This window comes from Polypterus senegalus, chromosome 5 (assembly GCF_016835505.1).
Source record: "Polypterus senegalus isolate Bchr_013 chromosome 5, ASM1683550v1, whole genome shotgun sequence".
Classification (NCBI taxonomy): Eukaryota; Metazoa; Chordata; class Cladistia; order Polypteriformes; family Polypteridae; genus Polypterus; species Polypterus senegalus.
Window position 1 is genome coordinate 77,205,992 of NC_053158.1, and position 72,089 is coordinate 77,278,080.

A 72,089-nucleotide genomic window follows, 5' to 3' on the forward strand; every position below is an offset into this window, starting at 1 on the left:
TCATGCACATATTTATGGTAACAAGACCAACTAAAGGGTTTAGCGCTGTTGCACCAAAAGCTGTGGACTAGAAGCAGGTTTAACTTAGTACAGTGGGTAATGTCACAAAATGAATTCTGCACACATCAGATAGACTCTTACAGACCTGTAAAAGTAACAGTATGACATTAAAACATATGAAAACCAAATTTTATAATTATATTTGGACTGAAGTATAGTGTGATACTAAAGAGAAAAAGACAAATGATGCATGGAAATACTTACAGTTAGGTCCATAAATATTTGGACAGAGACAACTTTTTTTTAATTTTGGTTTTGTACATTGCCACAATGAATGCTAAATGAAACAACTCAGATGCAGTTGAAGTGCAGACTTTCAGCTTTAATTCAGTGGGTGTGAGGCAACTAAAGCATTTTTTAACACAATCCCTTCATTCCAGGGGCTCAAAAGTAATTGGACAAATTAAATAACTGGAAATAAAATGTTAATTTCTAATACTTGGTTGAAAACCCTTTGCTGGCAATGACAGCCTGAAGTCTTGAACATCACCAGATGCTGGGTTTCCTCCTTTTTAATGCACTGCCAGGCCTTAACTGCAGCGGCTTTCAGTTACCGTTTGTTTGTGGGCCTTTCTGTCCGAAGTTTAGTCTTCAACAAGTGAAATGCATGCTCAACTGGGTTAAGATCAGGTGCCTGACTTGGCCATACAAGAATTTTCCATTTCTTTGCTTTAATAAACTCCTGGGTTGCTTTGGCTGTATGTTTTGGGTCATTGTCCATCTGTATCATGAAATGCCACCCAATCAATTTGACTGCATTTAGCTGGATTTGAGCAGACAGTATGTCTCTGAACACCTCAGAATTCATTCGGCTGCTTCTGTCCTGTGTCACATCCTCAATAAACATTAGTGTCCCAGTGCCAATGGCTGCCATGCAAACCCAAGTCATCACACTGCCTCCACTGTGTTTTACAGATGATGTGGTATGCTTTGGATAATGAGCTGTTCTACGCCTTCTCCATACTTTTTTCTTGCCATCATTCTGGTAGAGGTTGATCTTGGTTTCATCTGTCCAAAGAATGTTTTTCCAGAACTGTGCTGGCTTTTTTAGATGTTCTTTAGCAAAGTCCAATCTAGCCTTTCTATTCTTGAGGCGTATGAGTGGCTTGCACCTTGCAGTGCACCCTCTGTATTTACTTTCATGCAGTCTTCTCTTTATGGTAGAATTGGATATCGATACGCCTACCCCCTGCAGAGTGTTGTTCACTTGGTTGGCTGTTGTGAAGGGGTTTATCTTCACCATGGAAATGATTCTGCGATCATCCACCACTGTTGTCTTCTGTGGGCGTCCAAGTCTTTTTGCGTTGCTGAGTTCACCAGTGCTTGCTTTCTTTCTCAGGATGTACCAAACTGTAGATTTTGCCACTTGTAATATTGTAGCAATTTCTTGGATGGGTTTTTTTCTGTTTTTGCAGCTTAAGGATGGCTTCTTTCACCTGCATGGAGAGCTCCTTTGACCGCATGTTGTCTGTTCACAGCAAAATCTTCCAGATGCAAGCACCACACCTCAAATCAACTCCAGGCCTTTTATCTGCTTAACTGATAATGACATAACGACGGACTTGCCACACCTGCCCATGAAATAGCCTTTGAGTCAATTGTCCAATTACTTTTGAGCCCCTGAAATGAAGGGATTGTGTTAAAAAAATACTTTACTTGCCTCATATTTTTATGCAATCGTTTTGTTCACCCCACTGAATTAAAGCTGAAAGTCTGCACTTCAACTGCATCTGAGTGGTTTCATTTAAAATTCATTGTGGTAATGTACAGAACCAAAATTAGAAAAAAGTTGTCTCTGTCCAAATATTTATGGACCTAACTGTATATTACATAATATAAGAAAACAAAAAATATGAATCAACACACATTTAACCATTGATCCTGAGTAAAAAGATGCACAGCCGCCAGTTTGAAAAAAGCGTGCATTGAAAGACGATGCCAGTTTCTTCCCTGCTGTTTCCCTGTGACATGGAGATATTTTTGAGGGTATCCTCCAGAACTGACTAGGTATTTTATACAGTTTGTTGACTTTTGAATTAATCTGGTTATTAGGAAAAGCTGAGCACATAATGAATGATATGTATTAACTCTTCTATACTATCTACGTAATTGCAAAATAAGTTACAGCAAGACCAGATCAAGACACCCACAGGCCTCAGGTAGTGACGCAAATATATCTGCACTCTATGAACATCAGATATAAAAATAAAACAAGTCAGGGGGTGGTTAACCTTGGAAATTTAAGTCAGTACATTAGATTGAGGGGTGGCGATTTAATCTACAAGTAACCACATACCTGTGATGCATGGAAGAGTGTGAAGTAATGCTGAAAGAGTTTTTTTTTGAAAAATACTGACATTTCTTTTTTCTCACATATGTCAAGGCTCCAGGGCAAAGCACCCAGGTCACCCTGATGGTGGCTCTGCCCAGAAGTTACAGAGAGACAATTATGCATCTGATATGATTCTACTAACGTTTACATTTTGTCATCATTATTTTCTGTGTGGGGACTGATTTTAGGGCCTCTTTATACACTTATGACAGTGACACTAATGTCAATCTAATGTAGCTTATTAAAAAAAACGTTTTTAAAAAAACGTACATGAGAATGACTTTGTACTGATCAAACTGAGAGGAATGTGTAGCTGCAAGTTAATTACAGGCACATCGCTCTTAACAGGCAAGCAGACGGACACCACAGCAAACTGAGGAGACACATAAGGCCAAAATAAGACCAGATGCAGAGTAGCTAAACCTGGGGATTATCTTGTGTCTCTGCTTCTCTTTCTTCTAAATTCTTTTCCTTGATTTTCTATCTCTTTTCTATTCATTCTGAATCCTTTCTCTTTTCCTTCTTATTCCTTGAGTATCCTGCTCAGACTTCTTATGTACCTTTGTGGGTGCAGATGCTTTAATTAATGACTCACTGAGCAGCAATGAGGAAACCAGCTGAGCTGACCATGTTTGCACGTGAATACGCAATTAGTCAATCTCCTCATCACTTACCCTACTGCCGCACAGCACAAAGCTGGAGTCACACTGTTAAAAATTTCCCACCGCTACAGACCTCTAATGCACTTCACTACACCCTTTTATTCTAAGCTATGAAAATTGCAATATGTACATAGCCACATCAACAACTGAAATGGAGAAAATAATAAAGCAGTATCCAAATGAACATCTGAAAAGGATGAGAAGACCAGTATGTGGCACACTGATTGTTATTAGTGTACAAGTTAATAGCATTATGAGAATTATCAGCAAACGGTAGAAGCAGCATGATGACATAGTGGCTAGCATGGCAGCTCAAAGAGTTTAATTCTTACCCGTGTTACTATCTAGAAAGGTTTTCCTTTTGGAACTCAAATTCTAAGAATATGGAGATGGGGTTGACTGCAAATTTAAATTTGGCACTGTGAGGGTAAGTGTGGAAATATGTGCTAATGTGCCTTTTATTGGACTGGCATCCCATTCTGGAATGATTGCTTCCGTTCATTTAATGGAGCAAATAGTGTCTTACACAACAAACTGGTGAGTAACATGTAACAGAATTTATGTAAAATATGGAATGTTGCAGTCAAAAATATAGAAACTCTACTAACCAAAGGACAATCAAATTCTACTGTGTTTCCCAGAAAATAGGACTGGGTCTTATATTAATTTTTGCTCCAAAAGATGCACTAGGGCCTATTTTCAGGGGATATCTTATATTTATTCATGTACAACAATATACATTTATCCAAATACAGTCATGTCATCTTCTTCTGAAATATCGTCATAACACTCTCGAACATTCAAACCCTGAATTCCAGACTGAATTTCTTGCTACTCCAGACACTTTTAGGGTCCTCCAGGATCGATGTGCATGCTTAGATGTTTGATGAATGGTTCAATGTGGTGAAGCAAAATGCCAAAATACAAATGTATTCATGTTGCTTTTATATTCAAGATTCGCATATTCCCCAAAGTATTGACACAAAATATTTTAAAAGTCCCACATACCATCTTCTGTGCCGTCTTTTTTTTGTTTGCACCTTCACAGTACCATCAAAATATACGGCAGTGTATTTGAGTCACAGAGAAAAATAAATAAGGATAAAATGAAAATGTCTATTTTGTGATTAAAGTGAAAATTTCGTCTTTAACCTCGAAATGCCCACTTTAACGTTATAGTTTATCATTAAAGCAGACTGTTGTAAACGTCATCTTAAAACCAAACCAGTTGTTAAATCGCTACGCACTTTTGGAGCTTCCTCCTGACCTGACAGCAGCGGCAGGCAGCAATAAATCGCCACACAGAACACATTAAATGTATGATATTCCAACTCTCTGCACATTTAGAATTCCTAGATTTATACTTTTATTATGAAATGCATTAAAATATATATGTTACATTTACAGATAAATCGTTAATTTTGTTTAAATAATGAGTACTGTTAATGCTTACACATATGGGGTGACATGGTGGCGGAGCAGTTGCGCTGCTGTCTCGCAGGGAGTCACGTCCCTTGTGATCCCTGCCTGGAATTTGCATGTTTTCCTGGTTGATTTTCACAGAGGGCTCAGTTTTCCATCCAAAGACACGAAGGTTTGGGGGTTTGGTGAAGCTACAATGGCGTTAGTGCATGTGTGTGCTTGTGTTCACCTTGTGATGAGCTGATTCCCCCGTCCAGGGATTTTGTTTCTGTCTTGCACAGATGCTGCAGGATTGGGCGCATCCCTAAATTGATGGATGTAATCATTAAACATCCTTTTCAGAGATATTGTGGCAAGGTGTCCTTGGAATTTAATGGATGTTTCGGGCACACGCAACGCATTGCATCGCGTGAAATATAAACCTGGCCTTTTCAGCTGACGATCTTGACTAGGGCTTATTTTTGGGCTAGGGCTTATTAGAACATCAGAACACTCTAGACGAGAACAGGCCATTCAGCCCATCACACCTCGCCAGTCCTATCCACTTGTTTCCTCCAAGAAAACATCAAGTCGAGTTTTGAAAGTCCTTAACGTCTTAATGTCTACCACACTACTTGGTAGCTTATTCCAAGTGTCTATCGTTCTTTGTGTAAAGAAAAACTTCCTAATGTTTGTGTGAAATTTACCCTTAACAAGTTTCCAACTGTGTCCCCGTGTTCTTGATGAACTCATTTTAAAATACAAGTCTCAATCCACTGTACTAATTCCCTTTATAATTTTAAACACTTCAATCATGTCACCTCTTAATCTTCTTTTGCTTAAACTGTAAAGGCTCAGCTCTTTAAATCTTTCCTCATAATTCAACCCCTGTAGCCCTGGAATCAGCCTAGTCACTCTTCTCTGGACCTTTTCTAGTGCTGCTATGTCCTTTTTGTAGCCTGGAGACCAAAACTGCACACAGTACTCAAGATGAGGCCTCACCAGTGCATTATAAAGGTTGAGCATAACCTCCTTGGACTTGTACTCCACACATCGCGCTATATATCCTAACATTCTGTTAGCCTTCTTAATGGCTTCTGAACACTGTTGGGAAGTTGATAGCTTAGAGTCCACTATGACTCCTAAATCCTTCTCATAAGGTGTACTCTCGATTTTCTGACTGGCCATTGTGTATTCAAACCTAACATTTTTACTTCCTATGTGTAATACTTTACATTTACTGACATTAAATTTCATCTGCTACAAATCTGCCCAGTTCTGTATGCTATCCAAGTCCTTCTGTAATGATATAACGGATTCCAAATTATCTGCTAATCCACCTATCTTGGTATCATCTGCAGACTTAACCAGCTTACTTATATTCCTATCTACTGTAAATCATTTATATATATTAAAAATAGCAGCAGACCTAGCACTGACCCCTGTGGAACACCACTCTTAACATCGGCCAGATGAGGTTCCTCGCACCATCACCCTCTGCTTCCTGTGTCTGTGCCAATTCTGCACCCATCTAAAAACATCACCCTGAACTCCCACTTCTTTTAGCTTGATGCCCGACCTCTCATGTGGCACCTTATCAAATGCTTTCTGAAAGTCCATTATATTACAGAGCAGCATGAAAATCATGCTAGGGCTTATTTTCAGAGTAGGTCTTATGTTCGGGCAACACGGTATATGTCATTTAGATGTAATTTAGTTACACACAAGTCGCGAAGCAGCATAACAGATAACAGTGCTTTGGGGTTCCTTAAATGTTATGTTCATATTTTGTACAAACTTTTTTAACAAACTATTTTTACTGAGTTGCTCATTCTCTACAAAACGTTTTTCTTTGGCTTTTAAGGTAAATGCTTGGAAAGCATGATGATTGTAAAATTGATCATAAAATACTCTGAGTGAGTGGTTGCTATTACCCAAAGTGAGATGCTAATCAAGTCCTTTGTTCTTTACTGAAAACGAAATATAAGAATCCTATTTCATAGTGCAATGACACTCTGATTTGTGCTTTTGCTTCATGACTTCAGGATATCGACCTGACTATTGGCCCAGTGTGGTATAAACACCTTTGGCCATTAGAATGATTGTAACAAGAACATGCCATTCAGCTCAACACACTCGTTTATACTATTCGCCTAGATTCTCCAAAATAACACCAAGTTGAGATATAAAGATCCCTAAAATGGTACTCTCTACACCCATTTGTGATTTTTCTGCTGTTTTTACAAATGTACACATTTTTTTCCCAGGAAATTGGCTGGCCCTTTCATCGAATGGAAAGCTGGGAAAGGGGGCTGCTAGAAAAAGTTCTTACAAGATGACCCCAGAAGTTCACTTTTCATTTTAAGAACCCGTGGATATTTTAGCTGGAGGGGTTTAAAAGGCCCTCCTCACCATGATGTTGGAAGGTCTAATAGTGGCAAGAGAACAAATAGCAGGAGGAAGAGAGGCCAGAATTCAATAAGAAATGTTGGAAGAAGTAAACAGAGGGAGGTATGGCTGTGTGAAAGGCGCCCACCTCATTGATGGGACTAAGTCTGCATATTATGCCTAGATTGGCTTTAGGATTGTATTTTTTGTAATTATATACATCCTAACTCTATAACCCTGCACTCTATATACAAAAACAAACTACAAAGGAGATCTTCTTACACTTGCTAGAATTACAGTACTCTGCTTAAAGGAAGCAAGAGAGAGTAGAATTTGCACCTGAGATAACTGTGTCAGCTATACCGTTTATTAAATTAATATATGAATAAAATGACAAAAAAGCTGACTATCATAAAGGTAAACAACTGAATGCTGTCCTTTTCATCTTTATCAAGCTATGCAGCCTTTTTCTGAACCAAACCACCTGAACAACGCCCAACATCTAAGCCCTTAGCCACAGACTAGATGCCAATGTTCTTTTTGACACCAAGACTTTTGTGTTGCCATCCTGTGCCTTAAAGGTTTTTGTTTCAAGAAATTCAACCAGCATGCAAAATTAAAACTGACTGCTATTTTCCCAAAATTTAAAACATTTTGATCTTTGTTATTTATAGGGAGATTGCTTTATTGGCTTATTAACGTTCTTTAATCAAACACAATACTCTTGCCAAATGCAATATTTTCTATACCAACATGTTCTGAATAATAAGTATCTCATTTTTTAGTCATTAGTTGCTTAGGACACAAAAAATTCGCTTTTGGGTAAACCACTTAAACTGAAAAAATGTATAAAAGATCAGGCAGAAACGTAAATAAGTTTGATTTGTTGGAAAGTACAAGCACAAAGGGACAGATGTTTAAATGTCTTGCTACTGACCACAGTAAGAAATGACAAAGACAAGGACGTGAACCTAATAAAAATGTGTAACCAAGTATTGCTTCATTCTGTGAGATCTTATTAGTTATGAGCTTCATTCTTCAGATAGGGAGACAGGGATCAGTACACAATGACTGTTATGTTGACAGGGCTTAGCTGCAATTCCCAAAGCCTTAATAAAAGAGAAGGAATGGGAAGCAATAAATAGATAAAAAGGGTGAAAAATCAAATTAATTTGACATGCAATATTGGCTGGACTTAGAATATAATATTCCTCCAATATAAATGACCTTTGGAGAAGCAACGACTATATTATTTAGTCAGTCTTGTAATTTAATCTGTCAGTTTTAAAGCTGAAGAACAGGCTTATAGTCACTTTCACTAAGATCTTGCTGTTTTTTTACATCTAAAATATGTAGTCAGCACCGAGCCCCACATCAGATGCACAATGTAACACAGTAAAGGCATTTTTTTTTGTTAAACCAATGATGTTAACAGCTGAATACATTAAGGACTTCTTTTCATTTGTATTTAAATTATGCACAAATATCTTATGTAGTGTTTAATGATAACATGCAGTGGCATTTTTTTTTCTTAATTAAGAATCTTCCATAACAATCTCAAACCTGTTTAATGCAATTTAGGATCACAGAAGGTTGGAACTAACCCTGTGTATGTTACCAGTCCATTACAGCACCCATATTTACACACACCCATACTTACACTCACCCTGGGCTAATGTGGAATCACTATTTAAACTGGTGTCCTTAGGAATACTGGAGGAAAACTAGAGTACACAGCAGAAAACCCATGCAGAGACAGAGAGAACAACAGCAGCCATGATTAATGGTCTAGGATGCTGGGCCAGTGAGGCAGCAGAGCTAACTACTGTAATACTTGTCACAGTACAGCCAAATGATTTATCTGTTTATTTAATGTTTTTGTTGTTTTTTAAGTATGATTTTTCATGTTATGTTATTAATTCTGTTTTTTTTCTTTGTGTTGTATTTATGTAATATTGTGTGTTCCATTAATATTGTGTTGCTTATTAATTATTTTGTTATTTTATGTTATTTTAGTATTGTCTGTATTAGTTTTCTTTGTTGTCTGCCTTGCGGTGCCTAAGGGGGTAGGGCCACCTTATATTGCTTCCGGGGAAATACCACCAGCGCTGCTTAAGGCATTACATCTGATACATGGCTGCCTTAAAATTCTGACTGTTCCTGTATGTCGGTTGCACATTTCAATGTTTGTAGATTTTCTGGTTTCGACCTCCTGCTAATGATTTAAGGCACTGTTTTTCTGGTCTTGTGATCTTTGGAACTGTTTACTTTTACATTCTGATTTTTATAAAAACTATCTTGATTTTTTTTTAATTCCTTTTGAAACTTCTTTAAGTTTTAAATATTAAATTTGAATATAAAGGAAACTTTGTTTTTTCTCTTGACCAGTGTTTTTCTCCTCACTTTTGTTTAACATTTTAAGAACCTCTCCCTCACACCAACCTTTTCAAGCTTTGGCCCGGCTTGTGTGTGTCCAATGCATTAGGTGGGTTGGCACCCTGCCCAGGATTGGTTCCTGCCTTGTGCCCTATGTTGGCTGGGATTGGCTCCAGCAGAGCCCCATGACCCTGTGTTTGAGATTCAGCAGGTTGGATAATGGATGGATGGATAGTTAAAGTCTCTGTTGGCTGTTTTGCACCATGATGGAGATTATTGTGTTGGAGAAAAATTGAATCATTATGTGTGGATAATTCAGCTGTGAGGTTGTTTCGTAAATAGATCATGTTAAATAAATAGAAATAAACAGAAATAAAGTACAATAAAATGAAATACAGCCAGCAGTGAGTTAGAGAAAAGAAAGAAGATGACTTTAAGCAGGGAAACCATCAGTATCTGTGAAGGTTACTGAAAGCTAGAGAAGAGAAATGAGTCTTCAGTCTAGCTTTAAACAGTTCAATTGAAGGTGACTCTTAAACGTAATGAGACAGAGAGTTCCATAGACGAGATGCAGAAGCTGCAAAAGCCCGGTCCCCCTTAGTTTTACACTGGAGACAACGGACGGTAGGCTCTCTGGATGACCATAGGGCAGGAGCAACGGACTAACAACAAAATTTTAAAGGAAACGGAGTTGCTTCATCGGTTTATCTGTTTCCTTCATTTAGTTACGCTAATTGATTGTGGGGCTGTGGGTGATATGGAAGAAATACCTCTTAAAGATTACTGTACCTAATAAATTAATTAGGCTGAAAATGTTACAAAATGTAATTTTTTAAAACTTGTGTAAATGTGTCAATTATCAACTTGAAATTTACTGAAAAGATGCACACACAAAACATTGGTCAATTATTAAATCCCTTCTTTACTCATCTCTGCATATAGTGTATCTCATGATTTTAGATTAATATTTCTTTGTTTTTCAAAATGTTTTATGACAAATCCGTGCTGAGGTATTTATGACTAATTTTGAGATTTCAATGAAGTTTAAGCAAAAATTATGGACTGATTTTACTCAACAACTTCTTGAACAAAATCTGAATTTATATAATTTCTGTGAACTGAGGATACAGAATGCGAGTGCAACAGTTTTACCAAAGCTATGAAGTCATGGGCCGAACTTGAATGTTTGCAGTGTGATGAAATGATGGGAAAAAATTAGAAATATCAAAAGGGGGAAATAAACTTAACACGGTATTTTGTACAAGTGGCAGGATGTTTATTGTATTGTCCTACTTTTTAAAAACCGAGACTCTAAGTACAGTATGTATATTGATGTGACACTATATATTCAATACACAAAGTATTGCAAAGTATTATAATTAAGGGACACTTCAAAAATAAACAGTATTGTGTCTATTTGACTTATGTATTGCTATTGTAAGAAACTCTTTTGTTAAAGTGTTTAAATATCAAAATCAGTGTTTTTTTTAAATTCTGATCAACAAAGTATAAAAATATATAACAATATACAGTGTACTGTGCATCAGCAAATACATTAACAGAAATTTAACAGAAATTGGGAATGAAAATGAAGACTTTATAAAAAATATACATTCAATAGCGTAATGACTTTAATAAAACAAAGATGAAGACAAGGCTATTGTCTTTTTAATCCAAATTCATTTACGGATGAATAACAGCTGGGCACTCATCAGTTATCCAAAAAAATGTTATTCTTAGTTGGCAAAAACATTTTTACCTAATTAACATGATAATAAAGATGAAGGCAAAAATCCAAAATCTGGTAGTATCTTCTGTGCCATCTAATAAAGTGAGCCACAGATGCATTGTCATTCTTAAATTACCGTAGTATAAATATGATATGAACAGAATTTCAATGACCAGGATTCCCCCAAGGCTTGGTTGGAATCAGTTTTTAAAATGTGCAGATTCCTAGAGTTTTCTTATATTAAAGACTATTGGCACTTAAATTAAAAAAAGGAAACTCCTTACTTAGTAGTAGCAGACTATAGGTAAATACATTTTTCTGATTCTTTTTACAGCTGCATTTGTTTTTAAGTAATATTATCTTTTTTGAAAAAATGTAATGGTTATGTAGACTTACTACATAATAAGCTAAAGAAAGAATATTGTTCCTCAGACATATAATAAAAGAAGTCAGCAAAATGGCATGCAATGACAGATTTGATCATGCAGAAGGACCCTACATTAGTGAAGTCACAGACCTATTATAAAGTTCATATATGGAGGTAGTGGTATTGCTTCCTGGCAGAAAGGATGCCCTAGGAAACACGTGGACTATTAGAAAAGCAGACTGTGACTCTTAGGGTCCCATATGGTGTCAAAACACACACAATACATACTGCTAAATACGTTATTGTGGTTTCTAGAAGTGGCACGTTTCTTCCCAAACAGTTTGAACAGTATGAGTTCAAACAGTTAATATGTTTTTGGTAAAAGTGTAAAACATTTTCTGAAATTTGGTTGTGGGATATGCCAGGTATATTTTATTTGGTTCAGACCTGTGGGATACCCCATGTATATTTCATTTGGTTCAGACCTCATAACTAAGAAGGCTATTTTTTTCCATTTGAGCTGAGTGGGTGAACTGTTGTCATCTCTAACCAATATGCATGAAACCCTGCAGCACAAAATGAAGATGAGCAATCAAAATCAGAAGGAAAAAACACTGATCCAAAAGAATAGGTCAAACCGAGTAACAAAACAACAAGCAGAAGAAAAAGGGCTAGGGTGCCAGGGCAATACTGAAAAATCATTCAAGAAAACAGAGAAGACAATAATGACATATAATGACCTTTCAGATCACTATCAGTTCTTATGCAAGCAGACACTGCCGGTGTGATGAGCTGCACATTCAGATGGAGGTTCTACAAATGAATGCTGACTTCTGGTGTTTGACTTCTTTACATTGATTCTGGGGTGGCAAGGATGGGACTTCCGGTTTAATGGTACAAGATTTGACAAAAGGCAAAAGATAAGAAGTTATTACCTACAGTGCCCTCTCACACTTGTTATCAGAGCATTATGGTTACTCCCTGTTTGCATGTCTATGGCACAAGCTATGCTTTGAAAATGATCCCAACAGAATTTTGGAGCCATCAGAACCTTTAACTGTGGAAAACAGTTTGAATTTTAAAGCTCATTATGTGCCCAATTGTTGTGAGATGAAGGCTGGGAATGTTTTAATTGAGTACTTTATTTAATGATTTTATTGCAACCTGTTTTTCGCTTGTGCCAGGGTACAGCGTATACATGAAAATAATTAAGCAGGCCTGATAAAATGACTGCCGCACAGCATGCTTATCAGAAGATCATGGCTGTAGGTTGGTATAAATAAAAACAAGTGGGCTGGTCTACAGAAGAGAGGAGGAAAAGTTTCTCTTTTAAAGTTTTTTGTTAGCAGGAGAATGGGTTTTGGAAGAAGCAATTGAATGATGAAGAAGTGTCAGTGAGTGAGAGGATGGCTAGGGCAGTATTGGCCATGCACTCTTGCTGTCCAGAGTGTGTGTTGCTCGAGTTGCATAAACAGTGGTCCTCATCGTGTAGTGGAGGGTGGGATTTCAGAGCGTGCGCCCGTTAAGTTTCATAAACACCACCCACTGGTGTCTGAATTTTCATTAATGGCACCCCTCTGGTCGCCTTTGTCACCTAATGGTTTTACCAGGTCTATCGACACAGGATGATGCCCTGGGAGCAACAGTTACTGGCAGACGTGGCAACTTGTTGAACTCTGGGTGGCAACAGAGGTGGCAATTCAGATCTGTGGTGACCGATCATTGGGGTGCAACATGCTATGTCAGGAAAGATTTTTAGTTTTCCATCTTTTGGGATTTGAATATATTTTTTTGGATTCTGTTTTAATCGAACACCCAAAGACATTGGTTAATTTTAAGGCATGATTTTAAGGGATTTATTTGAACTCCTTATTTATGGGCTCATTTAAGCATGTACTGTTTTGCTCTTCCAAGCCTTCCTTGTGTGCCTGGTCACTTGCCCTGGTCCGTCCTCGGTCATGACCATCAATGTCCTTATGTTGATGTTTGTGCCCATGACTGTGGGTCCAGGACATCACACTAATATACTGTGTGCTTACCTGCTTGTGAGATCCACAATAAAGAGTAATTAATTTGACCATATCACGCTTTTGTGTTTTACACTTCTAATTAATTTAGATCATTCTGAAGGGAGTTGTTTTCAGTTTAAGAGTCTTTCTCTGTTGATCAGTAACAAAAAGCCAAGTTAAATCCATTCTGGTAAATATTTAAAACCTACAAAGGTGTGAATACTTTTTATTAGCACTGTAAATTGGGGCTAATTATAAAGGATTGTCTGAGCAATATTGAATATAAAGTTATCCTGAGTTTAAAATATTATAAGTATTTATTTTAATTTCTGTGTACTTCCTGTCACCACAAAACCCTTATCCAGCTCCTTCAATGATTTTAGTCATTTTATGATTCTTGTGATTGTTGACCTTTCTTCATGTTTATGAATTCTGCATTTGTGTCAGGTGTTAGCTGACTTTGTTTAGGTAGAATATTTCGACATAAAAAAAAAATTTAAATAGAATAAAAAAAAAATTAAGAAATGAATAAATGTATAGTGAAGTGTGTCAATAGATACATAAAAAATTATATAGGAGAATTAATAATTAAATCAGTCATGAAACATGTTTTTGTTTCTTATTCATTTATGTGACACTGTACACAACATAGAAAACAGCTTTAAGTAGTTAAAATGTTGTTTTCATCTGTCAAAAGTGAGAGAGGTAAATAGCAAATAAAATAAATAATATAATTTTTGAAAACGTTATTCATTTAATAAATCAAAGTGACATCAACAGTCTTAATGTTTACACAGCAGAATCAATGTATTCTGTCCAATTAAGCGAAAAGAGAAGATAGATGGAAAGCTACCAGGAGCAGCAGATGAGGGCAAAACATAGTCAGAAACAAAACTAAAACGAGGCCTGAACCAGCAAAGTCCAAAATGGAAACCAAAAGTCAAGGTCAAAAATTGATTTTTAAAGACCTAAAACAGCACGGAATTCACACAGTATGCAGACATTCAGGCAAAAGGACTTGCATGCTGCCATCTTTTATAGATGATGTGGTAAAAATAAGGCAGCAGACAAGAAAAAGGTTTGGGGATGGCCACCCCGTGTACTGAAAAATCAGCCAAATAAAAGAAGCACGCCTTTACAGATCAGAGTTCACATCTGAACTGAACTAACAAGATGAGTCTCTTCTTTCAATATGGTGGACAGGAGGAAGAGGTGGAGTTAGGGCAGCTGGAGCAAGAACTGATGTGGCAGAAAGGTGAATTCTGGGTACTGGAAGTGATGTCATGAGGGTTTGCCTGAAGTGATGTTAGTGTGTGGTTCAGTGGTGACTGTGTGGTCACTGAGAGGCAGGGCCTTTGGCTGAACTGCAGGGAAACAAGAGGAGAGAGGATCACTTGAGAACGCCAACTCCTGATCTGGCTGATAAATAGCACTATTTGAGCCTGCAGACTGTCCTCCATGCGCACGTGTGTGACACTGGGGAATAACATCTCAACCTGTCACACGACCACCGTGTCATCTGACTGAAACTGGCAAAGCAATAGTGAACAATATGGCCATGACAATACAGACAGCCATAAAGAAATAGTACACAAAATGGAGTTCTATGAAACCATAACAACTTTAACACCATTATGTTCTATCATTTATGCTGACACATTGTCAGAGTTAGGTCTATCAAAACTTTGTTTCCAAACAGAACCCACCTGATTTTTTAAATCTTTATTTTATTGTTTAACACTGTTGAGTGGTCAGTTGTAACTTGTTTCAAGCACCATGTACCACTTTAGCTGTCAAAACAGAAATAAAAGTGCTGGGTACCACTAGATAGTAGGAGATCACTGGAGAATGTTGAAGAATAATTGTAGGGTAACATAGCGTATATCTTAAAGTAATAGCATAAAGGGTTAATAAATGTGGAAACCAAATAAAGGTCAAGTGAACAACAAAATGTACACTGAAATAGAAGATTTGGGTTTGGAAAAATACTGAGATGGTCAAGTAAATAAAAATGTACCAGAAGAAAGGTTGATGTGATATACAAAATGAACTGAAGGATGACTAAGAAATTAGCAGATAGATGTCCTATAAACGAGAATGGACGGTTGTTATATGCACAGAAATTTCAAGGGTGGTGTCTCGTCTCAAAAGGCATAAGAAGAATCAGAATATAATATAATAGACTTTTATTCTATATAAATATTTGGGTGTAAACCAACGAACCAACCAGAGTAAAATGTATGCATGTATTGACACTGTATGTAAATTCAACAGTTTCAAAATGAACCTCTATCCTTTGTTTCTCTGACCATTCTGATCATTCTGACCAGGCTGTAACGGACTGCGCCTCCAAGGCATTTTGCTGAGGAGTAATTAAAAGACCCAACGAACTGCTTTTCTCCTGCCTGATTACTGAATTGTCCTGTTAGAGGATGTTTCTTTCTTTAATAAGATGTTAAATTTCACCACAATAAGAAACACGCTAAAAGTCTGCAGTTAAAAGTAAAAGAAATAAATTGTGCTAACAGACATGAAATGACAAGAGGAGACATTGAAAATTATGTCAGTATTAAGTCAGTAATTTGAGAATCCATAAACAGGTTATGCATAGGAGCAATCTGCTTGAAATAAACAACTTTTCAAAACAGTAAAATACATTGGTGCTGTTACAAATGACAGAGAAGGAGTTTTTCAAAGAGTGAAAAATAAAATACATTCATATTTTTCTGATGAATTTAGTTTTAAATGTAATATTTTCATAGCATAACATTTTTTAATAACACATTAGCAATTATTATGAATTATAGTTAGGACATGGAAAAGATGGAGAAAGAGTTTGTAAATTCAACTGCATCCGGGAACCTGAGGTTTTTCTGACACCATTGCAATATTTCCTCATGAGCTCAAAGACACCTTTGCCATTTCAGTTTTAGGTTAGCTGCATGCCTGCTGTCATGGTCGTGTGTGTGTGCTTTGCCAGATGTTTTTGTTCAATCTTCATTTTCTTCAGCACCTCAATTGCCATTCAGTTTCTGACTTTCATACTTTCCTGGTGTGATCGCTTCTATCTTGACATTGACTTTTTTTTTTTTTTCATTTAACCTAATTTTCATTGCTTTGTCACCCTGAAACTTTAGCCCCATAGTTTTTACATGTTCTATTTTGGATTTTGTTATTTCTACAATGAGCACCCATGCATAATCAGTGTGAACATCTGTGCATCTGCTGTGGAAATGATGTCTCCTCCCTGTGCTCACGGCATGTCTCACGCTGCAGATATTTATGTTTGCTCTGTGCTCAGATGTATTTGTATAATTACACCAATTACAATAATTACAATGTGTTACAGATCTGTTTAATTAGTCGGGACATACACATGACTTGTCATGGATTGCATTTTAATTTCTCCACCTTCTTCATAGCTTGTGTTTGATTTTTGGTGGGCACTTTAATTGAGGAGGAATTGCTTTCAGATTCTTGGCTCCGCAAAATTAGATAACCACAAGGCAGAACACTGTTCACTTATATGTAGTGTTGTAAGGATGCAGGAAGTGTGGTTACCACAACAGATCATGCAGTACTCAGTACAGAACAACAATTCAACATAAACATTTTTGTTTTGCCCACTGAAGTCCTCCGATTCTGGCAGTCTTGATGTGCCCCACACCAACCTGCACTCTGTGGATGACAGAGCCCAAACCTTGGGATGACCTCCCGAAATTAATTCGATCAGCTGATTCCTTTCATTCTTTTAAATAAAAACTTAAAACTCATTTGTTCTGGAAGGCTTTTACCTGAACCTAACATTGTGCCCCTTTTTTCAGTTCACCTCTCTGTCCAGCTGCACAGGATAATTTGTGTGTGTTTTATATCATAACTTATGTGATTTGTTCAGGCTTTTCATTTAGTATTGCATTTAATATTGTACTGGTTTATTCTTTCTTGTATTCTATGTAATGCTTTTGTATATCCTGTGTTTATTTGTTTATTGTTCTATGCAGATATTATTTGTATCATTTTGTTTTAAGAACCTTGAGCATGGGAAAGGTGCTGTATAAATAAACTGTATTATTATTATTATTTTATCTACATACATAATGAGAGTACTGTATCCATTTTTTTAGCTTTCACTCTGGTCTTGAAGTGTTGTTCTCAGTTATGATATAGAATGAAATACAAACTTAAGTGTGACAGTTGTAAGCTCAGGTAGTCAGACATCTATAAACCAAGAAATCCAAAGAAATTAGCAATAATTGCACAATTCACAAAGATCCAGGAGAAGATAGTTCCAGTTTGAAAATGGCTGTCAAAGTGTCATGATGGACCATTACAGAGAAGGTCAAACTCACACTGCCACTTGAACGGTTCAGTGAAAAACCAATCCAGAGTTGTTGCAGTTTACTGAATTATACTCCTTCTTCAAGGAGGGGAGGCGATCACAATATGTCAGTCTGCAGCTTGTGTGCTATGATACTTTATTTTTGAGTGCCTTGCTTATTGTAATCAGATATTTCCCTCAGTGCTGGGGTGCAACTCTGAAGAATCCAGACAAGTCAGATGTCTTTATCAACTTGTATTTTGGTGTGTGTGTGTCTCTCTCTCTCTCCTGATGGCTAAAGTGAACCTTTTACTTGATCACATTCAGGACCAGACTGGGCAAGGTTGATCTGTCCAATGAAAGCACCTGAAAAAAAACACTTTTCTATGCTCATGTTGAGGGCTAGAATAACTAATACACCATTGCTTGTTGAGAAAAATATAAATGGCAGTTATTAAATGCTAGAAGTAAAATAAAAAACAATAAAACCATACAGCAGCCACAGTGTGTGAGATGGCCAATTTAGAGATGTCCATTATCATAATATGCACATTCTTTGGCTGGACAGAAAATCCACTTAAACACAGAGTGAAATTGCCAACTTTTTAAAGACAAAGGCTAGGTCGCGATTCTAAAGCAGGTGTCTGGAGCAGCAAAGTAGCACAGCTAACAGCAAACTACCAGGCCAGTCACAGGTCTAAAATGCTGGGTAACAGTGAAATGACAAATTAGTTCTAGTATACAGTATAATAATACAGTTGTGTACTGGAAAATCACATGAAACTTGATATTTTCTATAAAAATCTGTGGGTTTTTTTCTAATTAATATTTCCCTACATATACAGTAAATCTTACTAGATTATGCACCTTCCTTTCCAGGAGGACTGTCTATGCTGATCCCAATTCAGCTCTTGATATTCGGCTGAGAAAAGCTTTCTATTTAAAAGAGTATTGAAATTTAACAGTAATGCTTGTCATGACTTCACAGTGGGGATAAAGCCAAAGACACAAAATTATAAAATAGATACATTTTTCTATTTAAACACCAAATTAATCCGATGGAACAAGAAACTTGCCACCTTTGGTCTTTCTAAGCAGGATGGAAGCCATGTCTGTCTGGTGGGGTGACTCACTCACTTGCTCACCTCCAGCAAACTATGCCCAGACTCCAAACTACTGATTGGTTCTTTCTTTCTTTCTTTCTTTCTTTCTTTCTTTCTTTCTTTCTTTCTTTCTTTCTTTCTTTCGACCTCTACAGCATGTGCAAGCACTGATCTCTCTATCTTCTAGTAGAGAACCTTGGTGTCAGAACCATGTTAAGAATAGCTTGCCTTCTCTGTTTATAGACACACTAGGCTAGAACTTCTTAGTACCCCTTTAACCCCATGTCTTAAGTGCAATGTCCCCCAGCTAGCTTCCCCATGACCCAATATACTCTCACTCCTCCCAGTCAGAGGCTGCTTGCTGCATGGAAGCTCTGCACGCACTTCCAGTACACTTCCAAGTTCATGGCTAGTCAGGAAATCTTTTGCTCTTCTACTTTTCTTTCCAGTTCACACTTTGTTTTGGGGCAACCATGACACATGTAGGGTTTGCTGTTGTCCTGTGGCATAGCCAGCTTGTCTTCTTTCTCGCTGGCATAAGCCAAGTTCTTTGCTTGCTTTGTGATACCCAAATTTTATTTGTACCCCCTACAACCCCCTTCAGTACAGACAGAATTCAACTCCAGTATCATTTTTATTTTGAAATAAACTGGGAGACTAATGCCACTTAAATGCAGTTTATTAGATTTTCAAAATACAGCATATACAGCCAATATCTTCCCATCTTTCATTCATTAGACATTCACTAAGAACAGTTCCTTTATTCTTGTTATTTTTAACCTCAAGTAACAAATTTGCAAAGGTTGTTTGTATCTTTAACTCGGAAATAAATGCTATACCACAAAATCAGCCGTTTTCATTGACCTGAGCTCCTCCACACTTTTACCTTCTCTCTTTGTCATGAGACTTGGAGCTATTCTTGGCAATCCTCTGAGTTTTAAAAACATTTTTGCCTTCATCAGGACATCTTTTATCACTTACCTGCCAGAGTCAGATTCTTCCTCTCCTCATATGATGCAGAAATACTCTGTGATGCCTTCATTACATCTTGACTTGATTATTACAATTCTCTCTTTATTGCTACAAGAATATTGACACAAAGCCAAGTGCAATGAGCTCATGTCTGACCCAGCTATGCTGGTTACCTATTTTCAAAACATGGGTTTCTGAATTAAAAAGCTGTTATTTCAAGACGTCAGACTACCTGTCATCATTAATTGTGTTTTACCTAGCAGACAGACAACTAAGATCTACCGATGCTGGCTTTCTCACAATTCCAAAGGTCTATTAGACAATTTTTTTTTTACTAGTCACATTTTAAATTGAAGTATAGTAAGAAAAAAAAATGCAGCATATGGAGAAATTAATACATAATAATAAAGTCCAAACTGTCATAAGGGAAAAGTTAAAAACAAAAAATGAAAATAAAATGAGGGCCTCCCACCAGTATCAACTGAAACCAGACCATGTCACCCCACTGTTATGACAAGCATAAGCAGTTGGAATAAAAAATAAATAATAATAAATAAATAATAAATAAATAAATAAATATATATATATATATATATATATATATATATATATATATATATATATATATATATATATACATATACATATATATATACACATATATATACCACATATATATATATACACATATATATATACACATATATATATATATATACATATATATATATATACACAGACAAAGGTGAGCACTTGACCTCACACAGACAAATGAGTTTTTATTTTTCTTCACCTGTGGTAACACCTTCCCAGTTTCCCACAAGCACAACACAGTCCCAACAAGCACTAAGGACCCACAATACTTTTTCTTCTCTCTATCTCCTCCAAAGCAAGCTTTGTCTCCTTCATCTCGACTCTGGCTCTCGGAGTAGTGTCTGCTGGTCCCTTATATAGGTCACCTGGATGTGCGGCAGGTGCTCGTTGACCCACTTCTAGCTCAGGGACAGTTGCAGCACATCCTTCCCATGAACCCAGGAGTCAGAGGTACCCCAACAGGGCTGTAATGAACTCTGTCTACAATTGCCCCCGGTGAAGCCCTGCAGGCCACCCATGACACTATATATATATTTATATGTATATGCTAGATATGCCTGGACACACAACGAGACGAGGAGCATGATCCAAACCTTGAAGATTAGAAGATTAAGAAGTGATGACAAGGATAACAGGGCACTCGTTCTCAGAATACCTTCACCACAGACTGCCATTTAGCAATGTCAGGACCAGAAGACCCATTCATACTCATTGCTGACAGTTTCGCAAAATGTAAGATCATGCAGAGATGCTTTCTAGAAGAAAAAAGGTGGAGGATCAGCTGACTCCCCAAAAGATGGTAGAATTGACCTGGCAGTAATTGTACCCAGAGAGAATGACCCCTGCTAGGGTGTGGCGAGAGATAAGAAGGAAGTGCAATAGGAATTGGATCTGAGGATGAAAGGGAATAATGGTAGAACAGGAAGCCATGAGAAAATTACAAACAGAAAACTAAAATGTAGAAACCCATGAATTTTCCTAGAGATATGTAAAAATGTGCCAGGGACAATAGTCTGTCAGAAATGGAAGTTTGAAACCCAGGGCAAAACTTTTGCAGGCTGTGAGATAAAGGCGATGGATGCATTTAATGTTTTGAAGGTTGTGGTTTCTTGCAGAGGCACAAATGTTCTTGAAAATCCATCCTCGGGAAAGAGGAGTTAAGAGGAGATCATGATGCCAAATAGACTGAATAGGTAAGATTCTTTCTACAAAAGGGTATACATTGCTGCTACCAGCTTCGATGAGGGGGATAGTGAACTTGCAAAGTTATAGAGAGGTTGAAGAAACAATACAAACCTTATGAACAGATCTTAGCTGAAGATTGAAGAAAAAAGTGGAGGCAGGAATAGCAAATCCGAACCTTAGAAACTCTAATGTGTGCAGCCCCAAGTTGTCAAAAATGTTGCAGAAAACTGAGATGCCTCAGGATGACCAAGGAGAAATGAAAATGGGGTTGCCAGTGATGTGTAAGCAGAGTTGTATAAAAGTACTCCAAAAGAATTCTTGAGTAAAAGTAGAAGTACAGTACTTCGTCAGTTTTTTACTTTTGCTGAAGTAAAACGTTTTTCTGTTAAAAAGTATTTGAGTAAAAGTAAACAAGTATCTGCTTTCTGCTTAATTTTAATCATCATTATCATCATCATGTTTTTCATCAATATATAACTGCAGTCAGAGTAGATTCTACTTTTCTTCCAAAACATTTTATGCACGTCATAAACAGTAAAGCTTACTGTTTAGCTAAGTAGCAGTTGATTTTTAAAATTCCTGCTGTCTAGCCGAGCTCATCTCAGTCTAAATAAAATGCCTATAGTGTTGAGCCCTTCATTTTCAAACAATAGTAGCCACTGGATGAATATTATTAGAAATAAAAACATTAAAAAGTCACCACAAATTTCTTCCTTTCTGGATGTGAAAATGAAGAAAAATTTTAGACATTGGAGGATGAATTTCTACTGTGAGTTAAAAGTAGGATTAGGATTTCTAAACTGACAATGTCAGTTGGTACTAGACATGAAATTAATGAAATGTGCCCTATTCAGTGTTCAGTTTTAAGCTATTCACTGTTCTGAGGGGCTTATTGATTATGTGGCATGAGGCAGACAAAGATGCAACTTACTTTGCATTGCATTGCTATTGAATTTAAACACAATGCTGTCTTGTTTAAATGCAACAATTATTGTGTTACAGTTTTAATGCACTTTTATGTCATAAATGCTATATTATCTCATTTAAACACAACAATTTTGTTTTGTTTTGACTCCAGTCACACAAGGAGTTCCTCAGGCCTCTGTCCTCGGCCCTCTTCTCTTCTGTATTTATATTCTTCCCCTTGGCCATATCACTCGTAGCTATGGACTGGGCTACCATTTTTATGCAGATGATACTCAACTCTACTTCAATGTTAAAAGTGGAACTTCTTCAGAGCTTTCTCAGCTCACAACCTGCCTTAGTGAAATTTAAACCTGGATGGAGCAGAACTCTTTAAAATTATATTACAACAAAACGGAACTCCTGCAAACTGAGACTAAAATGCAACTTAATAAAATGAGCTCCTTCCCAGTCAGTCTTGGCGGTGATCTCATCAGACCTGCCTCTACTCCAACTAATCTTGGTGTCATTTTTGATTCCTTCCTCTCTTATTCTGCCCACATAAATCACATTAAGAAACATTCTTATTTTCACCTCCATAACATATCATGTATTTGCTCCTTCCTCTCCTTCTCTAATGCTGAGAAACTTGTCCATGCTTTCATCACATCCCGCATCGATTATTGTAATTCCCTACTGGCAGATGCCCCTTCTAATCTTATATCACAGCTCCAGCTTATTCAAAACTCGGCTGCAAGGGTCCTTACTCAAACCAGCAGCAGCGAGCACATCACACCCATCCTGCTGCGCCTTCACTGGCTCCCTGCGTCTTACAGAATTAAATATAAAATCCTACTAATAACCTACAAAGTCTTAAATAACCTTGCGCCAAACTACATCAGTGACCTCCTCCATCACTATGTGCCTGTCTGCCCAATAAGGTCCTCCGATTCTGGCAATTTTGTTGTGCCCCACACTAATCTACACTCCATGGGTGACAGGGCCTTCAGCTGTATAGCGCCCAGACTCTGGAATGACCTACCAAAATTAATCAAATCAGCTGACTCCATGAATTCTTTTAAAAAAACAACTCAAAACTCATCTGTTCAGGAAGGCTTTTAGCTCTACTTGACTTTATTACCCTTCTCTCAGTTTACCTCTCTGTCAAGATGCTCATGTAACCTGTGTGTGTGCTAGACCATCAATTATGTTGCCTGTTAGGCTTTCTCTGAATTTACTGTCTTAATCTTATTTATTTATTCATCTGGTTTGTACAATGCTATATACTGTATTCCCTGCTGTTTTTTTTTTTATATTCTGTAAGTGCCTTGAGCATGGGAAAGGTGCTATATAAATAAAATGTATTATTATTATTACTTTTTTCTAATTTATATTAATGACATTGATTCTGGTATAGATGGTAAATCTCTGAAATTCACAGATAACATAAAAATTGGTGTAATGGTAGACACTAAGGAGGCAGTAAAAAAATTTAACTAGACCAGGACTGGATAAACACTTAGAAAATGTTTTTAAACAAAAGGAATGTTAATTAGAAATGTAAGAATGGAGACACTGTCCTACAGGAAACAAACTCTGAAAAGGATTTAGGGGTTTATGTTGACACAACATTTTCATTGTCTAAGCAATATGCAGAAGCAACTGATATGTCAATAAAATGTTTGGTTATATCGTAAAAATTTTTGAATATAAATCGAGGGGTGTTATGCTTAAACTATATAATGCACTAGTGACAGTGCATATGGAATATTGTGTGCAGTTTCATTCACCGCGCTACAAAAAAGACATAGCAACACTCGAAGCTGTACAGAAGAGAGCAATCAGAAGCATCCCAGGACTTTAGGACATGTCCTACTCTGACAGACTCACAGAATTAAAGTTGTTTAGTCTCGAGCAGAGGAGACTCCGTGGGTACCAAATCCATGTCTTCCAAATTCTTAAAGACGTTGATAAAGCAGATCCAGCAGAATTCCTTCAAGTTAAGGGTGAAACATACAATATACTTAAAGACAACAGTAGAAATTAAGGGAGTTTCATTTAAGGGTAAAGCCAGGAAGCACTCCTTTGTGCAAACAGTTGTGAGAAGCTGTAAGAAACTACAGAGACATGTATTTGAAGCAGAAACTTTGGCAACCTTTAGTATCTAGATGAGATATTGGGGCAGCTTAGCTATTAGCTAATCAAATGAGTTTGATGGACTAAATAGTCTCCTCTTGTTTTTCAAATGTCTTATGTTATGTGTAACTCAGGCATCTTAATTAAACCCACTATAATAATAACAATAATAATAATAATAAATTTTATTTATACTGCACTTTAAATAAACAATCTCAAAGTGCTACAGAGTAAAATAAAGTAATAAAAAAAAAACCTAAAAAAAATACTTCAATAATAAAATATCTTTCTAAAAAGATAAGTTTTTAAATCTTGTTTAAAAACATCAATCGACTGTGGGGCTCTCAAGTAATCCAGAAGGGCGTTCCACAGTCTCGGCACCACAGAAGAAAAGGCCCTGTCACCCATGCTGCTGAGCTTAGTTCTGGGAACTTGAAGAGTGTTAATGTGTACAGAGCGGAGGGTACGTGAAGAAGTATACGTAAAGTAGCCTAGTTTAAGCACATAATTCAATGAAACAGATGTATAATGATAACCTTTAAACACCTATGATTCATGTTTACTGTGTCCTCAACAAGTGGATGCAAAACATTCCGCGTCACCCTCCAATCAATGCAGGACATCAGAGTTGTTCCAGCAGCAAAAGAACTATGCAGGACTCTTAGCATGCCAGGAGTAAAGGTGAAGAGAGTAATCGCTCAACTCATAGCTGGTGGTGAACAATGAAGACCAATATGTGGCGGATTTTAGTGGAAGTTTTAACGTAAGCACATTTGAGAGATGCTTATACTTGCATATAGTTGTAGTCCTATCAGTGTATTGATCAATTTTATTTAGCTTTATCAGTATCTCCTATGCTGCTTCATTTTGAGGATGGCTATTACTATTATTACTATTGTTTCTGTTGTTATTGTTGGCTCCGGTTTCCTCCCACAGTCCAAAGACATGCAGGTTAGGTGCATTGGCGATCCTAAATTGTCCCTAGTGTGTGCTTGGTGTGTGGTTGTACGTGTATGCCCTGCGGTTGGCTGGCGCCCTGCCTGGGATTTGTTCTTGCCTTGCACCCAGCAGACACCTGTGACCCTGTGTTAGGATATAGCGGGTTGGAAAATGACTGACTGACTGTTATTGTTGGGTTATAACCTATTGTGTAGCATATTATTCCTTCCAGTCCCAGTGTTTATGAAAGGTTGGTGCCCATGGTTCCTGCCTGATATTCAATGTTTGCAGGATAGGCTTTAGCGCCCATAACCATCTTTTGCAATAATGGGTGAATGTAATATTTGGACTTGGTGAGAATAATAGACATAACATGTTACTTAATTGCCATATTTCCTCACTGATTATCACCATTAGAGTTTAGTTTGTAATGCACATCTTTATAAATCCAAACTATAGCCATCATTTAGGTTTTAATTATATTTACCATACCACAAATTACCCAAATCAACCATTTTACTCAACAATTGCTACCATTGCATTTCTTTAGTAAGCCAACACTTACTTGTAACTTAAAATGCCTGCACAATCCTTGCTAAAACTTGCAATCCTTGCTAAAACTTGTTACAAAACTGGTAGTTTCAGTTAATCTTCAGCTGTTTAAATCTGGAAAATTCCTCTGTACATCTATTTGCACTTCCACCTGCCCCTTTCAGTGCTTCCGTGGCAGCAGCAGCCCCCTGTCTTAAGCTTCACTCCAACTATGCCCCTGGCCAAGCGACATTTTCAAGTTGTCTGAACTGTAGACATTAGTCAGAGATTAATTAAAGACAGTGTAGCATAATAGTATTGTCATTTTTCTACTGGGAAATTTATCGTTATAGTAAAATGTTGCTAGAGTGATCATTAATTGAGAAGAAAGGTGCTAAGGGAGCTGCTGGCGATTTGTCTTCAGCTGCATCCTCTCTGTGTTAAAAATAGTCTTCCCATTAATTTTCACCATTTTGTACTTGTCTCAATGCTGACTACTTTTTTCCATAAGGCAGAGAAATAATCACTTATTCATTCAGGTAATAGCAAATTAATCATTTTATAAATGAAGGCAGCAAACATATCGTCATAAATTAATAACAATTTTTCATAATAATATAAGTAATTGGAAATCATTTAAGAATTAGGGCTAGGTAGGACTTAGAAGAATGATCTTTTTCTGAAATAATCAAAAAGTGCAATAACACTGAAGAAGCCAAAACAAAGAGAAAGAGCTGGAGATGGCCCACCTCATCAAAAAGACAGAGAGTAAAAGGCCAGTCTATGTACCCTAACAATGATGGTGAGCATTGTATAAATCATGAAAATCCTTCATAGGTTAAGGTCTTAAGGACCATATGTTGACAGACCCAGGAGGTTAAAAAAGAAGCTTGTATGTGTGTGTTTTTGCTTTGCTGTTTGCAGGAAAAACAGGGTTCTGCGACTTCTGACTGGACCCTTTTATATCCTTACAAAATGTTCTTTCAGACTCAAGGAGAACAGGTCTACCTGGTCTACCAATGTCTCTATTTCCTCAGTTATCTAAGGAAAGCATGGATTTTTCCAGCTCTTCTCACTAACTTCTACAGGTGAATAACAGAGTCCACCGTCCCTGCACGCATATCATCCTGGCATGACAACTACTTGGCTCAGCATCAACAACCATTGCAGGGGGTGGTGAAGGTGGTGTACTGCCAGGTGTCGTCTATTCAGTATAACACATGCTGCTGTAGAAAGACAAACATTATTGTTAAAGACCTCAGCGTCCCACTTGCCTCGCTGCTCCCTTCTGACAAACAGTACAGGACCATTTACACTGACACCCACAGACTGAGGGATTGTTTCTATCCATAAGTCATTCAGGTAATTATACAGCCAATTATAATGACAAATATTGTATATGTTCTTATGTTCTGAATATATATACAGTGCCTTTTAACAGTATTCACCCCTTGGAAGTTTTCACATTTTGTTTTTATACAACATTGGATCACAGTAGATTTAACATTGCTAATTGACACGGATCAACAGAAAAAGATTCATTAATGTCATTATAGAGAACAGAACTCTGCAAAGTGTTTTAAATTACAAATATAAAAACAAAATAATTAATCAGATAAGTGTTCACCCACTTTCAAGTCCTTATTTAGTAAATATACACTTTGGAAGCTATGACATCCTTGAGTCTTGTGTGCACAGACCTTTATCAGCTTTTGCACATCGCAACACTTTCCCATGCTTCTTTCCAAAATGGCTCAAGATCTGTTAAGTTGCATGCTGATCCTGAGTGAACAGCCTTCTTCAAGTCCAGCCACAAATTCTCAACTGGATTGAGATCAGGACTCAGATTTGGCAATTCCAGAACATTAACATTGTTGTTTTAAGCCACTCCTGTGTTGCTTTATGCTTGGGGTCATTGTCTGTTGTTTTTCTTCTCCCAAAGCACAGGTTTCATACAGACCACATCAAGATTTCTCTGTATTCTGCTCCATTCCTTTTACCCATAGCCCTCACAAGCCTTCCAGGGCTTCATGGTGCAGATGGTGTGTTTTTATAAAGTACAGTGTTTAGTTTGATGACCACAAAGCTCAGGTTTGGCCTCATCAGACCATACAACCTTCTTCAGCTGACTCTGGCCGAGTCATATACATTTTACATTAATGGTGGCTTTCTCTTTGTCACTTTCCATAAAGATGTGACTGGTGAAGCATCCAAGCAACAGTTTTTATATGCACAGTCTCTCCTTCAAGGTTATAAGTAGCTTGGTGGCCTCCCTCAATTGTCCCTTTACTTTGTGCTGCAGGTTTGACAGGGTGAGTGGCAGTTAGAAAAGCCATTTCTTAAAGGACAAAATAGGGCCTTCAAAATGCCGGCTGTGGACTACTGCAGACTGAACTAAGTCTCCTCTTCATAGTAAAAGACGTTAAACTGTGCTTGAAGCTGTTGTGCTGTGAGGTGCCCATCATGGAAGATGGAGACCCTCAGAAACTTATCTTCTGATTGGGTTGTGACTTTGGACCTGCCAGGTCTCGTCCTATCAGAGCTTCTTTCAGTTTCCAATTGCCTTTGAATTGTGTAGGACACACTGACACTTTGTACTCACAATGCACTCATTGACACTTTGAATTTATTTTCAATTTCTGTAAATGGTAATAATGCTCTGTCTCATTTAATTTGTTAATTGCCACTTTTTGCCACTATCACTGGAATTTACAACTTTCTACAGTGTAATATTGTCAAAGTAGCGCTTCAGAGGGTGTTGTAACACAGTCTGTCCCAATTCTGCTATAAGACAGACAGAGAAGTTTTTTAAGTAATCAACAGAATTTGGGACACCTGTGCAAACTGTTTATTTCAACATGCAGGGCTTAATTTACTTTAATTGCTGCAGAACATCTGTAGGTTGTAACCTAGAAGTTGTTCCCTGATGAAGGCCGATTTTTTAACATTTTGATATTTCCTTTTTTAAGTTTTTGCTAACCTAAACTTTAAATTTAAACCACTTGTACATCTTCACTGTTTTAGGTCATTCATTGCAATTCAACTGATTAAATCTGAAGAAACACTGGAAACACGGACGTGTTCTAAAACTTTTGACCGGTAGTGTATAGTCACCCACATGTGCTTGGGAGACAGCCTAAGGACTCTGGTGATGGTAACTGAGTTGGCGTTGTTTGGTAATGCCTTCTCTTTTTCTCCCCCTGCAGAACAGAAGATTGACAACTGTTCTACCTCCAATGTCTACTTCTGTTGTCTACCCTCCTGGGCGGACCCCTTCGTGTCTGGAAGCCATATGACCAGAGGTTCGGCCATCTTGAGACAGTTTTATTAGGAACCCCGGTTGATTTGATTTGAACCTTTTTCTTTTTTTCTTTTTGTAAAACTCGAGTTATGTGTATGGAGTGTTATTTGATTTAAAAAAAAAATCAATAAAATTAAAATATAATAAGAAAGGAACCCTGGTCTTTCATTTGTTTTTTTTTTTTTTTGCCTCTAATTATACGGGGACACCTGGGTGGTGCCCCAACCTTCTCAAAAAATTCAATATTGTAAATTTCTGCTTCTCCACCTGCTGAATTATTTTTATGATTATTCATTTGGTTCTTCTAATAGTTGTTTGATTTTATCACTAACCCTCTAGCATTGTGGGGCTGCTTTTTCCGCATAAGCGTAAGCCACTTATTTATAGCAATGCTTTTCACATGTTGCTGTTAGCACCCCATGCATGCTGTAGAAGATGGCATGGCCGTTTTATTGTATTTAACATGTAGAATAAAAAAATCAAAGCAAATGTTTGCTGAGGTAGGTTTTTTGACAAGAAAAGGATGATAGACGGGCTTTGAATTTTCTTTTCTTTTCTCAGTTACATATTTTTCCAGTCTTTATGAACTTTCACATTTGTCAAAGACCAAGTTTCAACATCCCTGTTGTAAAAAACATTCAAAAATCTTCATTTCGATTGAGACTCAAGGATCATTACATTCTGGGTTCCAGCAGTGGATCCATGTACAAGGACCACTTTGACCTTCTTGAGGTTTTAGTCCCATGCAAAGGTGAGAGCTGTGGGGTGGTGGTAACGGACATTGCTGCTGTTTTTGCAAGGGCTGTTATCTCCAAATCCTTTGTCTGCCTGCTGAGTGGTGGCGTGTGGCATGTGCTGCAATGCTGCTCAGGCTGCCTTGATGAATCAAGCGCTTTTTTGTCACATTTTTGAGCAACCGGGGTACTGCAACGGGGGGCTAGTATGGGTAATTTTGCTTTGCAAATTATAACATGTGTATGTTAGCAGCCTTTTTAATATATGGTGGGGTGCACAATCTGTTTTAAAACAGGAACAATTTCATTTTTTGTTTCCCTGCCAGTAGACTAATAGTTCCTTCCCACAAACCTTTTGTATTAAAGCACATTGAAAAGTGATGTTACTTACCTTTCAGCAAGCAACAGCACATAGCAATTTTTTCAAAGTGTAAAAACACACACAAAAAAAAACCTTTCTATGGGAACAGTTCTAAACGTTTTAAGGGGGAACAATTTGTGTTCCTCCATCAACTTACCTTTTTTGGCTTTTTTAATAACATATTTGGTTTTGGCCTTGATCTATTAATGATTTTAAATTTGCTTGTCTTTTTGATTTAACATTTTGATTGTTTATCAATTCTTTAACTTAAGGGATACAAAAAAATCCTTTCCTTTAGAAAAATCACCACACAAACACGTGCAAAAAGGTTTACATTTGAGCAGACACATGACTAATACAGGGTGATTATTTCAGTCCATTTTTTTTATAATTATGACATCCTTTAAAAATAATTATACAGCAGGCCAGCTACTACACTATACAGTATGTTAGTCACTATGCTATAGAACACTTTTCTCAGTCTTCATTACTAGAAATCACTTTATACATATATTTAAAATAATACAGTACATTTATATAATAAATATTTATTCAAAATGGACAATACATCTGTAACCAAATAAGAAACTGAAAACTACTGTACATTTGCACCTTTTTAAAGTAATAATCTTTCTAAACCTTGTTAAGCAAACAACTTCCAGTCCTCTAAATAATACTTTTCTCATTGTAGTGATAACTTAAATTGAACTAAACTTGGTGTTTTGAGTATGATCTTTGTTTCTGGGTGTGCTAGGAATAACTTTAAAGGGACACGTGATGGTGGACAGTTATGACCAGATGTTTAATGTGCCTGTTCAATTCCTTCAGCAATGAAAGTGAGTGTTTCACCTTAAAGTGTAAAATCCCACCTGGCTCTAGCCAAAGGCTTAGAAGAGCCAAGGAAACCGATAACAAAGTAGACAAGACTCAATGGAGAAACAGAGAGATTGGAAGGAAACCATCTTAATGCTTTGTAAAATATCTCACCATGATTCACTATAAAAGAAATAAAGAGGCTCCTGTCCTGATCCATGGTGGTGTTTGTGATTTATTTTTTTATAAAAACTGCAGTTTACGCTTTGTGGATGTGGGTGTGCACTGGAGGAAAGTTTAATGACCCATGGGGTATCAGGAGGGGAAACCAGCCGATTGCTGCTTCACTTGCAAGCTCAATCAACCCAGCCATTCCTCATTAACATGTAAGGTCTGAGTGGGATAGACAGAGCGAGGAAAAAGAAAGAAAAACCAAGGAAGAAGGTTTGGAGAGAGCAAAGAGAAGAATTGGGAAATTGAGCTGGTGTGGTGGAAAGGAGGCAAGGTGGTTAGGTGGCCCCGCAGGAAGTAAGTGGAACGGTGCTCTGGAGTGGGTCAATCCTGCTGAGCACTGGAAGGAGTAGGTGCAGGCGAAGGTTTTAAGGGTCTTCTCATGGACGGGAGGGACAACAGAGCCAAGCTATGGTCATCCCAGTGGATTGATGGTTGAGGTGGCTGGGGCAAAAGCCTAAAGGCAGATAACTATGCTTGCTGGGGTCTTGGGTCTGAGTGTATAGACTCTGAAAGTGAGCAGAGGAGATGGGAGAAAGGGACGCCATTCGGTCCAGAGAGAGACAGAAAGACACACACAAGCCAATTTTAAGTCTGTATTTTTAACCTTGATTTTAACATTTTTTTGGATTTATTTAATTACTGATTTTATGTCCCACAAAGGCACTTGTTGTCATGAATTATTTATTTTTTCAACTGCACCATACTTTTCAACATGTTTGGATAGTTTTTAATCATTTGAAATAAACTGCACTTTGCACCAATCTTGTTGTCGATGTCATCATTGTCCTAGTCGATTGGAAATTGCCAGGTTGGCAGGGCCCCGAAATGAACTCTGTTATATAAGAATACGGTCATATCAAGATTCTGCTCTTATAAAGATTCAGAAGAACTGTTATCACAAATATTTATAACTGTGTTCTTTTAGGAAACAATATCAAGAGTATATATATTTATTACAAAATAAAACAAAATTCATTTTGATTTGTAAATAATGAATCAATCAATCAATCATTTGTCAATTCTTATACTTAAAACATGACAGGACATTCTCACAATAAATTTTAATAATGCAAAAAGCACAATAGAATTGCAGTTTAGAGTTTTCTTTATAGTACTGATGGGAATGTTTACGCTAGAACTTTCTTGGGATCTTATAGAATTGTTATATATTGCTTTACTTGACAGCATAAGTTAAAAAATGTCTTATAAACTATTTAACAGAAGCACAATAAATAAATAAACTGGTATAAAGTCATAAAGTGACCCCATTAGCATTTTTTGATAATTTGTTGGCTATAAGTAGTCAGTCGTAATGTGTCAGAGAGGGGGTGTGCAGCATTGTTCATAATGGCACTCAGTTTTGTTTTAAGTCTCGTCTTTGCCACTACCTCCGGGGGGCCCAGAGTGTGCCCTATAGCTGAAATTGCTCTTTTAATTAGCTTCTTCATTTGGTGGACCTCTCTTGAAGTGATGTTACCGGTCCAGCACACCACAGAGTGAAAAAATCGCACTGGCCATTACAGGGTAGCAGAGGATGTGAAGGATGTCACTTCCCACATTAAAGAAAATGAGTCTGCTCTGCTCTCTATAATATACTGTAGATCCTCTGTGTTTTCAGACCAGTTCCACCTGTCATTGATACGTCGCAGTGTTATAGCTGTGCACCACCACTTCTACATCCACTCCCTCAATAGTGACCAGGTGTAGAGGCTCATTGATGCTGCAAAAGTCAACAACCAGTTCCTTGGTTTTGCAGATGTTACATTGCAGACAGTACTTTCTGCACCAGGAAGCAACGTTTTCCGCCTGACTCCTGTACTCGGTCTTAGGTATTGAAGAGGAAGAATAGCCAATTATACAGCATGCTTGACCTGATGGCCCATATTTCCCCAGATAATTCTGTATATTTGTCCTAATTTTTGGTGCCCCAACATATTCTTCAAAAATCCTTATTGGTCCCATCTTTTAGGTGTGACTACCATTTTGATTGCAGCAGGTTATGAGGACATTGCAAAGCACACAATAGTTTTCTAGCTGTACATCATTACACTATATTTAGTAATTAACCATATTAGGTCTATTGAAAGCAAAAAAATCTGATCTAATTTTCTGTGATTGTGAATCTCACACCTATATCGGTGTGTCCACAGGAAAGCCTCCACCATGCAAAAAGTGACCTCAAAGGGAATAACTACCACACTCGGTCACAGAGCATGTATTACAGCAGCCAAGAAAATATATTTTCAAAGTCTGCTTCTGTAAAGCATATCATAGCCATTTTTAGTGACATTGCAAACTGGTTGTGACATAAAATGTTAGATTTTTTGGTTAGTAGTTTGCACTCTTTTCCTCGTTGTTTTTATCTCTAATGCTTGTCTACAGAACACTAATAATGATTTAAGTTTAAGTTTTTTCTACCTCAGTGGAGGTAATGCATATGTGAGCTGTCATGAATGTTATTCTGGTAATGTTTTTTTTAATATTCTTTTTGTTTTACTTGTTATTATTATCATTTAACACAATACCAATTTCTGAATTGTTTTAATGATCACTCACATTTTGTTTGCAGTATCACATGGCCACAGGCAATGTTGTTTGTCCGGCTAGTTGCCAATACATGCCCTGACACCATTGCAGAGAACTGTGACTATATAAGATGGTAGCATCCATGCTTCATTATTATAGCTTTGAATAGAAGAAATGGTCAAAATCAAAGAAAGTTCTTGTTAGAGAATTCCACTTTTTAGTTTAGTCTTGGTGGTAACAAACTCAGTTCTTGCTTTGGTGATTGAAATCGATTTTGGTTTTTGACCCTTGCACCTTCATTAAATCAATTTAACTCAAATTTCATTTCCTAGCCCATGAATTTCACAAGTCTTTGAAACTTTGCTCTGTCGATAGGTTTGATAATTTAGCTCACAGAAATAAGGATTTATTTGCAATTCTACATAAATAATTGAGATACTTGAACAGAACTAAAGGTATATCTAATGAGTCTAAATACCTGACATTATTAAGCATTATTAAGAATTATTCTTTTCAGGTGTTGAGCAGTTCCTTACCTGTTTTTGACTGTTGTCTGAAATGTCTAGGCCATTTGCCTGTTTAATCCAACAAGGATTCATTTTATTCAGAAATAATACAGAAATGTTTAACAATATTTAACAATTTTTAGATTATGCTTTTCAACACCTCCACTGTTCGCAGCGCAATCAGTGCTGACAGGATGATAGATATGGGTGTGCAGTCTAAAGCCTAAATGGCCTGTGATTCCTCCTAAAAGGTGGACAGAAATTTAACCATTGATTTGACAATCATTTCACTACCAACAAATAGTTTATCTCAAAAATATAACTCACAATTAATTATTATTACTCTACGTACAGTAAGTCCTGTATGGTTAAATCTGGCAAAAAAATGGTTTTGTCCCACCATTAGATTACCAATCCATTTTGTCTGTTTGCTTTCTCCAGTGACAAGCAACTGGACATTATGTATCAGTGATACCGGATAAATGTTGCATGTTCTTTATTTCAGTCTGAGCAAAGCTTATACTATTGGTATAAATATGAGTTAAAGGTTATATCTTAAAAGAACAGCTCCCACAGGTTTTATGGAGAAAAAAGCGGAGTTTTTTTTTTGTCTGTAAACCTAGGTCTAAATGTAGATCAGAATTAGAATCAGAATTCACCTTATCAGAGAAGTACACTAATGTGTACTAGGATTTTGAATTGCAAGAATTGGTACAACATACAAGAACACAATACAAAAGATAAATATAAGATAAAATTTAAAATTGTAAAATATGATGCAGCTTACAAAGGCAATACAAAAAAATAAAGAGATGGTAGGATTAAAATGTCCAGGCAGTCTAGTGTGCCGGTATACATAGATACTGAGTAGAAGCTCAGAGCTGATTAGTAAGAATAACAGCACATGGGAATAACTATTTAGATGACGTGTTGTTTTAGCTTCCAGTTCACAAAGATATTTGCTGGAGGAAAGTCTTGCAACAGGTGATGCCCTGGGTGAGTTCAGCACCCAGCAATGATCTTTGTGGCCCTGTTTTTTACCCTGGACTCATACAGGACTTGAATGTATGGTAAGCTACAGCTACAGCCTATGATTCTTTCACAGCATTACAAATTGGCCTTAGCCTGAACAGAGGCAGCACCCAACCAGACAGTTATAGATGAAGTCAGAATGGACTCAATGATGGCTGTTGAGAATTGGACCAATATTGCTTGAGGGAGATTGAATTTCCACAGCTGATGCAAAAAGAACATTCTCTGATGGGCTTTGTTAATAATGTATGTGATGTTATTGTCCCACGTAAGGTTTTGTGACACTACAGTGCTCAGAACCTTAAATGATTCTGTCATCCTGATGGCTGAGCCATTTCCTAAATCGATGATCATTTCCTGAACTTTTTGAATGTTAAGGTTCAAATTATTATGGCTGCACCATAATGTCAGATTTTCCAGTTCTTGTCTGTATAGGGACTCATCAGTGTTTGAAATTAAAACCTATTAATGTTATGACATCTGCAAATGTCAGAAGTTAGACAAACAAATAACCAGAGGTGCAGTCATTTCTATAAAGTGAGAAGAGTAGTGAGGAAAGGACACATCCCTGCATTGCACCAGTACTAAGAGTTAACGCACACAACTGTTTCCTATCTGTAAGAAAGTCTATGATCCAATGGCAGATTGAACTGCTGGTTGAACTGGGTGAATTTCTAATATAGGAGTTCTGAGATGACATGATTGAAAACAAAGCAAAAGTCCACACAAAACATCCTCACATATGCCTGGCTTATCAAGGTATTGGTAAATTCACTGTATCATCCACAGACTGGCTGGCTCTGTATGCAATCTGATATCGGCCTAGGAAGTCTGTTGTTGCATTGTTGAGGTAATTCAGAACAAGGCGTTCAAAGGTCTCCATTACCACAGAGGTTAAACAACCATCTTAAATGGTCAAAAAAAAAAATTCTATTTTGCGTTTTAAAATATTAACTTCAGTCTTCTATTTAACGGTGTGTATTCCCTTTTAAAATACTGCCAGTGTCAATGTTAAAATTTACAAAGACATTTTGTTAGAAAAACGAAAAAAATCCCGTAGACAAAGTTGCCTTCCAATTAATAAGGCCCTTCTCTTTCATAAAATCATTCCCAATGTTTCCACCTGCTTGATAAACTTTTAAAAAGAAGTGATTTGAAGATTGCAGTGGGTCATCTGTGAATTTATGAAGCACGAGTACAGATTAGGACCCAAGTGGCTACTCCTTACAAGTACTTGCATTTATTAAACATTTAAAGCTGGACCAGCTTTGTATAAAAACTTTTTTTACAAATGATCAATCAAGAGTCCTGTCCGTCTTTACTGGAATGTCGCCATCACTAGGCACTGAAGAATAATTAGTTTCACCTTTTATTGAGAGTGGTCACAATCGAACTAACCTATCTATAATGCATTTTTCCCTGAGACAGGCCCTCCTTTGTTTCTATTCTTGTCAGGCACTCAGGGGTGCTATTTCTTAGCATCTAGGAAATGCTAATTCATTACTTTGATTAAATTGCTTGTTTCAGGTCACGGTAAAGAGCAACCTCTTATATGCCAGGTTTTTTTTCTTCTTTTTTCCATTATACACAAGACTAAACTGCTTTTGCTAAATTTAATGTGAATGGTCAACTATAGCACAAAGTTAGAACATTTCAATCTGTGCGTTTTATTTATTATTATGAGAAGAGCATGTACTAGAAGAAAAACAACAATGAACTATAAATTTGCAAATTTTTTTAGAAAAAGTAAAAATATCACCTACAAATATATCTTTGGGTTATGTATGCAGTGAAAGACAGAAGTAACAGTTTATATATAACTTACTAACCTTTAAAAAAGTCCAAAAATATCTAGACTGTAGACGTCATTAACAAATCATTAACACGTAGCTGTAAATGCAAAGCTTTATACAGTATAAATAACCATGAGTGTAAAAAAAAAAAAAAAGGGCGTGAGTAAATATATATATAATCATGTTTACCAAAAACAGTGTTACTTGAATCACATTATTCACTTTTGTGCTAAAACACACAGCAAATTTGATTTAAATTTGATAATAGCCAAGAATAAAGATTTTAGCTAGTTGAATATATTTCATCATGCACAATGATTTTGTGATACCAGAGTATAGCTAAGAAAATGTTATATAATTGTCAAGGTATGTCTGGTCAGATCACAGAGACTACTACGGTTGTGATTTGAGCAGAACACAGTGCAAATAATGTGAGATGATGACTACAAAACTTATTTTATTATAAGAGGAGAGACAAGCCAATCTGAAACGTAGGTGGGTGTCACATACTGAAAAACTGTAATTGGGCAAAATAACAAAAGTAGAACTAGAAGAGGGAAAGCAAGGGTCCTAACACTACATTTTCTTGGAAGCTCCGTTCATCTTCCTGCAGTGCTGGGGAGAGTGACAGAAAGAGAAAAAGAAACGTTTGTTGTGGAGAGTACTTAGATCCACTATCATAAGTAGGAATATCATAATGTTACTTACATTGTGACAAACGACATGGGTGTGGCCAAACAAAAACATCACAAAGCAGTGGTGACCACCTTCCAAAAACCACTTAAAATGCAGTCACAGTAACCTTGCTTTTATAATGATAAAATTACTTAAAATGTTAGAGAAATACACTGTTATATATTTATATAAGAAGTTTGACAAACCAGAGGAGACCACTGAGTCCATCAAGCTTATTTGTTTTAGGTTATGTTGACCACGTAGTACTTTGTACTTTGTTCCTGTATGGTCATTTTTTGTAAGGTTGTACCAGCATGTGCACGCTGCCTATAATGTGGAGACTATGAGTTAGATGGTGGTATTGAAGTGCATGTTCTATGGATGTTTTCTTAATAGACTATTGTCATTTCCTCTGTATAAATTATTACACAGATATTATCAATTTACAGATAGTAGCTAAGTTGTCTTTATATCTCATTCAGATACTTTCTAAATGTTTTTAATATTTCCGCTTCAAGTATGGTAGTATGTGGAATATCTCAAATTTTAACATATAAAGCCTTAAATGGCCAAGGTCCAGCTTACTTGTCTGAACTTAAAATGACTTACAAACCAGAAGGTACATTAAGATCTCAAGATGCTGGTCCGCTTATGATTCCAAGGATTAATAAAATAGCAGTGGGAGGTTGAGCTTTTAGTTACAGGGCGCCTAAACTGTGCAATGGTCTGCCTGCTGCTATAAGAGATGCCCATTCAGTCTCAGCTTTCAAATCCTGGCTGAAGTTTACCATATCCTGACTAGAGCTGCTGATTAAATGTACAGACTGCATCTCTGCTGTTGATCATTAGCACTAACACATAAGTAATATGACAGTTATAATTTGTTACTAACCCCCACCTATTCTGTTCCTCTTGTTGGTACTGAAATGTGGCACTGGTGCCACTGCCCTACTGCCAAGTTGTTCTGCCTGCCTAAGGTAAAGTCATCTCTGATGGAGGATTGAAGGAATCATCAGGTAGAAGGGTCCTTTAATCAGATCGGCTTGCCCAGTGCTAACTCAGCTGTGGAATTGCCAATGGGGGATGCAGCTTGATGGCCGAGGTCTCCAGGACTCTGAACAAATCCAAATTGTATTATGTAATATTATGTACCGTTGAATTCTTCTCTATACTTGTAGTATTTCTATTGCATTTATATATTGTATCGTGAATGACTTGTGTTTTGTTCTGTGTATCGTAATGTATTTATTTCCTTTGTTGACACCCACTGCATGCGCAACCTACCTGGAAAGGGGTCTCTCTCTGAACTGCCTTTCCCACGGTTTCTTCCATTTTTTCCCTACAAATGTTTTTCTGGGAGTTTTTCCTTGTCTTCTTAGAGAGTCAAGGCTTGGTGGCTGTCAAAGGGCAGGGCCTGTTAAAGCCCATTGTGGCACTTTGTGTGCGATTTTGGGCTATGCAAAAATAAATTGTTTTGTATAGTAAATTGTATTGTATTTGTGAAGAAACACTTCTTGGCTTCAGTCATAAATACACTTAAATACTGTAGATGATTTATTATTTAATTGAAAACAACTCTGCTGGAAGACCTGGGGATCTGCACCAGAAAGAGACATTAGATAATCCTGCATCTTAGAATGAATTCTGGCTTGCTATAGTGAGATTTCACACAAGGGGATTTGCCTATTCCAGAACAGCAGCTTTCAGTCGGCTCACACAATCCCAGATTGATTGATCCAAATTAACCCATGTTCACTGCAAGTTTTACAAGCCCTTATGAGTTGAGCAATGAGCTGGTGATCAACAATGGACCACAAGCCTGAGAAACAGAGGAACAACTTTTATGTCAGCGCAGGAAGAAGTACTGGTGGCAGAGCATGAAGATTATTGGCTTATTCTACAAAATATAAGCAAAGCAGCAGAAGCTACCATGGAAAAGGAGATGATGTGGAGGAATACCACTAAAAAGGTGAATGCATAAAACAGCTAATTAGTGAAATCAATTTAAACTTTCTGTGGTAAAGTCTGGGATTGTGCAAAATGTACAAGTAACAATATTGCTCTACTTGAAATGTTATATGCTCTCAAGCAAGTACTGTTATTGCAATACCAACGAAAGCAAAAAAAGTCAAACAGCCATGACATTACATGTTCAGAATACAAAGCGTTGTTCTAAATCATGACAGTGAGAGATGTTGACTGCTTTGCTGCCTGCACTGAGCCCTGTTTTCTCCAGTAATTATATGTGAAAATAAAGCAAATGTTAATCATTTTCATGTACAAATCTGCAACAGTAGACTCACAGTGCCCACTCTTTGAATGGTAACGTACCCTGTTTAAATCCGAGATGCTGCATATTTGGCCTCAAAATTCAATATACAATACATACAGTACTTGCACTTCACTCATAAAAGCATTCAAATGAACTACAATATAATGCAAAATAATATTGTTGCCTTATTCCATTACAGAAACCCAAATTGAAACTACATTAATAAGCACATTATGTGAAAGGAGAGTCTTCAGAGGCTTTTCTTTAAAAAGTAAGGAACTCCACAGAAGGGCTGAAGATGAACAGCTTGTTCCAACCGCAAGTCTATTGTCTTATTTAAGTTATTACTTCTCAAAATTGTCGTTGCCCTACCTGTAGCTCTGTGGAATTCCTCTTTGATGGTGTTTTTTTCTTTTAATTTTGTCTCAGGGAGACAGTCTGTACGTGTGCATGTGTGAGTCTGAGTAGACACTGTTCAAAGTAAGGAGCACATTTGCAATTATTTTGCCATTTTGTGTGTCAGTTCCAAAGTTGTGAAGAAAACTGCCCTTAAGAAAAAAGACAGAATTCCCATGATTTGCATTGATGTCAGCAAAACGCCATGATGTGTGACACTGTACATATCATGCTTTAGATGGTTGCTTAGAATGCCAGAATATCTCATTGAGGTGAAATTACTTTTTTCTAGGCAGAATTTGGTGAAGGGTTTGTGCTCATTGTTTGTTCATGAACGTTCATGCCATTTTCAACATTTCTTCAGCTTTTTCTGCTTCTTAAATAATACAGATGATATTGGCATTTAAGATTTTTGAACATATAATTGGATGCTCTACTCCTTAAGTATTATGACCCTAAAGTGTTAATCCTTCAGGTTAACCCTGCTATTTGCAGGTTAGTTTCAGAGCATTGGTTGCTCCACTTAATGAGCTGCATTTCATCAAATCTTTCTTATGGAAACAGGCACATCCCGATCTTATTCCAAAAAGCAGGATTAGCAAATTGTTTGTATCTTTGGCCTCATGGATCATGTAATTCTGGCCTAATTATGTGTTCCAGAAAAGCAGGTTTGGCTTAATCCATGTTTTCTGGAAAGAAATTAGCCCAATTTCCTTGATTCTGGATTTACTTCAACCATAGGAAATGCCTATTACTAGTTGATTAGATAGATAGATAGATAGATAGGTAGATAGTGTGGTATTTGGCCGGCTTGTCATCCTGGCCAATACCCCTAATTGCCAGATGGAGCACTCCCTGCAGTATGGATGTGCCCCGAACACCAGCAGGGAGTCATGGACTTTGTAGTTTTTATCCTCAGCCCTGCTGGATACCACAGGGGCCGCAAGAGGGAGCTGCAGGGAGGACCGAAAATTCCTTTGTGCCCTATAACCCGGAAGTGTGTCAGAGGAAGAGCGACATGCTTCCGGGGTGAAGGAAAGGACTTTTTACCTGACCCGGAAGTGTTACAAGATCACATGGACTGGGGATTGGGAAGACTTCCGGGTCAGGGAATATAAAAGGACTATGGGAGCTTCCAGACGGTGAGCTGAGCTGGGTGGTAGGAGGGCAACGTGTCTGGGAGTGGAGGATTGGATTTTTGTGTATTATTTTTTTGGGTATTGTATCGTTTATGAGTATTGTGGAGGAGAGGGTGCTTTGTGCACAGTGGCGATTTAATAAAGTCAACCATTGGACTTTTACCTGGTGTCTGGAGTCGTGGACAGGGGTTCAAGCGAGCGATAGCGCCCCCTATCTGTCACAACAGATAGATACTTTATTAATCCCAAGGGAAAATTCACATACTCCAGCAGCAGCATACTGATAAAAAACTATATTAAATGAAAGAGTGATAAAAATGCAGGTAAAACAGGCAATAACTTTAATTGATGATTCACATATGACTGCAAAGCCCCGTTTTCAGTGACCTTTACTCCAATGGCACACTGGTAAACTCCCTTAGCTCATCTATAATTAGTTATGTTTAAATGGCAGTTGGTTATTGGAGAAACCTTTTCAATTGTGTTAAAATGTTCTAACACAATTAGTAAAGCGATTAAATTACCTTTCCTAAGGTCACAAGGTACTGCCATTCCTAATGTAAAATTTTCGGTTTAAAAATGTCAAAAACAAAACAGGCTTGACAAAAGATGCATCAGTGTATTATTGTTTTGTGAAAAAGGATATTTTATGTGATAGATCAAAAATAATAATAATAATACATTTTATTTCAAGGCGCCTTTCTAAACACCCACGTGTCTAACATACAGATAATAAAATCATAAAACCAACAAATACATGCATGTACACATACACATATGTATATCTATATCTATGGAATTATATGAATATGAATACAAAAAGAGTATCACAAACATGTACAGTTCTGAGTGATTCCAGATTTCTGAGAGCTAGCATAACATAACATTGTATTTGCATTATATATATATATATATATATATTTTTTGCACATTGAAGGTAGTGTTTCTCATCTTTTTATTTTTAATTAATGTAAAGTAATGGTCCAAGAACAGACCCCTAAGGCACTCCGCTGGTGATTTCACCCCATGCAGACCATTCACCTATTATCTCTATTCGTTCTCTTCTGCGGATTAACCAACTTGAAATCAAGTTTTGTAAGTTACCTTTGACATTAATTGCTTCTAATTCAAACTTAATCTTAGGCTTGGGATTGCATCAAAGGCTTAGTTAATTATGTCATATGCTTTTGTTTTGTTTGCTACTCCAGTAGTATGCTCAAAAAATATCCAAGAGATCTTCCTCTCATAAACTCTTTCTTTAGTATGCCGTGTTCATACAGGTCCACTTCTAAGTGTTTTCTTGTAATAGTTTCCTTAATTTTGCATTGTATACAAATACGTGTAATTGATCTGTAATTACTAAGAACCATTTTGGAGACTAGTGTCACATTTGCAGCTCTACAGTTTTCAAGTATTTCTTTCACCTGAAGTGAAAAAAATTAGTTGAATAATGCAGAAATCACACTATTTGACAGAAAAGATCTCAAATGTCAGCCAGTAGGTAGGGATAGAAACCTATGAGGTCCTGACAATAACAAAAAGTGGGCTATAGCAGAAGTGATGTGATGCCAAGACAGGATGAAATGCTACCAAGGGTGAAGAGTCCCTGCATAAGTAGGGCCATGGAGGCACATTTAAATATCCCCTTCTATGTGTGATGATGGACAGTTTTTAATGGGGCTACCTGGCTCTTTAACTATGAGACTGGGTTTAGGACTGCAGGGATACATGTGGCTAGTAAGGGAGGACAGTCCAAGGAATTCATGACCCAGGAAGTAATAAGGGGAAATGTGTAATGACTTTGGAGGAAAAAGATCTGTTGAAAAATTAAGAAAACGTTGTTTTACTCGGCAATGAAGACTCTAAAGTGCTAGGTAAAAGAGGATTTTAAAACAACCAAAGAGTCAAAGTCAAAATGTCAAGAATACTAACAGCCAATAAACAAAATGTTATGTAAAATTTGTAGGGTAAAAGGGGAGAGAAAAAAACAGGCCCTAACACTGGCCACATTTCCCTTATCCAGGTATAAATAATTGTGCTTTTTTTGTGTGGAGAGTTTTGTTAAATGTTATATACAGACGGTACGATGAGGTGACACTGTTTACCAGTCACGGGCCTAGCAAATGAGTTGCCATCATAAACAACATGGCTGGACTATGAGAAAAATGCATTGTCACAGATAACATTACACCTTACTCACTAAGCCAGAACAGTGCACATGCAAAAATACAGCAAGTACATATTAAGTCTTCCAGGTCTTAAATCTTCCTACCTAACACTGTATTTATTTGATAGCGAGAGGAATTTGCAATAAAGAAAGCCAACAGAAAATGGAAACTCCATGTCACAAACAAGGGGTAAGATGTCATGCATCATCGCACCTGTAAGAGCACTCATTATGCATTGTTATTAATGAATCGTTTTCAGAATGATCCCCGTTTTATATCAAATCAATTTGTAGTGTAAGGATATCTAAATAATATTTCAACAAATTGTCTTTGGGGAATATGGAAGTTGTCCGTCTCCACTGGGGTTCTTTCTCATGCATCCCAAGGATAGGTATGTTTGGCTTTTGGCGACTCTAAATTGGCCCGGCAGCAGTGTAGGTATGTTGGTGGCCCCTATTGAGGATCACCCACATACCTCAACCACTTCCAGGATTGCCTTCTGCTTTTCAGCCAGTAATACTAGGATAGCCTCTGGCCTCTCATGGCCCTCCATTGAAATCAGACAACTGAGAGCCCTGCTACTAACCCTTGCTTTTCCCTTTCCATGATAAGCTTTAAATCTCTGCCACTTTTCCCCAAAACATGATTGCCACTGCTAAGGTGGAGCTGTCTCTTTCAAAATTTGTCTGCTGCAACAAAGAAGCTGAACTACATTTTACATTGAAGACTGAAATAATACTTGCTACTTTTGGTGAAAGTAAGCTCAAAGATCACTGTGATGAAAATAGCTCAGAATTCTTTTTTTAGCAGCTGATATTTGCAAGCAGCTGCCTGAATTTAGACTGTGAATGACAGTTTTATTTATAAAACTTGTAAATCGCTGTACAGCAGCAGAAAAAATACCAGGTGACTCAAAAAACAAAACTATTCTGTTCACCCAATTGTAGGTTTGCCCCCTAGTTTACACATTACTTGTTAAATATATCACTTAAAATACAGAAGGCACTCAACACCTGAAGGGATGTCAAGATGTTATTTTAAATACATGAATTCTTGCCCTGCACATTAAGCACCAGACACAATTATGCAGAACTTAGAAAGGCCTAACTTTGCATAAATGTTAAATAATTGCCAAACAAGTGACAATGGCCATTCATTGTATGCCATCTTGTTATCTCTAACCTTTATTGCTTTCTGATCATATTCATTAAAAGCAGCAACGTGATGCTATGCCCTGTAGAAAAGCCGGGAAGAAAGAATTAATAATGCAGATTTTAGTTTATCCTCCTAACACATTCATGCATAAAACAACATTTAAATCTACACAAGATTATCCAGATTTAATTGTGTTCATATTTTAGAACCTGTTGACATTATTAACAAAGCCAAAGCAGAATCCTGCTGCTGCCCTCTCTTTATTATCATATCCATGTTATCCTGAGCAATGTCTGAGGCAACCTGGTTTAAGCTTTATAATAAAGATGTTATAATAAAATAATGACTTTGTGTATCTGCTTTTTTATTCCGTTCATATTTTTTGAGAAGTATCATGACTGACTTTAAGTCATTTTGGAATTTTCCAATTAAATGTATTGTACCTGACAACTTCAAAGTGACCACTTTAAAGTGCAAGCTGCATGAAATTAGCTATGTTAATTTCAAAGGATTTAGGCAGTCATTATTGAAAAGGTCAGGGAAAGCAGAACAGCAATGACAAGAGGCCTGGTCATTATTAGCTAAAAATGCATGGTACAGTTTTTGACAGACTACTGAGATCATCTCTGCATTAAAATGCATTTACATGAAACCTTTTAAATGAAGGGAAAATTTTATTTTGGAGATATACTAATATAAAGGAAAATAAGTAGATAAAATAGATGAGATGGAATTGTTTTGATTGCTCATACTTAAGATGTAAAGAAGTGTAGAAAATGTGTAGGGGGTGAGAAAAATTGATTAATTAATGTTAAGGAATTCATTAATTATCAGTCGCACCTTTGGAAATGCCCAAAATTAGCTTAAAAGAAAATTAGTAAAACACCTACCATGGGATGCCAAATTAATATCGTGAATTTAGGTTCTTAACTTCTGCCTAATCAGTCACAAAGCCATAAAGATAAAGAGATTTGTACAACTTAAGAATTAAGTTCATAAATCGTCAAAAGTCTACATTAGGGTGGAGTGGAGGCTCTTAGGCTAAGAATGTGCACTGGTATCTGGATGGTTTGCTGGTTCAAAATCCAGTTACTGCCAGAAGGGATCCTACTTCTTTGGGCCCTTGAGCTGAACCTGAAAATGTACACTGTCCCTTGAGCAAATTTACTGACCCTACATTTTGACCCCCAAAGGTTATGTGAAAAATAAATAAATAAATAAATAAATAACTTTCGCTTTCTCTGTTGTGATAAAGATATGGTGATAGACTATTTTAAAAAAAAATCAAATAAACCAAAAATGCTTGTTGCAATAAAGCATATAATAGAAATTATTTATAACAGAAGGATAATAAATGATATACGGCATATTTGTGAAAGAGAAAAGAAAAATAGTTGGGGCCCTGGCTCAGCTATGCCATTTAAATGCAGGCATCGAGATAAAGAAAGCAAACAAATCTCATTCGGTGCTTCTGCACACATAAAAAGAATCAGGCCCAAATACGGCCAACAAACTATAATTTAATAAGTATTAAAGTTCTGTAAGTGGGAGCTACCTCTCATTTACTGAATGGTTCCAGAATGAGCCGCCATCTTCCAAGGACTCCAAGTTTTTACTGCGTCCTGGCTCAAAGGGGCAAAGCCAACTTAGGGCTGAAGGTAGGTGTTAGTCATCTTTCTGTAGCTACCTCTCAGAGCTGCAGGTGAGAAAAAGGGTGGTGTTAGTGACAGTGCCTCCTCTCATGGCAGTGTGGTGCTGCTTCACTTGTCAGAGCCAGCAAGGATAGTCACAAAGCTTCTTGTGTTTAACATTGTGGCATGCATTTCTTCACAGCTACTCTGTTACCATACACACAGTTTTCAGGTGTGTGTGAGTGTATGCGAGATGCTGCTCTGAATTTTCCAATTGAATTTATGAAGAAACGTTTAACAGCTGAAGTCTTATGTTTCACAAAGGTTATTTCTTTTCAGTTGCAGCGACAATATCATAATACATTTTCTGGCTTTATCCTAGCTATTGCCTTACAATTAATAGCTTTTGGAATTAAGGTAGGTATACCTATGGTTTAGTATAGGAGATGGTTTGTTTTTTTTTGGGGTCAGTTTTCCCCAGCATTGAAAGAAAGTTAAGCATGCTTTTCTTTCAATGTACAGGACCTCTGCTCCTACTTTGCCTTAGTTACACATTTTGGTTGTAGGTGGCACTGTAGTTTTCTCTGTCAAGGTTTTTACATAGTGTTCTCTTTTTTGGCTAGCATAAAGTTTACAGTTGTTGGTGATCAGTGTGAGATATGGCCGGCCATTCATCCCGGCCAATACCCCCAGGCCGCCAGATGGAGCCCTCCCTGCAACATGGAGGTGCCCCGAATTCCAGCAGGGCCTCATGGACATTGGAGTTTTACTGCACGGCCCTGCTGGATACCATGGGGACTGCAAGGGAACGCTGCAGGAAGGCCCAGGGATTGCTATGTGCACTATAACCCGGAAGTACATCCTAATCACAGGGACAGAAGAAATGACGTACTTCCGGGATGAAGAAAAGGAGTTTTCACCAGACCCGGAAGTGTTAATAAACACATGGACTGAGGAACAGAAACACTTCCGGGTCAACAAGTATAAAAGGACTGTGGGAAATCCCAGGAGCTGAGCTGATTCGGGAGGAAGGGTGGCAACGTGTCTGGGAGTAGGAGGATTGTGTATTGTTCAATAATTGTGATTTATATGAGTATTGTGGAGTGTAGGGTGCTTGGTGCACATTATTATAATAATAAAATCGATAAAATCGACTTTTATCTGGTGTCTGGCATCTGATCCGAGGGTTCACAGGAGCGATAGTGCCCCCTATCTGTCACATCAGTTAACCTCATCTTTAGCAAGATGAATGCGTGAGTTTTAAGTTTGGTATCGTTCTTACTCGTGCACTTGCTATTCCATAGCTAACTTTGGATTTGTGGCCTCCCTCATTCAACTCCAGTACTAACAAGTCTTCCTTCCTTCCAGTCCAGCAGCAGTTTTGCTCTTTGGAGTAAAACAGATTGATCCAGCCTTTAGGCAGAAAGGATTTAAACATTTCCTATGGGTTTCTTAGGAGTAGATAAGCCCTATTAGCTAATTGTGCAAAGTTTTGTCCATCAAGATTGCCAATCATTGAATTATAGGCTGTTTGTTCCAGGTGAATGTTTTAACCACAAGAAGTTCTTGGGTGCCAAAGCATAGCAAAATGGGTAATGCCAGGCTAGCCTACTGATGTTAACACATTCATTCATGGTTGCTACTTGAAGTGCAATTATAACACTATAGATGTTTAAACAGATTAACATCAGGATTTTCTGTTTATATAACTTCAATGAACAAAGGACTACATTTCACAAAGCATCATCATCATAACAAATGGGAGCAGTGATTTTCCTTAATATTCCTTAGGCTTTAAGTTAAATTTCAGATTCTCTCCACACTGGTAGGGCATTTTCTCCAGGTACTATGCCTTCCTCCCACATTCTAAAGATATGCATACTGGGTTTATTAGAGATTCCAGATTTACCATGTATTTTTGTGTCCTGCAATGGACAGATGTTCCCAAAAAAGCTGGTAATTTGTGCTCATTTCTGCCAAGGTAAGCTCAAATTCTCAAGGTTCTTGAATTGCTAGAGAAAAAAAAATTGGAATAGAATATTATTGCTTTCAAATACAGTTTACCTAGAATTTGTAATCTCTGTTTGCATACATGGTTTATAGTATACTTATGTTCAAGCTTTATTTGGAAAATATAGAATTCCTATTTTATTTATAGAAACTGAAAATATTTAAAGTGCAGGTAAGCAAATGTCATTGTGTTTCTGTTCCTGGAAAACATTCATCATTCCTTTTTAATTCAAACAGATATGCAAAAATTTCCAAGCATTCACATAAAATATCTGTCTATTATGCTTCAGGCCTACAAATGTAATAAGGCCTGAAACTTTCAAAAGAGGCTTAGGCCTAAAATTCCACACAGGCCTGGAGCTTACCCTTTAAAGGAAATGGTAACTGTTAAAACCCCTGGCATAAATAACAAAACTCATCATTCTTTTCAATATTTACTATTTGTTAAATAAAGAATGATTCAAAAGCAAAAAAATCACAAAAAAAGGTTAAAAAAAATAAACAAATAACACATTATATAAGATTTTGTTAAAACCATAACTGTCATTAAAATGAGTCAGGACAAGAGTTATGAAGGGTTTTGTATTGTCTGCAAAAAAGGCAGACAATTAAAAAAAAAACAGAGTGAGGAACAGAAGTAAACAATGGAGTCAAGGGCACAAAGCAAGGGTCAAGACCAGAAAAGAAAATGAGAGAAATATAAGAACCAAACCACAAACCAAAAAGACCCAGAATCAAAAGAATCAGTAGCTTCTAAGTTTATCCAGTCTCAGAAACAAAAATGGTAATCGAGATGACCTCTTAACCCTTCACCAATTACCCTAATGTCATGACCCTATAAGCCACACCCCTAGCAACCAGGACCCACATCAAGATGATCGTTACCACAAAATGGCCACCCCATAGTCTACACAAGATGGCATCTATTAAATAAAAGTCAATTTCTAAAGAAATACTCTAACCCAGAAATTAAATTTAAATGTATAAACCCCACAAATGACACCTGGATGATTTGTATAACATTAGAAAAGCCTGGAATTTTTTTTAAAAATAACCCTTCTCATAGCAGTTGTATGGCCTTCTAAAGTTCCTCAAGTCAAGTCAGGCCTCCTTTGTCTTCCTAGAATAGACTTATCTCCCACTATAACAGCCTGTTACTGGCACTTTAGCGGTCCCTGATACATTAAATTGCTGCCCCTCAACTGCTGACTTAAATCTCAGAGTAAGACCACCCCCTGGTTCATTTTATTTTTATATGTGATTTATGTAGAGTGTAAATATATGCATGTGACACCCTGGAGCCTGTGGGGGTCTTACTCTGGTAATGCTTATAGCTCATTGTTTCAAGTATGTAGATAATTAATACTTATCCTTCATTATGTAATTAGCTTTTCCTAATAACCAAATTGAACTAACAGTTACCAAAGTGTATTAAATACCCAGTTAGAGACTAAGAAATGTTCGTAAATAATATTTCATCGCAGTACAAACATCACAGTAGTGCACAGGTGCTATGTAATACATTGTGTGAGAGATCTCATATCATAACTGGCGAACACTCACAAAGATAACCTCCATGACACGCTGAAGGAGTACAGTATAAAGAAAACTAGCAGCATCTTTTAATATGCAGAGTCTGAACCAGTGGCCAGGCAATGTCTTAAGTAGATTCACTGACTCTGCATCTTTTTACTGAAGATTAATGGCTAAATGTTTATGTTGATCAATATTTTTCTATTTTTTTACATTTTGCAATGTAAAGATTTCCAAGCATCGCTTGTCTTTTTTTGTGTCATTGCTTTAAATGCATTTGATTCTGTTTGGTATACTTCAGTCCAAATATAAATATAAAATATGGTTTTGATACATTTTTAACGGCATATTTGTGCTTTGTCATGTCTGCAACAGTCTGTCTGATGCATGCAGAATTTATTTTGTAACATTACCTACCATACTAAGTCCATTAAACCTGCTCACAAGGTGGTCTTAGTTACTATGCAACTTTGTTTTCCATCTCTGACTCCAAAAAACCACACTGAAACTGCACTTATTCTTCATCTTCATCAGCTTCTAGTCTGCAGCTCTGAGGCACACTGCACTGGTAGTAATCCTGAAAGTTAGTCATGTAACTGTAAATACGTACTAAGACTGGACCAGCATGGGATCATCCATATCTTAGAGCACACTGCCACTGACCCACCAAGTCCTAAAAGTATATAAAATAAATAAAAAAATAAACAAAACCTAAACATTATAATAAAATATAATACATCCAACAAACTGCCTCTCACCAAGACAATCAATGTGAGCCCTCCCATTAGCCTGCAGCATTTAGCTAGAGCACCACATTTAAACTTAGCCATTAGACATAGGAGAAGCTTTGCAGACTGGAAACCGTTAGATTTACATAGACTGTCTGGACATAAGCACACGTTTGTATCTGGTTTCGTCACTGTCAGGGCCATACACATGCACAGCTACAAGCACTGCCTTGCCTGGCTTTAAATAAAATCTGTTCTGTTGACAAACCAGACTTAAAGGCGGTGTGAGGCTCTCAGCATCACAGAGATTGTGCATAAACTATTAATAAATACCATTGACAAAAATAAAACAAAATAATAATAATACAAAGACAACAAAAGCAACCAAGAAATACTTTTGTATAATACACGTTAATCCATTAGAATAACAATATCTAAAATAACACTAGATCCATCCATCCATCCATTATCCCACCCGCTATATCCCAACTACAGGGTCACGGGGGTCTGCTGTTGCGAATACCAGCCAACACAGGGTACAAGGCAGGAAACAAACCCTGGGCGGGGCGCCAGCCCACCATAACACTAGATGCTGCCTTGAAAAAATGTCTAAAAAGAGAACAGAACCAGAATCAAAATCCAAAAGCAATAACTAAGAAACCAAGGCAAGGAAAAAAAATCTAAACTATAAGATCAAAACAAAAAGGCCACATTTTCAACAAAACTTACAAAAAAATGTGAAACAAATCAAAAGATGAGCTAAATAACATGAGAAGGAAAGATAATGTCTCAGCATTCATCTGAGGCGTGTCGGGCTTTCAAATAGGCCACACAATAAACGGTGGCTGCAGGCACCGCCCCCTTGGGCTCAACACACAGAAAAAACAAATTGTAAAAAGTAAAAATAACAAAAGACAAAAGAAAAAGTAAAAAGTGAAGAATAAATAAGTATGTGCTAAATAAAAAAATACTGAATACAATAAGAAAAAACACAAAAAATATTTTCTGCAATACAAGTCACAAAATAACTTCCCAAGAAACAACAGAATAAACAAAAAAAGGAAAAGAAACTAAAGCAAACAATAACACTGTCTTCATTTAAATTTAGCATTTTTGGAATCCAATATTTAAAAAATGTGAAACTGTCATCCTTTCTGACTACCTGTCCTAAAATAAAAATTCTCTTGTTTTCCGAACAATATCAGATCCATCTTAGCAATGGCAAGAATTTACATAATATTACTATAGCTAAATACAATGATAAACACAACAACACACAACTAAAAAATAAGGGAGAAAACCTTTTGAATATTACTTCTGCCGTAGACTGAAGAATGGAGAATTGACAATATTCTAAGAAGGACAATACCTATAGGCCTATAAGAACAAATTATTCCAAAAAGACACTTTAAAGCTCGTTCTGTTTCTATTTATTAAGTTTTAATGCTGATTTTGACATATGGGTCTTGGCTTGATCTCTGTCTTCTATTTGTCAATTTGTCCATGTAAGAAGGACAAGCTGGGTTAACTCTCTAAATTGGTGATATTGTGATTGATCATGAGAGTTTGCACTTATCTGCGACTGATCTATAGTTGTTTCTTCCTTTCAACCACAAACTGCTATCCTTTAGCAATTAGACCTTTTAAAAAATCAGATGGAGGGATGTTTATATGTGGATAGGGGACATCTTAAAGGCTCCATTGACTAAACACTTCTAGACTGAGAGAGGGCACTTTTACTAACTGTGTGTCCCATTTTTCACACAGTCCCAAGGTTTGTAACAGGGAGGACTATTGGCCCAGTTACTTCCTCCCAGTAACTCTGCTCCTTTCAGCTGTAGTAAGATGCAGTGGGTGTGAAAGGCAGTTTGCAGATTTTAGAATACAAAGAGTGCGCTAAGTCTTGGAGAGGGCATAGGTGTGTATGGCAGCATTGACAAGTAGCCCTGGAGTGTTGATGAGGGAGGATTGGCGGAGAACACTTTCACATGCAGATGCGTGAAGTCCAGCAAATTCCTTCATTAGCACTCTTGGTTATGTGATTAGGGCGGCACGGTGGCACAGTGGTAGTGCTGCTGCCTCGCAGTTAGGAGACTCGCTTCCCGGGTCCTGCCTGCGTGGAGTTCTCCCCGTGTCTGCGTGGGTTTCCTCCGGGTGCTCCGGTTTCCTCCCACAGTCCAAAGACATGCTGGTTAGGTGGATTGGCGATTCTGAATTGGCCCTAGTGTGTGCTTGGTGTGTGGGTGTGTTTGTGTGTGTCCTGCGGTGGGTTGGAAAATGGATGGATGGATGGATTGAAAAAAACAAGAATGAAAGTTAACATGAAAATGAAAAGTAGAAAAACGAGTAGTGTCAGGATCCTGTGAGAGCCGGTTCTGTATGGAGAGCAGGAAAAACCCTGATAGGAGTGAGTGGATGGTGTTTGAGAGGCAGGGTGGCTCCTGCAAAACACCCACCTTCTCCAAGTGGTCTCTTGCAGACACTGAGTCCCCAAAGACACAGCATAGAGGCAGTGGTGATGGCCCTGAAGGAAGTCAGAGTGCTCTTGACAACCTGATGGAATCATTGATTTTTTTTTGTACCATCATGTGCTTTTTTATTTAGCTACTTTTTCCATCAAATATACAAGCTTCTCCACCTGGAGCCCCAACACTCTTTGGCTGTAGTGTTCTTGCCTTTTTGAATCCTCTACAATGTATATATAAAAACAGAAAATAAAATGTGTTTGGCTATGTAATTATTAGCATCATTTAGAATAATACACCATATCTTTTCGAAAGTAAAGACATTTTTTGAGTTTAGACTTGTGTAAGTAATGCAAATACGTATTATTTAAGTTAAGAGATTTCTTTCTTCATGAAAATTAGCTAAGGCACTTAGCTTGCTAACTACAGGATCTGTGAACTTAATGGATCTTTAGATTTATAGCACCATTAATATCATGTACAGTTGTTAACAGATTCAGCAGTAAATTGCTGAATCTTCTGAAATACTGTTCTTTTAAAATGTCAAAAAATTGTTCAAAAAAATTCTAATCACCAGCTCACACAATTTAGATTTGTGCTTAGATTATACTCTACTCCCCAGAGACGACCTCTAATAGGTTTAGAAGTAGATCCAACATGTCATTTTGCCCTCTTTAAGTCCCTGGTAGCTTCTTCTACGTGTTCTGTGAATATCTTTGGCGGTGGCACCCTGGTGCTACGTGGCTAAATCCCTCTGCCCCCTAAATTTCTCTGCCTCTTGGACATTTCTTCTCTTTTCTCATTTTATCTTTCTCTCACTTTTTTAATGACTGCTACCATTGCAGTGAAATTGCTTTTAGCTTCTCACTGGATATCTCCTACCATGGTCTTACTGCAATCTGGAAGTCTTGAACTTTCCACAACTGACTTCATGCTATTTAGTTAATCAAAAGTAGGTTGGGGTTGCTCCATGATGAAATTTTTCTCTCCACCTTTCCTTTTTGTTTATTTTCCTCCTTACTTTGCCATATTTGTGAAAGGTGTTAATGCGTTATATGTCAGAAAAGTGATTTTTTTTTTGTAACATATAGAATGAACATTCTCTTAATAAAAACTAATGATAATATTAGGTTAGTCTTTACAACTATCCATCCATCCATTATTCATCCATCCATCCATTATCCAACCTGCCATATCCTAACTACAGGGTCACAGGGATCTGCTGGAGCCAATCCCAGCCAACACAGGGTGCCAGGCAGGAAACACACCCCGGGCATGGCGCCTTCCCACCACACGACTTTACAACTATATCTCACATAATCTGATATTTTTTAAAGTATTTGTTTTGCTGCTTCTGTTTGAGATGTGGCTGTTATGATTCACTTCCTCAAGCAGGAAATGATGGACTGCAGGTCATTTCTCTATGAAGCTCCTAAAGGGACATGAGCCAAAAAAAAAAAGTTGTTTCTTGTGTGCACAAGACTTCCTGATAGGCTACACAAGAAAACGGTTAAAGCTGCAGAACAGGTCTACTGGAAATACAGTGTAAGCCAAAAAGAAGTACCACATTTCAAATGTTTATTCTACAAAAACACCACAAGATAAAATAAATTTCATTACAACACAAGAAAGGGTATACAAAATAGATTTTTTTCACTTTGTTATAAAAATGATGTCTTCAAGGTAGTGGACATCATTAGCTATACAGTCTTCGAGAAGACTTCTGAACGCTTGGCATGACTCATTTGGTCATTTCAAGGTGAATAGTATCCCTGAGGGCTTCAAGGTTTTGAGATTGGCAAGTGTGTATACCTTTCGACTTCAGAAAGCCCCACAAGTAGAAATCACACATAGCGAGATCAGGTGAATGTGAAGGCCGCTCAACATCACAGCTCAGGGAGATCAGCCTCCCCGGAAACATCACCTGCAAAACTTCCATGTACTGTATCTCCATGCCGTATGAGCTGTTGCTCCATCCTGTTGAAACCAAGTATCTGCCATATCCATTTCTTGCCAATATAACATTCTGAAGTGATGTTTGACCATTACTCCCCCCTCCTTAAAAAAAGTAAGGGACTACAATGCCAAATTCTGAAATGGCGCATCAAACTGTAACATGCTCACTATGCAGGGGTCTCTGATGTTCATGAGGGTTGGTTCCAGTCCATTAGCGAAAGTTTTTCCTTACTTACACAACCATTCAAATGTAAATGTGCCCCATCACTGCACATGACAATGGCATCTCAATAAACAGTTTGCAAAATGTTTGCGCACAACTCTCTACGGCTCTCCCAGTGTCTCTCAGTCTGTTCCTGCACTACCATCATTTTGTATGGATGGAAATTACGCTCCTCATGGAAAATCCTCCTCAAATACATGTTGGAAATGTCTCAGGCAGAAGCATGTTTACGCGCTAGACATCTAGGAGACTACAAAATTGATGCCCTTACAGCTTGGATGTTTTCAGGTATTCGTACAGTCCGAGGATGGCCTGGAGATTTTCTGTTCAATGTTTTACCCGTCTGTCTAAATTTAGCCATCCACTGAAGAATTGTTTTCTGATTTGGTTCACCAACGTTAGGAGGAATGCTGAAGTGCATTCGGAAGGCAAATTGCATAGTGATGATGGATTCGTTGTTTTTGAAGAACGCTTCCGAAAGCAAAAACATGGTGGGCACCAGCCCAAGGCATGTTGCCAAATGAAAACTACAAGGGATCGCCTATCAAAGGACTCCCACCCCAACCCACTCAGCTGCCTCTACTTCGTGCAATGACCTTGAGAAATGTGATATTTCATTTTGGCTCACTCTGTATATGGATATATGTCCCTCTGAAGACATTCATGTATCCCAGAAACACTACCACGTGCGTATTCAAAATGATCTTGTGGCACAAAAAACCTGGTAAGCACACAAAAGCATGTGGTCAACAAATAAAACTTTAAGGGTGCGCAAGATCTAACTTTATTTTTTTTGCTCATGTCCCTTTAAGGGTTCTGTGATGTCTCGTAGCAATCAGATGCAAAAAAACACACAGCAGTTCAAGAGTGTGAAATAAAGTTTAGAATTGTGTCTCATTCTTGCTCATTGGTGATTTCAAAGTGATGTAGTGAGATCAGAATTAATGAGGACTTTGTTTAGGTTGCATTCTTATTCTTGCTAACCTGAAGAACATCTAAATTTCCCACAACTGAACTTCTGCTTCTTCTCTTTGGGATTTGTGGTTAGGTTCTGAATTAAGAGAAGGGGCTAACAGTATGGACAATTCAGCCATTCTAAGAAGGGCTAAGTGGCTGGAAACAATATAATAGGATTAATGAAACTGGCACCAGGATGACAAGGAAATAAAATAGTTTATTTCTAAAAGGGCCACCTTTTCCTAAGAGACAAAATATGTACGACCAAAGGATTCAAATGAATGAAAAACAAAGACAGTCTCTGCATAGGGCAAATAGAGAGACTACAAGTGGAACCAGGAAGGTGCGGCTTGAAGTAACAGCACCAGATAAGATAAAAAGGTTAGAAACAATTTGTATGTGGTAGTTGTAAGAGAAGTGTCAATATGGGTGTATCCAAGGGTGTGTAGTATACTTTTACAGGATGTTGGTATCAGTGCTATCCTTTAGCTTGCATTTCACATTTTATAGGATCAGTAGGTCCTAATCTGCAGTGATGAAGCATTTTTTTTTATTTTCTTGGCAGCTGTGCCAGAGGTGATAAATGACACGAAAAGCGAGCTGATCTAAAATGCTTTCATTTTTGACAGTAATGGGGGTCATATCAAAGAAGAGAATGGATCCTGAGTATATGTCATTTTGGTTGTCAGTTATGTTAGCCTCTCTTTCTGTTTTGCATCTTTCCAAATATGAAGGTCTAAGAAATAATCAGTGTTTTAGTATTTCATATTTTATAACAGCCAATATAATTCAGTGTATATCAACTGGCACAAATATGAATCACTTTTCATTGCTACAATGCAAAAATGTAAGAATCAGCACCTTGGTGAAAGTTGTAAAAAAAGGTTTACTACTTTGTGAAAGAAGATTTAAATACCTGAGTTTCACCTTAACTATACACACAAAGTTCTGGGGACTTCCCTTGTTTTATTAAACTGCATACTGTCAAAGGGGACATTCACTACAATGGCAAAGAATTTGCGCAGTGCAATATACTGTTCTGGAGCACAAAAAGTCCTTGTAATTTTACATCGCAAAATTAAAGACAGTGGTGTGAAGTGATATGTTCATAGCAGATAGCAATTATATTCTTCACTTGCATTGCTTATGAGAGCTATAAGAGCACAAATTTGTTGTAGTATGGCATAAAATCACAAATTAATAAAATTCAAAAGAATTGCTGAGCTGCTGTAAATGAAAATGGGTAGAGGAAACAAATACATTTTAACATATTTTAATATGAAATTAAATTAAAAAACGCATTGTCATCTTGCTCACATATTTTATGAAGAGATTATGCCAAGATCCCTAATACAGCCATATAAAGAAAAAAAAAAAAACTCTTCTAAAGTCTGTTAAAAATTATTTTAGAAAGAGGACTGAAAAACGTCAGATACAAAACAGACACATAATTTAAAAAATATATTTTATGTAACAGTTTTTATAGTTATTAAACTGTAGAATTTTGAAGTATGTACAAAACTAAAGCTGTGTAATGAACCGAAGTCCCCAGGATGTTTCCTTGTCTGGAGTCGCTGCAGGGACGATGAACAGCTAACCGCAACACCAAAATGAAGAAGCACTAAGAAAACAATTGTAAGCTCTTTGTTGTGCTTCTGTTATTAGGAAGACAGAAACACATTTGAGCTTATAGGTAAGTCATGTCTACTTGCTGCCATGCATCTTGCCATGTCATGCCTTATTGTCCTATGGTTCTCTTAGGTCATTTATTACTTTTTTGATTTCAAGGTTGCAAAACTAAAAAATATCAAATAGTTAATTGTTTCCTGTGAAAACCCAGTACAATAATTTGCATGAGCCTACTGTAATTCATTTTTAACATTTTTTAGAGATTGATTCCTCTCTATATACTATGGAACCTTATTTCTATCACTTAAATTTATATTTCAATCACATTATTCGTTAAGGTGATTGTGATATTATGTAAATGTATTAGCTGTGCTCCCCGTCTAGTGCAGTCTGAAATCGAAGTAGTCAGAGTAAATGTTTGCAGCGCACCATCTATTGGAATGTGTTTTGTAATGCATGTAGTAATACAATTCATTGCATTTGTCATCCCAAAAGATGGCAACAAATGTTTGTGATGTGCCATCCGTTGGAATGGAAAATGCAATGCATATATCTATGTTATATGCCATTTGGTATAGGATTAGTAAAAGCAGTGCTAATGTTTGTGATGCACTATTTGTTGACACTGACAAAGGCAATGCATTTTATTAATAAAAATATTTGTGATACACCATCTTTTGGAATGACAGAGACAATAGCAACCATACTGACACACAGATACACAGCTACACAGACACTTATCCATTGATTGTGTTGGGTAGAATATTAATGTTCATCAATATGTATGGCATTTAAACTGTGAATCTGTGCCTGTATTTTTTCCTTGGATTTAATACTTTTTTTCAGCAGCATTTTAATTTTAAGAGGTGTTTGTATAATGGCAGACAAAATAGTTATACAGTACAACTTTTACAATGTGGTAATGTTAAGATTTGCCTCTGGCTTGTTACCATTCATTTTTGAAAGAATTTTTAAACTAAATGGAATAGTTCCTCTCGGCAGCACAGACCTGCCTATGTACCGGCCCACTTCAACTACCTCTCAGAAGAGCAGCAAACTTGAGAAATGCCACACGGTGAGCATAAAAGATCTGTTGGATGCCTGCTTCTGTAATATTTAAGAATATAATACACTCTGAGGAATAAAAAGTGGGATACATTAAACATTCTCACAGAAAGAGATCCGTTATGCAATATTGAAAAAGATGTTTCTCTGAAAATGAAAAAGGCAAAAGGTTGAATATCTGGAGTGAGAATAAAAGTTACAAGCCCCACTGGAGGTGGAAGAGGCAAAGGACTGGAGCAAGGATAAATGTAAGGATTTAGACCTGGCCTGACTTCATATAATGAGAAATGTTGCTTCATGTAAGTTATTTGAACTGTTATGTCTCATACCAAGTTCAAGTATTCTGATATTTTGGGTATTGGGGATGGGTCTCACCAGACTGAGTAGAAAAAGCATGAAGGGGATTGGAGATTTTTGAGGATGTGCAATGATGAAAAGAGACCAAAAAACAATTAAAACCAAAATGTGTGATGAAAGACATTGAAATGCGGACTGAATTCATCCAAGTCACTCCCCAGCAATGTAAATTACATCACCCTGGCAGACTCAACAACAGAAATGATTCACTCTGTGCCAATATTTTGATGATGGATCATTCTGAATGCTGGCGAATTCAAACACAGAATTAAGAATCTATTAGGCAAGACAATGGTATGGACAATACAAGCTGGACATGCTCTATCCAGTTATTATTGGCTTTAAATTTTAATTTCCCCTTGAGGACAAGTATAATCTATCTATCTATACATTTTAAACAGTATGTATCAAATCTCTACAAGTCAAACACAGAGCAGTGTAAAACTAGAGAAAATGCGAATCATTAGCCGGGAACAAAACAACAATACAACATAAACCGATACATTAGGAGTGAAATTTTGAATGATTGCAAACAAAGTTAGTACAGCAAACAACACGTTGTTGAAAATAATTACTGAAACAATTAAAAAGCATGAGAGTAAGTAGGCCTTCAGTCTCTATCTGAAGGTTAAGACTGTTGGAGCCTTAGCTAGAACTTAAATGAATGTTGACAGATTTTAGCCTATAAATAAAGATTTTCTAAATGTGCTTACAGCCACACTGAATGGAGAGTAATCTGGATAAAGAGGGCAATAAATTAGACCAATTAACTGGTAGTCTATAATCTGCTCAAGATGGACAGAACATCAAGATCTGATTAATCTCTTCCTCTGGAAAAAAACATCACAGACAGCTGACAGCAAGTGAGGAGACATTGAGTGTTTTGCAAGGCAGCCTGGAACAGAAATTGCTGAGTGTGTACTTTCTTAGCCAAAATCAATTCCTTGAAATTTAATAAAACTGTTGGGGGTTAGGAAACGTCATAATGCACAAAGTATATTATATTCTTATTCAGATCACCTGCACATAAATGCATGATTTATTAATTATTTTATCTAGATGAATCACTAAACAATCTGGTTGGATTTTGTTGTAAACAGCATAGAAAATGTTTGATCAGCCTACATAAATGTCAGGTCTATTGAACAGTTTTTGCAGTTTTCAATCAGGCTGTACAACTGCTTGACGTCTAGTACAGCATGTGATAATCAACAAAAAATACTTTTAGCCTTCAATCAACGTTCATATTAGGGCTTTGAGAACCTTCATCTCTCAGTTTGAAGGTCAGGTACCTTTGGCTTAACTTGGGCTGCTTACCCTCGACGTCTCCCCTATCAAGACTGACTTGCTGCCTTCTTGATTCTTACTTTCAGCTTTATCCCTGGGTCACAAAGATGTCTTGTCCTTCATTCATCATTCATATTGACATGGTCTTTTGTCTTTAAAGACTCCTGCGTTACAACTCTGCTGTGTATAGTGACTCACTCACTGTCAGGGTGGGACTTTCTCATTCTGAGATTTTTATCCAACCTTTTTGCTTTGTGCCCCCCAGTAGCATGTAGACCCCTGGCACCCCTCCAAGGCATTCTATTTCATATTGATCTATTATACACGGTATGCCTCATGTAGTGGAGAGCATGTCAATCAGATAAAGTTAGTTTTTTCTTTTCATAAACTATAATCAAGTTCAGTTTTTATAGATGCATCAGTTCTGTGTTTATGTGGTGTTTTGAAATGGTATCAAGAAACTAATCATTTGTGTTGATTTGTTTTTCATTGTTAGAGTTTCATAGTATACTGTACCGGTATGTGTAATAAAGTGAATTGACAATATTTTTTACTTAATTTTGAATGAGCCTGCTATTTATTTATTTATTTTAAATAATGTGGTGCAAGACATACTGTATGTCAGCAGTTTCTTTGCGGCATTTAAGCCATTTTGAGATGCTTTGTAGAAAAGCAAGGTAAGCTTGCTTACATCACGGATATTTTAGTATTGTGGACCTAATATGCTTTCAATGTTTCCAACATTATTTTTATGCCACAACTAATATAGTCAGCCAAATTGGAAATTATCTTACTGTGATAGTTTGTCATTTCCAGGAAGAAAAGAGACTTCAAATGGATTAATATCTTCCAGCAAAACCAGTCGAGTAGCTTGCATGTTTCAGTTTAAATTTATTTTTAGGTGCCTAAGCTTTTTATTTAGTAGCCAAGCTTTGCTTTACAAAGTTACAATATTCTCATGTGCATTTCACACTAGTAACTGGCTTCAATAACCTAAAATAATTGTGCAAGGATGCAGCTGGGTGACTAAAATAACAGTTTTTGATTACTGGTGTTATACTATTGGTGCAAATTACAGCACTAAGCAAAGACGGGCTCATAAACAAAGTACAGAAAATGAACAATTATCGTTTCTTACAACAAGCAAATTTCAAAGTATGATAGCAAAAAACTTACACAGGAGAGTGCCTGAATAAAAACCAATAATTCAAGTTTCTGAAACCAGGTTTTCTATTCAGAGCACCCTTCAAGAAGAACTTGGAGTTCAAAGCATCAAAAGTATTAGGATGGCCAGTAAAAGAGAGAACACATTGTTTCACTTTAACTGAACAGCAGAGTTGATAGAACTAAGGCTGCTGATATCTCTCAAGTTTAAAGCCAACATCACAACAAAATGGAAAAGATAGATTATTTTGGTAGTGCAGAATGTGACTTTGTTTCTTCTTCTTTCGCCTGCTCACGTTAAGGGTTGTCACAGCGGATCATCTTCTTCCATATCTTCCTGACCACTGCATCTTGTTACACCCATCACCTGCATGTCCTCTCTCATCACATCCACAAACCTCGTCTTAGGCCTTCCTCTTTTCCTCTTACCTGGCAGCTCTATCTTTAATAACCTTTTCCCAGTATACTCAGCATCTCTCCTCTGCACATGTCCAAACCAATGCAATCTCACCTCTCTGACTTTGTCTCCCAACCGTCCAACTTGAGCTGACCGTCTAATGTACTCGTTTCTAATCCTATCTATCCTCATCACACCCAATGCAAATCTTAGCATCTTTAACTCTGCCACCTCCAGCTCTGTCTCCTGCTTTCTGGTCAGTGCCACCGTCTGTTTAATTTTCTGGTATTCTCTCTTCTTTCCTCAAAGTGATACAGTTTAGCACTAATATGTTTAACTTCTGCCACTTAAAAATAACATCAGGGATCCAGTAGGCTGAAAAAGGGATTAGTTTTGTTTCTATATTATCCACTTGGAAGGACAGTAACAAGCATCTGCACTGCAAACCAGAAACAAAATCTAAAGGGTAGGCTGGCTAGACAGACACAGTACTGTCTCAAGAATTTTGATAGTAACAAACCTTCTACTTTATAGATCATCAGCTGGACATCTACACTCAGATTACCATGCTAGATGGCTAGCTTTACAGAAGCAGGGTTCAGACACCACTTGGCATGCAACATCTGGCTTAATGGCATTGGACAGCATGAGTAGTGGAAACTTTGGCTACTTAACAGAAACAGGTGCTGCTTGCTGCGAAGTGGTTGGCATCTGGAAACCAAACAAGACAACTACTTTTTAGTTAGACATGGGTAGCTTATCAGTAAAAAGGACAGCAAACGCTAGATGAAATACAAACCACCCAGAAATGAATAAACAAACATGCAAAAAACCTACAAACTTTATTTTTCTTTGGTGCCTACTCAGTCCAGAGCCCTGGGACCTCTGACACACAAAAAATTGAAACAAATTCTTCTTTTTTTACTTTGTCTTTATACTGTTTTGAAGGAGCTACCTTCTTCAAACAAAGAGCCAATGAGAGTGCAGTGCTTGCTATATGGATATGGATGTTTAAAGTGTGAACCTTTGAGCAAAAATGCTTGTGGTACACCCTGATTAATGTGTCACCACAGGACACAAACAAAAAACAATCCAAAAAGTAAGAGGAGAGGCACAAAAATGGAAGAAATGTCAATTCTGTATTCCTGTGGCATGACTTTGTGTCCCCAATATATCCTGTCATTATTGTAGCAATGTTTACCACAACTTTACTCCACACAGTGCTTCCAAACCGCCTAATCGCTAGATTTGTTAGAAAAAGGAATATATATTAAGTAAGGTTTCAGGTAATTGGATTAAAGAAATGAGAGTAAGGATTATATCAGGTAAAACTGGTTTAAAGTTTTGCATTTTAATACAGTTAGGAGACCTGGGTTTGCTTCCCGGGTCCTCCCTGCGTGGAGTTTGCATGTTCTCCCCGTGTCTCTGTGGGTTTCCTCCGGTGCTCTGGTTTCCTCCCACAGTCCAAAGTCATGCAGGTTAGGTGCACTGGCGATCCTAAATTGTCCCTAGTGTGTACTGGTGTGTGTGTGCCCTGCCTGGGATTTGTTCCTGCCTTGCACCCTGGGTTGGCTGGGATTGGCTCCAGCAGACCCCCGTGACCCTGTGTTTGGATATAGCGGGTTGGATAATGGATGGATACATAATTATTTATCAGGCCACTGGAGAGTGGTGATTTGTTGCATATTGGTTTGACATGCAAGAAAGAATTTCACTGTCCTCTGTACACACAACATTATTACTACTACTAGAATGCATTTGAAAGTAAACAGTAACTGTGATGACAGTGTGATGTCATTGAGGCAGTCCACGGAAGGGTTCTACAGCAAAACATCATTTCTGTATAAAGAATTATTGTATATAAGGTTATGATATTTCGTCCGTTTCTATTACTCATGTGTAGTATTTACATCAGCTACATGCTGTGAAGGCTTATGTTGCAAGCATCTCTTTCAGATACTGTAAGCTGATAATGAAGAATTGTATCAAAAATCCACTCATTTTTAAAATGATTGTTTTTTTAATCTGACTCATAACTATCTTTGCGTAGCTAAGTATAGGGAATATGCTTCAAGACAAGTAGCTGCAGTTAAAATCACAAGAAGCCATTTATTCAACAGAAATTTATTTTTGCTCAAAAACAGGATCTGAAGAGGATGGCACATGAAATAATTCTCTTAACTATTGTTCATTATTGAAGCATGCTTTCATGCATTTGGAACATTTTTATATAACATTGTTTAGTAAACTGTTAGCTATAGTTAAGCAATTATATTAAAACAGAGATACACAAACACTTTTGGGAGCTGCCCTGAATACAAACTTGTACTGTTTATGTAAATGTGCAAATTGAGATACTTTGTGCTTGTTTTTATGGCTTTTTGAATACATTGTCAATATTTAATTATTTTCATAGATACTTTTAATAGTACAAGATGAAAAATACATTTACAGAACAGATCTTTTAAAAGCATTGGAAATGGTTTGCATTTTTAAAACATATAGATTATTATCACCTGTAAACACAGTAACATCAGTCAGAAGTAAAATTTAGCATAAACATAGTTTGCAGTAACTGCAGCATTGCTTCCAGTAACCCAGAGAAAGAATGATGGTCAAATTTTTAACTCTTGACACATACAAAAATTTAATTTCTAAAAAAAAATCTAAAAAACATTTGCTAAGTATCACTACAGAAAATAATCTTCTGAGAGATCTTAGATGGTCGTAATAACTTAAATACATGTAAATCTCTGCAACTCAAAAAATAAATAATTTTTCTAGATATATTTTTACACTGTCTGACATTACCACTGTTATCTCAATTTGATCGCTTTTAACTGAGCGCATCCGTGAATGTGTAGGAAAAGTAAAAACATATTTTATATAGAGTAGTTATTCACCTTAGTAACGTCATGTATCCAGCAAGGGGCGTTAGCTCCCTGGTTGGAATGAGTTCTTTTGTAATTGCAGCGTGTTACATAACCCAGATCTATACAGATATAATATAAAAAGGCAGTACTCCTCCCTTAGTGATACAGCGGTAAGAAATCACATAAGAGAAATAACTTGGCTTTCTTTAATAACAGCTTATGCGGCATAACAGATGAAGAAAACCAGGACAAGAACCAAGTTTGGGAGTGGGGGCCCGATGTGTAGAGTCTACCATTTCCATCGCTGCATTTGGAAGGATTTTCAGGATCGGATGACATTATCTCCCATCCGTCTGTCGGCTTCAAAGGTGTGCCGAGCAATGTTCCAAGGCTTTATACTCTTTCTTCATGTGCAGGCCCCCACTTAGGTGAATCATGTCATTCCAAACAAGTCAAAAGAAGAAACCGTTTCATGCTGACTTTGACACACAAAAATGGTATACAATGCCCATTTTGCAGTTGTCCCTGTCTTGTCTTCTAATGCTCGCCTAGCATTTCTAAGTGATGAGCCCCTATGCTAAATCTGGTTTTATTTCAGCTGTACCTGTGAGTAGAAAGAAAAGTAGATTTATAAAATATTTGTACAGAGCACAGTGATATATTAAACATATACACTTATTACACGTCAGCCTGAATTTAATATCTGTCCATCCATCTTCCAAACTCACGTATCCACAGCACAGTCATGGGAAAGTTGGAGCTTATCCCAGCAATACCTGGGTTCAAGGCAGGAACAATCCCCAAACAAGGCACCAGAGCATCAAAAAATGAACACACACAGCAGGGGCCAACTTAGCATCCCCAATCCTCCTATAATATGAATGGTTTTGGGCTGGGTTAGGAAGACCAAGCACTTCATTTAATATAATTTAGTGTATCTTCTAACCATTTCAAAATAAGTTGAGAAAGGGGGTCACAGCTGAAAAAAAACCCAAAACATAATTAGTATATGAAGCCAGGATTTTAGTAGAAAATTGTATTTCAAACGTTTGTAAGTGCGACCCAGGAGTACTCGTGTTCACTCGAATGCAGGTTGGTCATATAAGTACTCAAGGTAAGAGCCAAGGTGGTGTCATTATTCCTGGTGCAGGTTGAGTTTAGGATGGAAGTGGAAACTGTTAGGACAGTGTGACTGTCCCCTTTCCCCTTGTATGCTCTTACAGTTAGTCATTTTACGACACTCACAACAGTCTTGTAGATGGCATCATGTGGAAAATTAATGCAGGTGAAAATTAATATCTGTTGTCTGAAACTGGAAGACTTAGAAACGTGATTTCTTTCTATTGGACTTTTTAGTAGTTGGGTATCTTTGATATTGATTTCTGTTTGTCCATAATTTACAAATTTGGTGGAAAGATTTTTGTTTTTGCTTTATATTTTATTAGCTTGAAGGCATCTAATGAAATTATATTGAATTTGGCCCCAATGTCAATTTTATGTTTTACAATTTTACCGTTAAGCTTTATAGTGAAATTAGTCTTCTATTTTTGTTTAATATTATCCATTTTAAGTGTCTTAATTTCACCAGCTTAGAAACATAAGCCTTTAACATGAAACAGGTCATCATCTTTTTTGTCTATGCTCTTCTAAGGAATTCATAATTTGTAATATTTTGCCTTTTTTCCCCAATCTGCCCTGAGTTACAGTATAAAATTGTTTTTTTTTTGCATTGTTAATGTTGTTTTTGTGAAATTCTCAATGATCATGTATGATCCCAAATGGTACGGTTTGTTGATTGTGATTTTCAAGACCATTTTCTACCATGCAGAACAGCTGTAAGGTCATAGATGAAGCAACAGTGCCTTTACAATCTACATGCTATGAGCTGATTTGGATTTACTGTGTATACTCCGTTAAAAATTAGTGATATTTGTGAAAGTAAGGTTGTAAACGAGAAATAAATGCAACAATATCTGTGTTCTCCATACACTTGAGCATATAGTTGAGCTTGAAATAAAATATAATTATTTAAAAATAAAACAGGTGGTATATGAAAAAAATGGAAGAAAAAGGACAAAAAGACAATAACGTTCATAACGGTTTGTTTCATTTAGATTCTATTTGGTATTTTTTTATGTAGCAACAACCTGGTGGGCACTTTAATGGTACACAGAAAAGTTTATTGTAATTAAAGCATGATCCCCGCAAGCTTATGTATTGATAATTCCCAGGACATGGTAAATACAGTATGTGTTCAGAATTATTATGTTTTCTTCCATTTACTGTTGTTTATATCTAGCCTTTTGCAGCATTTTGTTATAGCGCCATAGGTCCGCATGTTTCACTAGTTTTAAACAGTTTGTTGAAAATGGTGTAAAGTCTTAAATCCAATGTAAAGTTTCTTTATAGCTGAGGACAGAGATATGAAGTGGATAACAAAAGGGGATAAAGAATCATATCAGTAATTGAGTTTGTTCTTTACCTGTCATGGCTGCTTCTCAATTAGGATTAAGCAGGCATCCCTAGGTAGCTATGGCTCGCTCTAAATGCAATAGAATTTGTTGAAAACCTCAGGCCCCAGTTCAGTAAATTAGAAGCCTGATAGGACCAGCTTTGAAGAGACAGGCAGAAAGAAAGAAAGAAAGAAAGAAAGAAAGAAAGAAAGAAAGAAAGAAAGAAAGAAATGTATGTCATTCCCAGTGACGCTTATGATATCATGTTGTCAGAACACGTATTTGACCTTTGGCAAATTGCAGGTAAACATCTTCTGTAAACATAAGATAAATTTGGAGACAGAAACTCAAAAAAAAGGAATTAATTTTCTGCTTCCCAATAATTGCTGCCTACACAAAAGAAAAATATGCTTTTAGCTTAGCATTGAAAACTTCAGGACATATATATTACAAAAACAAAACAAATGACAATACTTAGCTAATTGGAGCTCTGCTTCTTAATCAATTGTAATTTACATATGAAGTAAGAACAATTTTATCAATTATCAGAATGCTCAAGATGAAGTGAACTATCATGATCCAAGTCAGTAAACCCTTTTTAGTTATCAATTACAAATTCTAAGGAACTTGGCCTTTACAAAGATAAATAACAATTAAGTGTGGTTTCAGCACTGAAAGGGAATTGGCAGGACCTTATTCATAAGAAATTTGACATTAAAGAAAGGTTGGTAAACAAATCAGACATTCGATTAAAAAAAATGGATTTGTAAATATTGTTTTTAAAGGAAAGCAAAATGTTGGAGGAAAACTTGAAGAGAAAGGTATTGGAAAAAAAGTCTTTGATTGCCAGGTTAAATGTTGAGTGAGCTTCAGCAATTTTCTTTTATGCTTTTATTTCTATTAAACATTTCACAAGTGTGAAAGATAACTGCAGTGTCTTAAATCTTTACCATACAGCCAGGTGAAAAAATGTCTACATCTAGGCAATTAAAAAGACTGAAAAGAGTTAAACATGGAATAAGGAGGTGAACTGAAAACTGTATGTTTAGACAGTTATTTAAACATTTAACGAAGCACATAACTATAAAATCAATATGGACTGGCAAATGGAAAACAATAATTTACATGTACACTTGCTTTCTTACTGCGAGAAACTGTTCCTGTATTAGGCTACCCCAGCTGAAAAATATCCACTCATCTGTTTTTTTCTGTCTTGCCTTTGCAGGCCTTAGTAGAAACCCCCTAGCATTAAGTTTACGTACTGGCTTTTGTCCTTCACTTTGTTTTTAACTTCTGCATATTATCATGTCCCTTTCACTCTTGGTTGCCTGACTATTTTCAGTCTCATGGTTTTGACCCTTACCACGTCTTTGCCTATGAAAATCCTCTCCTATTCTGTCACTAACAAAAATACCCAGACACTTCTTGTGTCTTACGACAGTGCCCTAATAGCAAAGCTATTGAAAGCAATGCACCAATAATAGAGCAATCTGAATAATTTCAATGTGACATTTTTATAGTGATGAATATGAAACTGCTGGCTTCTGCATAAATTGTTAATATAAACTGAGATGCAGTTTGTTGCAACAATCAACTCATTGCAAAGACTGGTATCTGTTCACTTCTATACTTGCTTTTAGTAAATGTCACTTGTGAAAAGATGTGATGCACTCAAACGTGCCACCAAATAATGATGCCATGCACACAGCATGTTTGCAAAATGTTGGAAACAAATCCTGAGCGATGTACAGTTGAATGTGTGCTAGTTCGCAAACCTTCTGCCGGTAGGCTTTTGGTTCTAGCAACACTGTCCATACTTCTCTTTCATGTTTACTTACTCAATATAATAGATTATTATTAAGTACAAAATGTGGCCCCTATGGCATGGGATGTGTGGTCGTTTGACTGCATTCTTAGCAAATTTCAGGGAATCGTCATTCCACTCTTTAAATGAGGTTGGCAAATGCTAAAAACTGAAAATAAAGATCAACAAGAAGATCTGACGTGACCTCCAAGTTTCCGAACACAATGTCTCTCACAGCACCTCGACGCAGGTGACATTATGTCAGGATGTCCCTTAACGTCATATAAGGTAGACATGTCATCACCCTCATAAGAAGGGAGTGAACACAGCATGGAGATAATTTGATATGGGGTTTCCTGTCTACCGTCAGGCCTATTAAGTTAGGTGAAGGTGAAATTTGTACAAGTTTGCTTTTCTTGTTAGACCAATCCTACCCGACTATGACAAAATAAGATGGACTGTGGATAACATTATTTGTCAAGTGTCAAGTTTCCCCCTAAAGTGTAATCACACATTGCAGACCTATACTAGGTTTCCTCGTTGATACAGATAAGACTGGTCTTAACAGGATTCCAATGTCGTAGAAGTATATATCTGTGAGCATCAATGGAAATGCTGCCCCTGGAATCTATTAACACTATCACCCTAAATCCATTTACAACTACAACACCTGTATATGAAACTGAGAGAGAAGGTTAGCAACTTTCATTCCACAATACCTTCCTTCTTGTGCCTCCATAGTCCATTGGCTTTTCAAGGCATGAGCAGATGAGAAATATGTGACCATACTTGAAGTAGTGCATGGACAGAGGACATTTTTCTTTTAAGCGAATACCATGTTCAATGTCCTAGTGGGATGGGTCTTTGTTACGGCCTTCATCACGCCTGTCTGAGCTCTCTAGTAGCAAAACTGCCATATGCTGCTCCAGGGTTTCAATTAAAATATCCATATTTTTCCAGAACTGTTGCCTTACCTATTGGGCGGGACTGCTGGGGAGGCCATTAACTAGACAGTTGCCCACAACTATTTTCATGACATTTTCTGCACTGTTGGCGCCTAGTTTTAGCAATCAGCTGAACTTGCTCCACAGACTGAATGCCTGAAATCACCATGGCTACTTCGGGTCAAACAGCACTTCCGGCATTGTCTCGCCTGTTGGTTAGTGGTGAGCCTGTACCTGGAAAAGATCTCTACATTTTTGCATTTATAATCCAGTCTATTCAATCCCAATAGTGTATGTACGCTCAAAAATTGAGCAAAGTCCAAATGTTCATTCTTCCCACAGAGCCTCCCTTGCTGTATATTGAGCTTCCATTTCTGCAAAGTGTGTCTGGTGGTCTACACATGGAGAGCTTGGAATTGTTCTGATAGGTCAGCCACCATCACTGCCAGGACTACTGGGTCTGATATTCCAGTAAAATCCTGCCAACTAGTAGTATGAAATGAAAGTGGCATTATAGTTCTTTGAATCATGGATATGAGCAATTTGAGGAGTTTCCCACCCTGCCTTTTGACACTAGGTTTCCAATTATTTGGCCAACCTCCACTTCCACTAAGGCATGGTTTTTCAAAAACGATTATTCATCACATTGCTAACACATTTATATTGCATAATATGCAGCTGAGACGTGCAAAGACCTTTTGGTTGGCACTGGCCCTAACGATGAAAAGGGCACTTTCCAGGAGAGGTTTTCCTTGTAACACATCAGTCTTGCTTATACAAGTATGTTTAATGTTAGAACAAGTTTGGATTTTACTTCAGAGGCATTATAATATTCACAATGTTGGCAAAAAATGGTTCTTCCATATTTGGTTAAAATGTTTGATTAGCAGAAAGATTTTACAATCCCCATGTAACGAGTGCATAATGATTTACCTGATATAATATATCTTAACATCAGGACAACATTAAATAATTTTGATCTCATTACATGCAATGCCAAATGCTGCTTCTTTCCATTCTAACAGCAAGAATTCACATGAAATCAAAGATTTTTTTTCTTCCAAATATGTCAGTTGTGGGAAAAAAATCAAAAAGTCACTAGAAAATATCATCTGGTGTCAGTTTATATGTACTGTATATCACCAATGTCTCTCAGCATTTGTGTGTGAAAATTTGTATGACCCTAAACATGTTTATATTACACACATGAGAGAGAAAGAACAAGCAAGCAAAGGGTGCAAAATTAGTTATGAATTTCCTCTAACAAAAATAATTGGAAAACATGAGATTATATAAATGCAACTCATTTTGACAAATTATAAAGCAAACCTGATCCTGTGCTGTGTATGAAGCTGTATGTGAAAAAAAAATGACATAAACCGATTCAATACCGAATACATTGCCGGGCTAGATCAAGCTTAGATTAACGACCTCTAAATATGATTACTTGGGGTAGGTAATCAGCCATGAAAACAATAACGTGGTGAGTTTAACAGTTTACAG